Genomic DNA, 59396 nt, shown 5'->3' with positions numbered 1-59396 from the left:
AAAACAGTACAATTACTATTAACTATACCATACTCCAACCAGTACATTGGTTAGATTGTATCATTATGTCAGTTTTACTTGCTTGCTCCATATATATACAATTGCAAGTGTATCTTCTGCAATCATTCCTCCTCAAGTCATTCCACAGTCTGATAGGATTTAGATCCTGGCTCTAACTAGGCTATTCCAAAATGCAGATCGTTATTTGGAGCTATTATTTTGTTGATTTGTGCTGTCATCATGCTGGAAGGTGAATTGTTGCATAATTTTTATTTATCTACCAACCTGCTCCTGCAGGTTTTGCACCAAAATAGATTGGCATTTTGAGCTACCTCTGTTTTGAAAAGAGCCGCAGTCCTAGCTGAAGAGAAGCAGTCCTATAACATGACACAGTTTTACCATGCTTTGCATGATATACTCTCTTTTTTCACATTTTTTCCATAATAAAATCTGTCATATTAAGTATGGGAGTGTTTTAAATGTAAAATCAATATAGTTATTGTTAAATAAATATAGCTTGGGTTTTTTTTTTTTAGGTTTGGAAAAAAAGCTAAAAGTTGGAAATGAAGAATGGTGTATGCAGCAAAAAGTCAACAGTCAAACACAAATATGAAACCCTTGAAAACATCAGAGGTTTATATCTGGGTTCAACAGATGAATGTGAGGTCAATATAAAGGGTCAAAGAATCCAAAAGCTGCTCACAAGATCAACTATAAAGGTAGTATGACAGCTCACATACAGTATCTCACAAAGGTGAGTACACCCCTTACATTTCAGCAACTATTTTAGCTTATCTTCTCAAGGGACAATACTATAGAAATGTAACTTGGATATACAGTGGAACCCGGTTATGTCGATGTCCTAGGGGGTCGCCAAAAAGCATCGAGATAACCGATGATCGAGATAAACGAAAATAAAAATGGCGGCAATACATTAACGTGCTTGAAATTTATTTATGTACATGATGTGCGTAATAAATGAGAATGTGCATGCACGTGTTTTTGGAGGGTTTTTTTTTTTACACAACAGCGTTGCCGTGATTTGTTTGATGAAGCCATGCTATAAAAATGTACATACATGTTTGTTATCTGTCAGGAATCCACCTGCCACGCCCCCTTCGGCGCCCCCTTCGGCGTGTCAGGTGTTTTCTCGGCCGCTTTCTCTGAAGCTCCCGGCTTCAATCACGCACATATGGTGCTCATTTATCATAATCACCAGCTCCTATTTAAACTTCCACACTCTCACTGTCCGTTATTGTTGGTATATGTTGGTTCACGGCGGTCGTTGTTATCGCTCATGCGTATCCCGGTACGTGTCTTCCCACCGGCACTCTCTCACCGGCTGCTCTTTTCCTGCCCGTGTTCATTCTATGCTTTTGCTGCTCATCCCACGTTCCGCGCGGCTTTCGCCTCCCGTTCATCGCATAACATTTAACAACAAAAGGCATTAACTAACAGCAGAGATTCACCAGTATACAATACAACACCTGTAGCAGCTGTAAGGTTTGATTTTTCCGCCACTTTCGTGAGTTCTTCTGCGGTGCACCGAGATAACCGACGTTAAATGGCAAATTTTTCGACCGATTAAAAAATGCTTAGACAAAGCGAGAATTTGGCGGTTTCACTTCAAAAACGTCGACTTAATAGGGTTGTCTAGTTAACCGAGGTTGAGATAACCGGGTTCCACTGTATTTGAGTCAATGTGCAGCTTGTATACTGCTATAGCAGTGTAGATTTATTGTCTTCTGAAAAACACTTAACATACAGCCATTATTTTCAATATAGCTGGCAACAAAAGTTGTTGCTACTTGTGCTTATTAGAGAAAATATGTGAACCTACTAAATGTCTTGTTGCTTAAAATAAATAATTGTCATTATTTTGTTCTAAATTTTGAAATTGCAATTTCCAGACTGTAAACACACCCAATAAAATAACAGGTTCGCCGAGATCAGGGACTCTAGGAGCAGGACTGAAAAATACTAATACTGGTCAAATAGCAGTTGCTTCTCTCTCTCTCTCTCTCTCTCTCTCTCTCTCTCTCTCTCTCTCTCTCTCTCTCTCTTCCTTTCTCTTCCTTTCTCTCTCTTACACACACACACACACACACACACACACACAGCCATCCAATCAAACATCAAGCTAGCCACATCATATTCAAAAGGCTATTTATGTGTTAACAACCACACACCCTATGCCTAACAGCATGTGGCTTCCTCTCTGTACCTTTTCCTCTATTGTGCAAAATAAGTCCACAGAACAGAGAAAACCTGTGTCCACAAAGACAGTAATATGTTGGACACCCTTAAACAAATATATATCAATCAATCATAATTGCATCAATGTCCTCATGCTTGATCATCATATCACCTTTACTGCCTGATTATTAACAAAAATATAAATGTAACATAATTGCCACATACAAGAATTTCTAATATATCACTTTTATGAGTTTATCAAGACAGGAAAGCACTTTTGTGTGATGTATTTTATATTAATCAGCAAAAACTTACTTGAAAAACAATATAAACCTCATCATTTCCTGCCTGGGTGTCTCCTCTACTCAAACCTGACTGCTCAGCAAAACCAGCATGTCAATTTTATACTCCTTCTGTTCCCAGAGAGAGAGAGAGAGAGAGAGAGAGAGAGAGAGAGAGAGAGAGAGAGAGAGAGAGAGAGAGAGAGAGAGAGAGAGAGAGAGAGAGAGAGAGAGAGAGAGAGAGAGAGAGAGAGAGAGAGAGAGAGAGAGAGAGAGAGAGAGAGAGAGAGAGAGAGAGAGAGAGAGAGAGAGAGAGAGAGAGAGAGAGAGAGAGAGCGCTTCATAGGGTCGGTTCAAAGGCCATAGGTTTGCATTAATAAGTTTTGATGTAAGCAGTAAGATGAAACTATGAAAAACATTGTTATTTATGTCTTTTAGAAAGAAAGTTGTCTTAATTAGCTTACTAATTAAAAGCTTTTCTTTTGTAAGTCAGAAGAAATTAACTTTATAGTTAAGCTGTAAGCTGCCGTCCAGTATTTTACAAAAGTGTAACCCATAATCTACAAATGTTTGATATTTGGTGGTTTTGAGATAGATAGATAGATAGATAGATAGATAGATAGATAGATAGATAGATAGATAGATAGATAGATAGATAGATAGATAGATAGATCTGTTCTGCTGCTATTCTGAAAGATATAATATTTACAACAGCCTCTGTATTAAAGTCAAAGTGTTTATTTTGGTATTTATTGTATTACACTGTTGTGGTAATTTATTAACTGTCTTTATAGTGGAAAGGTATATTAGGACCCCTACTTTCAATAATGTGTAATTGACCTAAAGGTATATATGTTTACTATGAATATTTATTTATTCAAAAATATATATTTATATCTAACCTACATTTTATTAGGTTTTTACAAGAAGGTTAATGAGTATTATATCTTCTTTCATATCAGTGTTAGTTTAAGCCAAATTAACACAAAATAAATAAAATAAACAAGCTCAGCTGAATGATTGGTATTTTACAAGAACTTAAATGTTTTGGATAATAAATATGCTTTTACATTTTTAAACTCTGTGTTGTAGGGAATTTCAACAATATTTAAAGCAACAATACAAAAGGCCCTGAACGTTCTCTGAGAGTGTCAAACTGATAAAGCTGCTCATTAAAAGATATTTTGTAGGTGGAAAAAGAGAAACATTACATTAGATAGACAAGGATAGATTAAATATACACTATATACAGGATGAATATTAGAAGAAAAAAAAATACATATATATATATATATATATATATATATATATATATATATATATATATATATATATATATATATTCTAATATTTTTTTGGAGTTGGGGCAGATTCTAATTTCAGTAGTCAGAAATCAGTAGAATCAAATTCAGATGTCAATTCTCAATCAATGAATCAACCCAATTTTTGAGAAACTCTTAGATTAGCTGTTCAAGTATTTTATTCATAAACTTTTCATTGAACAAAACCCCCCAAAAATGTGATAAATTTTAAGACTAGAATAGAGTTTATTTATACTTGATATAGAGAGTATTTCTTTAAATTCAAGGTATAAACCAATTAGGTATAAACCAATTAGGATTATAAAAATATAATTCATAACAAATATGATATGTAAAAAATGAAGGGAATGAAGGGAACCCTCAGAGCAAAGAAGTGGGAGCAAAAAAAAAAAATGTAAATGAAAATAAATATACTGTGTATATATACTGTATAAAAACAGCCCCACCAAAAATATACTTTAAAGACCCTACTATAAAATTGTATTGTACTCAGTGGTTCCCTACACTGCTTTGTGTTTTCTATTTGTATCTGTAACGTTTTTACACACAAGTAAATACTTTCTGCAAAACACTGATGGATTTTTCTTCATGATTCCGGACAAAAAACAGATACACAATCTTAACCTGATTTCTGAGAATGACTGCTGTTCTGTTCCAGGTACAACAGTGACTCATCCTTTGCCTGACTACCACTTGATTTAATGATTTGTAAGTAATCTTACAGTACTAAGACACTGAATTTCCTGGCAGAGCCTTAGTCACAGAAATCAAGATCACTTTTAAACACAAAAATAAATTGTAGGGTATTCTTTAATAGCAGCAGTGTTTCTACAAACATGTACATGAGATGTGGATTCAATAAAAGCTGGACTTTTATTTAATTTTTATTAAGTCAATGCTCTGTGATGCATTTGCAACCGAAAAAATATATATAAATATGAATATAAAAAAATTATTAATTCCTAAGATAGGAGATGGTTGACACCTACATAACTTATTATCAACAAAGGAGAAAAGCCAAAGAATAGCAAACATTTCTTTATATGGCATACATTATTATCCAAGCTGACTTGGAAACTCCAATCAAAATAATTTCACTTTCATGTTCTGTATTTTACTTATTATTTACTTCTCTATCATTTCATCCAAAAGTCCCAAAACCCTTATAGGAAGTCATTACAGCCAAGTAAGCAATTAGTATAATCACATTAAATTAAATTATTGCTCTTTTAATTAAATTTCCATAAATATTCTGTTTTCATTTGGACTTTTGCGTAAGCCTTACACAAATTTTATACACACAAATAGCAATAAAATACATGACTTGAAAAAACTTAACAAAAAGGGAAGTTTGTATCTTACCAAATTAAGATTAAAATATAAATATTTATTCTTTAATGAAAGAAAATATATCATTTGCAATGGTAATTATTAATACAGTGGATTTTTAATAATATGTAAATTATTATGTGGATTAATATTTAATTAATATGTGGATTTTTATACACTATAAATCACTCGCCACTTTAATAGGAACATCTGTACACCTGTACATTCCTGCAATTATTTAGTCAGTCAGCATCAGCCCAATGTATGTAATCATGCAGATACATTCAAGATCTACATGCTTTTCTCACTATTCGGTCTAAACTTTATAGACTGTTGAGGGTGAAAATCCCAGGAGATGAGCACCTTCAAACAATCCTATTTGGCACATTTCCACAATTCTGATCTTTTATGTGAACAATAACTGAAGCTTTCAAACTCTATGATTTTATGCATTGGTCTATTTTTACATCACGGGCTGATTGGATAGAAAGCAGATTTATAAGGCTTCTTATGACAGTGACCAGTGTTTATATATTTGAACATTTCTATATTGCCTCCATTTTATTGCATATGATATAAAACTACGAGAAAGCATTGTTGACAACAAAATAAGAGATAATAGCTGCAATTAGTAGCCTGGTTGTAAACACTTCACAATAAAGCAGAGTCTAGCATGCAATAACTAAATATAGATATCCTTATCTTATCGCATTTGGCTGGTCCACCCAAAAATTATGGCGTAAATAAAGAAAACAAATCGATGTAACTGCAGTGAAGCACAGTAATACATCCCGCTGAATTTGGAAAGCAAGTGGAACATGATGCAGCTATAAAGGTACATAGTAGTAAAGAAATTTGCTAGAACAGAACTATAGGTGTATAGAAAATTGAAATATATAAGAGTAGGGTTATAGAAATTATTATAGGAATAACGGAGTAAAGAAATATGGGAGTATTGGATTTCCATTAAGAAGTATGGGTGTATCAGAGTATAGTTGTATAGAAGAATAAAAACAATGGAATATGGTAGATAAGGGATATAGTAAGGAGGAATATAAGAGTAAAGAAATATAGGAGTATAGGGGGTATAGAATTATACAATTATAAGAGTATGTGATTATAATATATAGGAGTTTAGAATTACAGCAGTATGGGATTATCAATAGTTAAGATTATAGAAGTTAAGATTATAGAAGTACAGGAGTATGTGATTATTAATATAGAGGTTTATAAGTATATGTGTTTAGAATTATAGTAGTATGGGATTGTAAATATAGGAGTTTAGGATTATAAAATTATAGTAGTATGGGATTACAAATATAGGAGTTTATAATAATAGGAGTATGGGTTTATAAATATATATAGGGGTTTAAAATGATAAAAGTATAGGAGTGTGGGAATTGAGGAATATAGGAGTATAAGAATAAGGAAGAGGAGGAAACATCCAGTGTGGGAAACACCTGATCATGAAAACGCCTATCAGCCAGTGTTTTGTCATCTTGCTTCCGGAGTTCCTCAGAATCAGTTGGCATGCCGCCTCCTGTTGTTTTGACGAAATTATTTAAGTGACCGACTGTAAAGTCTGCTATCTGAGAAAAAAAGATGCTGATGATAAAGATAATAAAATATGTAAAAAGCCGAAACCTTTCATAAAAATAATTAATGCGCAATAAGCTCTCATTATGTGTGAGATCTGCATCAGGTGGTTTGTCTGGTCATTAAATAAACGTGAATCATTTTTCTTGTTGTTTATTGTCAGGAAAAGCATTTTCTCATTCTTTATCATCACATTATCTGTGTAAAGCTGCTTGGAGATAATGTTCATTGTCAAAACCGCTTGACAAATAATAATGAATTGAATTGAATTTAGCAGTGTGCTTGTACGTCTCCGTTGTAATTATAAGAGTTATAATTAGAAAACGGTTCTTTGCTGCAAAGGGATGAGCAGCAACTAGTGCCAAGGTCATCGCTTTCTAGGCAGCTGTGCTGAAATTCCCCCAGCATGCACTGCACTGAAGAGTGCAGGACTGCACGTATCCAAAAGCGGCTGTGCCCCAATCCGACGCATGCTCTCTTTACTTCCTGTCTTCACCTACACGACACGGGGACCGGTGCAGGGCTAAAAGGGTACAAAGCAACGGAATGAAGGGGAACCGGAAACCCTCAGAGCAGAGATGTGTAAGCAACTTTTATTCATAGTGCATGCAAAACATCTGGCATCTGGAGAAAGGGAAGATCTTAATCAGGAAAGAAATGTCAAGAAACCATAAGAAAAGTCAAAGAATTTAAAGTGGGGTCTGTTTTTTTGTTTTCTGTTTTGAAAAATCTAAACCATTATTATATAGTTTTATTATTATTATTATTATTATTATTATTATTATTATTATTATTATTATTAGTTAGTTAGTTATTCTAGTTTTTAGACAGTTTGTTCACTGAAAAAAAAGAGTGGCATTAAAAGTCAAATACTGTATAAAAAGCCACAATATTAATCAAGGATGTTTAAATAATGAGCTTAATAAAATAAAATAAAAAAGATTTTAATTGTATCAGGAATTTTGAGAGACATAAAAGATGCAAAAAAACTACATTTAGATTCTAATACCAAATAAAAGATTGACCTTTATAATTCCATCGTTCTGTAGACTGTTGTTTTTGCATCTTACTAAATAAAAAATTGTAGGTTTTAACCTGTAGTCAGAATAACTTTAAAAGAAAGTGATATAATGTTTCACTGAGATTCTCTCAGTGCCATCAGGTCATGATTTTAAAGTATTTTGTGCGGCAATCTTAAGATTTGCATGTTGAGATTTACTTTTTCCCAATACACTTACACACAGATGGGTGATTTTCATTTTCATAGGAGGGACAAAGTGTCCTGAAATGCCATCTGGTTCTCAGTGTGTAAACAGAGAGGAGTGGATGTAGTGTTTTGATGAGTAAAGGAAAGTGAAGTGTTCCAGCATTATATAAAGACCTCATTGCCTGAAATAGCTGTTACTCTTTCTGTAGCATATAAATGTCACAGCTGGTGGTGCATGTTTATAATCTTGGTTGAAGTAAATATTTATACAGTATACCAACTAAAGCAGGCCAAGTAAACAAGTCACGCATGCATCATGAAAGAGGATATCTCTATTTTTTCTATACTATATATAGTACATATTTATATACTGTATATAGGGTACACTTTTATGTACATGTAATGTAGATTTCTGTGGGCTTCATGAGTAAGTAATTGCTTAAACATTTATATTAACTAAAAGGAATTACAGATACAAAGCTGTTTAAAGTAAATTCTGTATAAAATATTTCTTAAATTAGAATATCAATACAAGATAATTACAGTATACTTGGGGGAAAAACAAAAACCTAAATAAGCTAAAGGGTGTAAAGATTTCTTTTGCACAATTTTAATATAAAAATGTAAAAACAAAACCTAACCAGATATTCAAGAAGTCCTGTAGACGACTCTGCACATTTACTCTCTGAAATACAATAAAACATGGATTTAATAGAGCATTAAAGCAGAGCATTAGCATTAGAGCATTAGCGTTCAATTATAAAAATCTAATGTAATCATGAGGTTTTTTTACAGGCAGGGTGTACATTCATTTTTAACATCTTAAAAGGCAAGAGATGGTTCAACTCAAGCATTTCTGTACAACAAATACACAGGTAAAGTTAATTAAAAACTGTTTTATGTCAATACTGGGGACCTGTCTATGAGGAGGAATGGTGCTATGGTGCTATCTTGTGGTTGTAGACAAACACTGCTCTACCAGTAAACAATTAGTTATAAGATAATAAGATGAAAATAATTTCCTGTCAACATTTGGAATCAAACAACTTTAAAGTAAAGTGTTATTGCAAATGATTGCTGGTGAGAGCACAATCAGTTCCGTAGTTCAGTTTTAAAAGAGAACTTTTGATGTATGTTTAAGATAAAAAAATTGTTTTTTTGTCCTCTCTGATGATAGAATTCAGTTATTTTAAAGTTAAACTGCAGGCACTTATGTTTGTGGTTGGATGAAAGCAAAGTCTTCCTTCTGATTTGCCTTTCAAATAGTTTGCTGCCATCGACCACAAAATGCTATAAATATGCAAATCTCCACCCACGATACTTGTTTGCCTCTCAATATCTCCTTTACACAGGATATAGGCATTTCAGAAATGTATACATTTTTCTTATTTCATTTGTGTATTTTTAAATCTAAGTTGATGAATGACCAAGGGCATATGGCCTTTGTCATTTCATATTTATATGACAGTGAATTAGGGAGTCATGGATCACTGCTTGAACAAGTACTTCATGCCAACGGCTTCCTCAGAGATGCCTTCACTGCCACCAAGTATAAACCTCAATGTTACAAATATGTATGCCTTAAAATACCTGTGAAATAAACTTCAAACAGGAAGGAAGAACAGTTTCACACTCCTTGACATTGCTGTGACATTGAGCTTGTGTGGATCAATTCCAAAATTTCAACTGCTTGTTAAAGTGAGGGTACTCATAAATCCTTTAATCTTTAACCATTCATTCTTGTGATATCATATTTATTGTAATCTCAGATGGCCAGACAACCTGAATGTATTGGGGTTTTTTTTATTCCTAAGAATTACTAGTGGAACAAATAAGTGACATTTGGTTTTATTTATAAAACAAACAAAAAATGTTTTATATAATGACAATAGAAAAAAAAAAATTCATTAATTATAGGTATGATTTATAATATCATCAGAGTGATACTGGACCAAATAAGCACCATAAATAGGTTGCAATAATTCTAGAGTTTGCTGTAACTGGCTGATTGACTAACATCAACACAGTTGCTAAAACAAAAACACCACAAATATAAGCCTGTCATTTTATTGATCCATTTTAAATCATGATACAGAATTGCCAGAAGAGTAGAAAAATGTCATCCCTACACAGTTTCATAATCCCAGAAAGTTTGACAAACTGTAAAAATACCCAGTGAATAAATAAACTAGCGTCTGTGCCCCGGTTTAAAATCGAGGCAAAGTAGACAACTCCAAACTTTTAGACCAAATTCAAAATGAACGTAACGGCGATGGAACCGTTACAATAAAGACAAAGTAACATCGACGCTAAATAACCTCATTCCCTTAATCCCAAGATGCATATTCAATCAGGCTGAGGTTACCTCATGTAAACACAATTACACCATACTGCTTACAACAACCATTTTCAGATGTGTAAAAAGTGGTGGGTCACGTGGTGAGGAGAAAGTGCTAGCCTGAAATCTCCCACTCCCACACACACACACACACACACACACACACACACACACACACACACACACACACACACACACACACACACACACACACACACACACACACACACACACACACACACACACACGGCAACTGACTGTCACCCCTAAGGCAGCTTAGGAGCACACAACAGTGGGGATAATTTAGCGGGAAGAAGTGAATAAAGCAAATCAAACTAAAGAGAACTAGTGTAAGAACAGTGTTATAGTGGTGGTGTCAGTCTTTTTGGACGGGGACTTTTATTTATTTATTTATTTATATATTTTTATAATTATATATATATATATATATATATATATATATATATATATATATATATATATATATATATATATATATATATATATATATATATATATAAAGAAAGAAAAGAAAAGAAAAGAAAAGAAAAGAAAAGAAAAGAAAAATAGTCAGCCTGCTCAATAAAAACCTGGGGGGGAGCTATGATGATGAAATAAATTTCTAAAATAAAAGCAGTAAACCTTAAAAATAAAGATGAATAATTAGTTATATAATTAGATATTATTGTCTAATGTAAGAATCCACTTTAGGAGGGTTTTATGGTGTGTACAAGCTCTGCGGTTGTGGGAGAAGGACTTCGGGGAGGCACCATAATAGAGTAGATCTAGAGGAAAGACGTCCTCTCACACACTGCCTGGGACATGGACAATACTGCTGCTCACAGGGCAATATCTAGAACACAAAAGCGAGACACAAATGGAGTGAAACAAACAGTTATTATATAGACAAAGAAAATACTAAACATCTAGGCATATAAATGATTAGTTTGAATGTTTCTTACGTTTCTGAGATACAAAAAAGAACTCATTTAAAAAAAAAAGTGTGTTGTGGTACGTCTGTGAAAATACACATACAAGCCTGAAAAGGAGACAGTTGACAAGTGAAACACAAATTAACCTGTCTTATGCCTTTAGTGGTTTGCTCTGGTACAATTTGAACTCCACCCAACCATACACTAGTCACTGCTCCCAGCTCTAACACACGAACTCAAACACTCATTTTACACCACTGAAGTCATTTAGCAGTCACAGTCTGTCAGAACTCTCATTAATGAACAACTTTATATAGTTCTGGTCACTAAATGATTTTAATAAAAGCTATTGTATTTTTGAGATTTGTGGTAAGAGGGCTGACAGCTGGAACCTTGACAGTGTTGAGAACAGTTTCATCTGTTTTAATTGCTCTTGAATAGTTAAATAACACTATCATTTTGTTAAAGTGCAGAAAATGCATAAAAAGCAGCCAGACATCATTAACTTAATTCACTTTTGGTCAAGCTTTTTCCTTTTTCTTTTTTTCCTTTTTCTTTTTTTACACGTTATGTAGCCTGTAGGATTTAAATAGATTGCAGTCAGCATTGGATTAGGGCAAGATGTGTTCAGTATCAATTACTATGGCTGTTTTCTTGGCCTTTATAAGAAAACAGGCTGATCGATGCTCTGACCTTTCATATTGAAAGTGGAGTGAAAGAAATACATAGCATAGAGATACATTTGTATTCTGGTGCAAACAGGTTCATTCTGATCTCCTTGAGCTGACAAATTTCAGCTGCTTTTCTAGATCTGTCAGCTTTAGAGTATTTGTAAACATTTGAAACAATAACAACAGTGTCGGGTTCGGTGTAGGTGATTTTTTTTTTTTATCTATAGGTGAAAATGTGCATAAATTGTTGTTTAATTACGTTTATTCTTTGTGATAATCGCACTGGACTGTGTGTATGCAGATCTGTTATGTCCAGTAAAACACAAAAGACCTTGCGCAAGTCATTAATAAGTGAAGTTAAGCGACACTTCGCTGAGCAAAGGTTTCTCACTGATACCGCACCCCTTTGCCTCTACTGCGCAGACTCGAGCTCTAATTTCCATGTCCTGCATAAGCTAGAAAGTACCTACTATTCTATCTTTTGGACTGATATCGGCTGACCCATGCTGTCCATCCTAAATGCAGTCTAAAGTCGAAAAATGTGACCTTTGTGCTGTATTAACATCTGACATAATCCATACAATCAGGATTAGTCTAGTAGACATTGCGAGTTCTCTTTTCTGAATCGCCATTATGTTGACATTGACAGCGTAAGCACACAATCAGTGAGGACTAGGAGCAGTTAAGATATCTCTGTATGCCAGTGATATAGCACTCAGCACCATTTTCTGTTTCTGATTGTGATAGTCAGAAGCTTTACTATACTTACATAGTCCCAGCTGCAGGGCCTTTACTCATCTGAGGCAGACATCCCTTTTATTGGGTCCTTGTCTCGCATCTAAAGGTGGAGAAAATAACAGACCTGTTAGATTAGGAAGTGGTAGCTCAGCGGATAAAGCTCTGGGTTACTGATCAAAAGGTTTGGGGTTTGAGCCCCAGCACCACCAAATGCCACTGTTGGCCCCTTTAACAAGGCCTTTGCTCCAGGGGCACAGTATCATGGCCGACCCTGCGCTCTGACCTCAGTATACTAACATGCTGGGAAACGCAAAGAAATTATTTGAATCCTGATATTTAGAGGTCACAAATAAATGCATCTATCATCTAGGGCAGGAGTGGCCAACCAGTCAAGATACCAAGAGCCACATTTTTTACTGTGTTACAGCAAAGAGCCACATCATACACATGGGCACATATGAACATCACCCATCCCTTCCTCCCTCACTCACTCACACCTCTGCTCAGCCAGAATTATTATAAATGTCACACAACCGGCATGATAATGACAGAAATTGACTCCTACATTACAAGACCACAGGCCAGTCAGTTTCAACAATATACATTGTGTGCACTCACGTGCACTCACACACACACACACACACACACACACACACACACACACACACACACACACACACACACACACACACACACACACACACACACACACACACACACACACACACAAACTCTCAGTTCAACCAAGTCCACAAACAAAAATATAATAATCTACAATAGCGTTTGTGAAGTTCAGTCCCTTTTAGAAATTCCTGGTCGATGTTAGCATGGAGTGAGCTGAAGTGGTGCTGAAGATTTGAAACTTTTAAATGCGCTAATGACGCCTGACATAAGGCAGAATGACTGGTCATTAACAAAAAAATATAAACTCTCCCACTCTGTTAAAAACGTCATGTGTTCATTTTCATTTTTTTTGCTGTGCATTTTTTTCCATTTTGAGAGCAAACTTGACACAGATTGTTTATTTAAAATGTAAGTAAACAATTTGCATATCGAAGTTTGTTTCTTTTTAATGTGCGTGTTCGCTTCGCTTGAGTTCATTACGGTATTTTCATCAAATGCGCATGTGCGTAAGATGAAAATATCGCAATGTTTCCCAGTAGGGGCAAGATCATTTAAGTCTTAAAAATACTGTATTGAACTCAAGCAAACACGCACATAAAAAAACAAACAAACAAACAAACACACAAACACGAACTTCGATATGAACGTAAGAGCCGCATGAAATCAGGCAAAGAGCCACATGCGGCTCGAGAGCTACGGGTTGGCCACCCCTGATCTAGGGCATCTATTTAATTGTAAAGAAAAATCTGCATTTGATTAAAATCTTGCTAAAATGTCTCAAAATATAGTTTTGCTATTTCAAAAAGGTAAAAACTGAGGATAAATTTCTTATCCTGTAATCAATTATTGTACCGCAGACAGAAACGTTAGCAAACACAACACAAGTTGCCGTTTTGATAGTTTTTATTAAATAAACAGATGCCAATAATAAACAGGCTCTGTTAATAATACACATCACCCTTTCTACTGTGTAATAAACAAAAGCCATCCACGTCTCAAATTTCCATCAGTTAAAAGCCATTGAAACACTATGCACCTTATCAAGTTCCTTTTGGGTCTCTTCTTCCATCCGTCGAATGTCGTCCATTGTCAAGTCAATCCACTTGTCTATCCAGCAAAACAGCTGCCTGTGGAAGGTGGTGAACAACCGCTTCTCTTGCTAGAAGCCACAACAGAAATGGTCATGTTTCTCAGATAAATGTAAATGTCTGGCAGTCACATGATATAATCAAATATGAGACATTTGGTCAAACAAGGTAACAAAAAAACATATATTTTCCTTACAAAAAACAAATACATAGCTATCGTGCCGGGAAAAATAAATTATTAGATTAGAGAATTAATATTGGATTAAAAATGGATAATATTTGGATTCATTAACATATTGTTCCTTGTACCTTGTGGATGAAGCCTTCCACTTTATTTTGCAAGCCAAACCACTTAAACTTGACAGTGACAAGTTTATAGGCACACATGTGTGGACAGTTGGTCTTCTGAGGTAGCTCTTTCTATATTTGGATTAGACATGCGTGAAAAAGTGGATTAGCTTGGATGCAACACTGTTGATGTGAATATTAATTTAGAGAACAATTAGATAATGGAGAACATTAAAACAACAACAATGTATATCATACACACTCGCCACTGAGGTCCTAAAGGCCCTCTTCCCGTCTTCGATGACTTGAATGTTGCTGGATCCTCATCAGCTTTGTAGTCCTGTAAGGATTAAATAAAAAAAATAGCTGACTTTCTGGCAAACAGTGAGAAGTGTACCTGCTCTTGAATTAAGTTACATTGTTTAGTAATTTGTTCTTATGCTGACTAAGGAAGAGCGAGGAGTAATCAGACACTATTCAAAACAACGGCTCTAAACACGGTCAGTGAACTTTTATATTCCTTCTGGCTGAGTCTTCCAACCTTTCACACACTTTAAAAGTCTAATTGATTTTCATATGCAAAAAATGGGAGACTTCATGCAGATAAGTCTAGTAGAAAAAGAAAAAGACTAGACGCAATGGAGTTTTAAGCCTACAAATTGTTTTCCATTTAGCATTTTACATCTCTAGTTTGTGTGAATACAATTATATGGCACAGGACAAATTTGTATCATTAGACGATTGTGACGTGACAAAACCAAGCCCTGACTTTATGTCTGTGGTCAAGGCGTTATTCTCAACACAACCATTAAAAGTAGTATCAAGTCTTTGTAAATCTGATGGTTTAGTAAATCTGTGTATGCAGTTGGAATTGTGATTGCATAAGATCTCTTCACACCACTTGATCCGCAATTACTCTGAATGGATTAGTCCGGAGTAAAGTAGAGCGGCAACAACTAATCGATAAAATCGATAATAACCGATAATCAAATTCGTTGTCAATGAATGCCACTATCGATTAGTTGGACCGTTCATGTTTCGGTTTAGAGTGACAGCAAGATAATACAGCCGGGTCAGTACAGGGTCAACCGGCAGCATTAACAAGTGTGCGTCCCAAGTCATCCAAGGCAAGAGGAGCATTTTATATTAAAACGGAAGGCATAGGAACATTTTATATTAAACACAACACAGAAAACTGGACCTGGAAGTTATGTAAAGTGGAGCTTGTAAAGGATTGAAGTACCACAGTGATGCACAGGGACGCAAAAAGAAAATACACTGGAGTCACGGATGAAGGCGAAACATCAGCACGGTAAGTAAAAACTGTATGATCCTAATCATGTGAAAATAGTACACTTTAATAAAGGGCTACTCTGTAAAATGTTCGTTTGCTAACTTCGGGACAGTCGCATTAGAGCTGTTCTTTTCTGACTTCCGCGCATCAGGTTGCTCGCAACATAGTGATGGATTCAATTAAAACGGTGCGAACAAACAATCTAAAAACAGCAAATAACAGCAGATTACATCTGATTACATTTTTAGTCACTGTTGGGGTTTTCAGCGAATGATTATGCATTTGTACACTAATGCATATTTTTCCCTATTCTTTTAAATCAATCCTGTTTGATTACTGCGTTTCTCCGTTCCATTCTCTTTTTATGGCATGTCTACTACAACAGTACCTTCTGTTTTCAAACGTGATTTATTGCGACTTTACTACTTTTAAATGCTTGTTTTTAATGTTTGTATATATAATTTATGCATACATAATTTAATTATTATATTATATATTCACAAATGAACAAATGTCTGTATATTCTTTTAAACTAAAAATGTCAAATTAATGTTGTTTTATATTTTATATTGATTATTTTAAGCATGGTTGTTAACCTGCCATCTGCAAAATATAATATAAATGTTGATTTTCACAAACCGCTTCAACCTGCATACTCATATGCTGTTTTGTTTTTTTACAGAAAGAAGCAACCCAGCATGAGTAAAGTAAAGTGAGAGAAGTGGTAGCTCAGTGGTCAAGCCCCAGTACTGCTACTATTGGGCCCTCGACAGTCACTGCTCCAGAGGTGCTGCATCATGTCTGACCATGTGCTCTTCCTAACAATCTGGGATATGTGGAAAAAAAAAAAAAAAAAAAGACTGTTGTAATGTATAATATAATGTAAACTATATTACCAAAATTATTTGATCACATGACATTTCCTGCTATATGTGGTTCTTTTTCAAACTGTTACCACAAATCTGGAGGCACTCAACTGTATAGGACGTCTTAAGATGCGCTATAATAAAATATTGCATTCACTTGAACTTGGAAACCCAAACTTGTTCCAGCATGGCAATGCCCCTTTGCACTAAGTGAGCTCCTGGAAGATATGGTTTACATGCTTTGGAGAGGAAGATCTTAAATGGCCTGCTATAGAGCTCCAATCTCATCCCTACTGAACACTTTATTATGAATTGGAATGCCGAATGCACCCCAAGCATCCTCACCTACATCAATACCCTTGTGGCTGATAAACACAAGCATTTAACTGCATGTCCTTCCCTGTATGTATGTGTATGTGACAAATAAAATTTGATTTGATTTGATATAAGCATACTACACAATTAAGTGAAACAGCTTCCCAGAAGAGTGGAGGGAATACGAAGAACAAATTGGGACTAAAAAAAAATAATAATCACATACCGTACATATGACCAGGTGACCCAATACTTTTGGCAAAAGTGTACATGAGGAAAGTGAGAGTTTTTTTTCTCTTTTTTCTCTTAAAGGATAGTGTATCTTACTAGTAGCAAAAGGGGAAATTGTGAATGTTTTCTTTAATATGTAATAAAAAAATTCCAAGATGCTCACTTTGTCTTCTACTTGTCTCCTGTCTCCAATATCAATGTAAACGACCTCAGTCTTTTTCCATGTGTCTTCATCAAGCTTGTGTACCTGCAGAAATGACATTTAAGATTAGGTATAAGATAAAAGGCTGACCTTCTGTTTACAAGGACTTAAGTTACTCAACACTTTCTTTTAAAAGATCCTGCATTTAAACTGACAAACTAAAAGATAATATAATTCTTATCTAGCATTCAGTTATATTCAGGTTTTTAGATATAGTTAGCTTTGTTATATAGGGAGACACTTACATTGTCTTGGTCACCAAAGTCAGGCTTGTGCCATGTTTCAATCATGATCATAAAGTTATCCTTCATGTACTCATTCTACGGGGCAATAAGAAAACAATGTGAGAGAAAAAAATAATTCTGGGCTTTCTGACTTATAGTTCAGTAGCATTTCAGAAATTATCAATTATTGTGACGGTTCTGCATCTTAGGTTTATCAAAGCATTAATAAATAATACTGAGCATCTCCTCAGCTAGAAGGTAGCATTTTACACACAGGTGAAGTGGATTAATTTAAATTAAGAGAAATACTATAATATATGAATGCTTATTTGTAGAAATCAAATACTTTGGGCCAGGCCATGAGTAAGATACTTACTGTGAGAACTAATGGTGACCAGAGGAAGAACAGCATATGGAAAAAGAAAATGTAATCAAATTTAGTGTAATTTTTAAGCCAGTAATGCTTTGGACATTTTAAAATGACCACATGTAAGTTCACTGTAATATATGCGCAAACAAAGCGTGGCTGTACGTCAATATTTTCTTAACCAACTAAGCTAAATTACTATACTTGTGGAACACTCAGACGTACTTGTACGACAGTATGGGTAAGCATTCCAGGCCTTCTCATGGACTTTGAGAGCTGATGCTGGCGCCAGCATCCTCACAAACCCTGGTACCTTACTACATGAGACAGTAAGAAAAAACAAAAGCATTGAATAATGCACCAAGCAACTAGTCCCAAGTAGTCTTTAAGAATCCATGTTTTTGAATGATCTTGATGGTGGTGATGATGATGATGATGATGTGCATACCTCTGCAAGTGGTAGATCTTATGTGTGTACTGCCCTTTCTCTCCATCCTCCTTCTCATAGGGTTCATTCTTCAGTACCTCCACTCCCTCTCCTCCTCCTGTCTCATTCTTACTGGCCTCAGCCACTGAGTAGAGCTGAGCCACTTGGTACTGCAGAGCAGAAAAGACAACCCGGTTCCCTCACACATTCACATAGCACGTATACACTGTGTGTGAAACACCGGCAGCCCAAGAAAGCAAATGTAATTTACTGAAAAATGGGATTGACTGATTAACACGGTCCTAAAAGGAATTACCGTGTTACTGCTATTATCCCAACTAAGGCAAAATATATCTATAGATAACTTCAAACACATTTTTACCACTCCGACACTAATATTTATTTTATGATTTTATGTTGAATTGTTCAGTCATGGACCACTTTGGTTTTGATTAAGCATCGTTTATATCATATTTTAGACAGAAAACCCCAAACAAAAGATAAAACGTATAGTTTGACTATACAGCCAATGTGAAAACGAATGAAGGACACACAGCAAGTATGAGAACAAGGTTAGGATACTTTGGTTAAATGTTGATAAGTACTACTCCTTGCGATTAGATAACACTGACTTGTACAGCATACAATACAAAAGACTAAAGCTGAGGTGCATATAAAGAGCACATATAAGCTGAATAACAAAAGTCTGGTTTGTGGGCCCTACAGAGGAACTTCCCAGAGTCTGTGTAGACTGGAAAAACTTAGTCACAGGGTGGGCTGTAATCCCGCTCTGTCGCATGAAGCAAGGCCGCTAATGGTCTCGATGGGTTAATGGAACATTTGGACTTACCTCTTCAACAGAAATGGGAAGAACGACTCGACTGGAAGGCAGAAGACATGTTTCCATTACAAAACAGTCATCAAAGACAGATTTACAAGTTTCTTTCTAGTCAAGGAATTTAGAAAGTATAATTGTACTGTAATGAACAAAAAAAGTAGATAAGTTGCAATTTATTAAATTTTATTTTATTTGTATAGCAATGTACATTGTCCAAAGTAGCTTTGGGAAGAAACAGGTCATAAAATATGAATGCATATGTTTGTGCTTATAAGTTTATTCCTGTCGAGCAAGCCAGTGGCAACAGTGGCAAGGAGAAACTCCCTGAGATGGTAAGAGAAAGAACCCTTGAGAGGAACCGGACTTTTAAGGGAACTCATCTTAATCTGGGTGACACCGAATGTCCATTTCTGATTATACACTACTCTATAAATAATGCATTGGAGAATTAGACCTTTGTGCCTCATTTCTAGAAGCAAAGCGTGGATTTTGTGCTTTAAAAGAGATGTGTCAGCATTCTGAACACCAGCTCACCGTGCCTTTAAAAGCCTGAAGGTAAAACACTTATAATCACCTCACGCTCTTTGAACTGTATGTGCAGTGACGTAGTGACGTAGTGGCTGCGTGACTGACAGGTCAGAATCACGTGACCGTGAACAATAAATTTTATTATTTTTTTAAAAGCCTCTAGGATTTACACAGGTATAAGACAGGGTGAGGATAACCGAGTTATAAGTTAATTGTGTAATTAAATTAAATAATAAAAGAATGATATTTTGTATATCCTTATTTTTTTTTTTAGCTATATTATGTTTTCATTCAAACACCGTATGTCAAAGTTGATGTACTGGGCCGGTTGTGTAATTCATTTCAGTATGAAATAACTAAATGAAAATGGCGAGCTGGTTAGCAGCTGTAACGTTAGCGGGTATATCCTAACTTCCACATGGGAATGGCCATCACTTTCGACCTCGACATTTTCAGGTTTTAACGATGGACTGAAAACTAAATTCAAGATCATATATATAGCAAAAATATATATATATAAACCACTATTAGAAAGCTGTTGAATTAGATGTAGAAGGTAAACTATCCTGCCAGGAGTCAAGTTCAACCTGAGGCCACTCATCTTTCTCTCATATAGCTGGCTTACGTTAGTTTTACGTCTACGCTGTTTTCGTATGCGTTTGCCAGTAATATCCTACTTGTTATTACTTACTATTCCTTAACAAGCATCTTCTTGTATCTGGTTCGCTGTCCGCCACATTCAAGTCGAACTTCCCCCTTCGGCAACTTCCTTCGTCTTCGTTAAGGGCTCGGAGTTCCAGCTTTCCTTATTCCCTCACATTAATTTCCTGAAAGATGTCGAAGGGGCGCGGCGTTGTCACGGCAACCACTCCCCCCGTGCAATCGTAACCTATTACGTCTCGTCTCGTGATTGCACAGAGCTTTGAGGAACCGGCTCGCGGGGCTGCTCTAGACCACGCCCCCATCACGTTACCTAACATGTAAAGGAGCAGTTAGTAGTTTTACTGTAGGTAAATGGCCGCTGGACTCAGAGCCGCCCTCATCGTGTTCTCTCTCTGCCGGCTTTATTCACACCTCTCAGGCTGTGAACGTGGAATTCTGGTTCCACGTGTTTTGAGAATAGATTTACAGGGTGGAGTAGAGTCAATGCTGCATTTCAGTTTCAAACCGTTCACGATCCCAAAACAAGTTTATTATCAGGCTTTGTTTGACAAAACAAACACACCAAACTGGTCCTCCTCCATTCTCACTCCACTCTCTTTTAGGAAGGTGTGGAAGGCTGCAATGCACATATTTAGGCTGAATTGTGAGCATAATTATTGTCAGCCTTCATAAAAACTTACATGGTAAAACGTTTCTCACTAAACTTGAAAGTTAAAGCTCGGTAAACTAAAACCCCCTCTAAATCAGGGCCATATTCAGAGGTAAATGGTTGAAAGGGGGTTTTTAGATTATGTATGGCATTATGAAAGATATTCTTCATCATCAATAACCACTTTATCTTGGTTGAAATGTGGAAACCAATTGTCTGATTTGAAGAGGGCCTGAAGCTGGATGTGTTCTCAGTGCCTCAGGCCTTCTCTGCTGGGCTTAACTCTATTAGAATCACAGACCTATGTTTTCCTATATTTTTCACAATCACGTGTTGTCAACATCAGATAAATTTGACGTGAGGCCTTCATAATCAATATTGCGGGCGCCTGTAGCATAATGCATATATTGCCTGAAGGCTGGGGCTTTAACCATTCGGATTTCGAGTTGACCTAGCAGGTTTACAGAAACATCAGCACTTTGACTTCCTTTGGCTGGATGGTCACAGAGTGCTCTAGTCAAAAACTCAAACCTCATTTGTAGCAAATTGCACAAGCTTAAATATATTTGTGTAGACTTTATATGTGTTTTTTCATTCCACAATTGCTGACACGGGAGAGGAAATTGATCTGGACACAGATACCCTAAAAAGCAATTTTCAAGATGGACTTTTCAAAAAGAAAAAGTTGTGATTCCTCAGCCAAAACAGTCCAAAAAAGTTGTTAAGCTTTTTTATGAATCATTTACACTTTTGCATTTATTTCTCGTAGAATTTACACAAAAACACACAATTTGATTAATCTGACTTTAAATCCCCAGAAAAAACAATGTTCAGGAAAGAAAAATGCAAAACCCAGGGTCATTTTATGAGGTTAATATTGATGCTTCTGATAGAGATGCTACATGTGGGCAGTGCAGCTAAGGCTTCAGTGAAAGGAGTGAGATGAGTAAAAGGAGACTTGTTGAATTGTGATAATTGGGTTTCTTGTTTTAATAATGGCATTCGCTTTCTTGCGATACCTGTCTGTTATACTGTGTTTCTGTATAGTATTGATGGTTCCTATAGCTGTGTCAGTATAAAGGGAGGTGGTAGTTCAGTGGTTAAGGCTCTGGGTTACTGGTCGGGGGTTCTAGCACCCGTAAAGACAAATTGTCACTCTTGGGCCTCTTGAGCATGGCCCTTAACCCTCTGTGCTCCAGGGGCGCTGTATCATGGCTGACCTGCGCTCTGACTCCGGCCTCCTTACACCAATAGGGTATGCGAAGAAAGAACTTTACAGTGCTGTAAAGTACATGTGAGAAGAATAAAGGTATTAGAGGTTGATTGATTCAAACAGGACACCACTAAAGGCCTAGATGTGAAATGCACGACCTGCCACGCGTTCTCCTGAAGTATCCTTTTACATTTATAGGAAGCAACTCAGGCCTGCTAACACTGAAATACGTTAAAAAAAGAAGTTGCGTTAAAATTAAACTGTAGAGCATCTCTATACTTTTGACCAAGTGTCACTCATTGCATATAGTATTTATTAGTCTTCATTTTCATGTAAGGTGGCAAACATTCTGCAGTTGACTGTATGTAATGCATTTTCCACAATGCAGATAGCTAAGCTGAAAGATAACTTGATATATTTAGGCTAGACTGTTTATTAATAACAACAACTATACCAAAATAAATTATTAATGATAACACCTATACCTACACCATAATAACAAAGCAAAATAACCAAACAATATCTTTGTGAAGTACAGGACAGGCATATGAGAAGACAAAATGATATATGACAATTTAATAGAAAACTGATTTTATATTTATTTATTATTTATTTTTTTTATATAGGTGATTTTTTTTTTTTGGTTAAAACAATGAATTGAAAATTCAACAGGTGCTATATAATGATATACAACAAATTAACCAAAAAGCATATACAGCTTTGAAACAAAATCTTTTACATGTAACAGAAAAAGACTTATAAAAGATTAAACATTTAACAAAGAAGGCTACAATTCAATGAATTACAAAATACAAATTGAGGAAAAACATTGGTGTTTCAGCCGATAGTGTTTTTCACACTTCAGGAGCCCCAAAACATCTTAACTTTATCTGCTTCTATCACTTGTCATTCACTCAAAATCGAAGGGGCAAACAAACATGTAAAAAAACCTACATGTACACATTACATTATGACATATTATGGTTAATAATTAAGGTATGGCAGTAAAAAAGTGCATTTTTTCCCCAGTCTTATGGGACTGGGAGGGGGAGAGGGTAGGTAAAGGTTGCACTCCCACAGCTATTGTGCTGTAATACAGTACTGCATTAATGTGAAATTCCATTTGTAATATCTAAAATGGTTTCCCTGTAAAAACTGTCCAACCAGGACACATAAACCGGTAATCTCATTATAGAGTATATATTTATTCAAAAAGAATCAAATGCAAGGGTGTGAGAAAGATTTAACCTGTTTATCTGAGTGTATTTCGTTTTTACTTACATTTTCACATCACATAATTTTATACAATTTCTTATGGACACGTAAAAATGCTGAAGTAAGCATTTACTGAGAACTGAGAACACTGTTATTTCTGTCCCAGTTGGAGTTGAATTTTTAGGGAAAAACAACAGAAGACTAAATCCTGCGTCTTAGCCTCCTTTGAGCTATATGAATGTTGGACTAAAGAAGAGATACAGCATCATTTTTTTAGCACCTCCCTTTTTGATTATCAAAGTAGATTCAAGTTTAGACGAAATACTTTCAGATGCAAAATGTGACTATGGACATATGATACCCTTTGTACATTAGATACACTAAGCAAAGAATACGTGATAAAATGTTTTCTGTTTAGGATCATTTAGGTCAACAAAGTGACAGTATAACACCTTTGAATACACAAGTGACAACCTAAACAACCCTTTTGTGCGTTAGACTTAGATGGCTATGTATGGAATAGAATTACAGCACACATACACTGTAAATATGAGCAAAGGCAAGCTAAATCCTTTTTGGTTGTCTTTAGCCAACATCATGATGTGTCTCATTTTATCTCTCTCCGTGAACACAAATACAAACTGTCATGAGGTGGAGCAAAACATGAATGAGGTCATGCCACCACATTGGGGGGGAAAAAACATTTAAAGAAGTATTACTAGTCTAATGGTTTTTACCAATCATAAAATAAAATGTATATTGTAAGAACTGTAACAAAAATGTTAACCATGTTGACAAACTGCATAATTCAATACTCAGTGAGTGGACGGGTGGTAACACAGTGACACACTGGTAATCAGGACAATACCTATAGTCAAATAACTATTTAAAATGGTGTCACACATTATTGCTGGTGAAAGTCAGTCTGTTGTGAAATCTGTCTATAAGCCACTCAAAAAAGAAATACTTGAATTTTGTGTAATATGTCTACTGCAACATTCTGTTCATCTGTAATTGAAATATATGGCAAAACATATCACACAGCATGTCAATCTATGATGAACTGCTAATAAACAAATTGGATCAAATCAGATAATAATCAGGTAAGTACTTTTTCCAGAGATAAAATACATGCAGCATGTCTAAGATATGCTTCATTTAGAAAAAGCTGCAGTCTCATGGCCATGCTGTGCTGTGAGTAATAAAGCTGGGCAATATCATTATTGTGATATATTAAAATCATGAGAATCAATGCATCTTCATTATTGCTGTAACTGATTTAATATAAAAAAAAATATTAAATACTAAAATTTTGTATTTGTCTTTAAATATTTCATATGTCTCAAGTGTCTTGCTAAACCTCAGCAAAACTAAATATAATGATATAAAATTAATATTTGAAGATGCCTTTAAATATCGCAATATATTTTTGCCATCTTGCCTGCTTCTAGTGTGTAGCATGCTGCTATATCTAGCCTGATCTGCATTAATAATAATAATAATAATAATAATAATAATAATAATAATAGTAATAATAATAAGATATCAATGCATGAATGTTCACTTAGTCTTTGTTTTTTGTGACAAGATCATTGTAAACACTGGAGGAACTAAAACAGTCAAGTTATGTAACTGAGGTCACAATTACTGCCAATAAAACATTTGAAAACACCTGTAGCAGTCATTTTCTCTGCATGCTGTCCAATGGGAGGATTCATATTTAGTCTTAATACTGTATGTCCATATACTGTATTCCGTAAGTATGAAGAACAGAAAAACAATTCTGAAAAATACACAATAGCTTGTCTTTGTGGAGTTTCTTCTTTACTTTCTTCCTATTTTGCACCCTCTTGATGTGTCAAGCCAGATAGGTAGTGTGTATATGGCCCTTGTGTATTTTCTCCAAGAGTACTATAAGCTCTTTAATAAGCTGTTGATTGTGAGAGGAGAGTCAGTGCAGGTAGCATCACATGTTGTGCCTTGTGATTCACAGTGTTCATCCAGCCCACTAGGAAATACTCCAGGAGAAACAATATTGTTTTGGTATCATCGCAATGGAATTACTCCTCAGTCACATACGTCAGGATCGGAAAACAAGGCAAATATAACAGGGCTTCATCAATTGCTCCTAGTTATAAAAATCATACCTAAAAACAAAGGTATTATTGGCTAACCTGGGTTGCTGTCTGGGTTCATTTGAGAGACAGAGAACTTGGAGAGGGGGCTAGACGGAGTAGGTAGATGCTCATAATCCCTAAGAGAATTCCATCTACACAGCCAACACTATATTTAATTGTAAAGAAACATTTTACAATAATCAGATACTCTTGATTCACCCAGAAAATCTGTTACTGAGACTACAGAGCATGTAAACATGTTTAGGTGGCACACTGTCACATTTTACTGTAACTGCTTTGTCTATATGTCTGTGTTTCTGTTCATGTGTAAAATTAGTGGAATACTGGTGGAGCCGGTAAAGGAAAGAAGATAGCTGAACTACACTTTTGCGACTTTCATTCCTTTCTCCTTTCCTCTCTATTGCCTCCTGGCCCTCAGTTTGATTTGTACCGTTTATAATCGAGTCCATGTTCAGACATAGGCCTGCTGGTCGTTGCCATTCTTAAGACAGATCTTGGGGTCGTCCTCCAGCTCCTTTTGTTGTTTGCGCAGCTGGTTGCCAAAACAAAGCAGGTAACCAGGGAGGCAGAAGCCCAGCATGCTGACACCCAACAGGCCCACATTTACCTGCACACAACATGGTCATCAAACTACTGTTCTCTATTCACTTTGGAGGTGACTCAATTTATAATATAAATAACGTCATAAAAAGACCTGGAATGCAGTGATCACAATCAATATTGCCTTTTGTATTCCCAGAGCTCTATACTCTCATAGTACTAGATTCCCAGAGCAGTATATTTATCTAGGACTATATAACCAGTGCTCTATACAGTCAACCTCCGATAATTTGTGGTTCGATACTAGCAGTTTGGAAAATTCACAGGTTCTCATTTGAAACCTAACTTAACAGCAGGTTGCGGATTATCTTAAAATCCGCAGGAATCCGCAGCGGGACCGAATGTTCAGGAACGTTAGGAATAACATTTTAAACTATGTTTTCAGTAACAAATTTCATAAAATTTTTTAAAACATTATTGTATTAAAGTGACATAATGTCTAGATGAATTCACTAAGGTACCATAGGGGGCTGCTTTAGTTACTGGATAATTCACATGTGTTATTTATATGCTTTATGATTATTAACTACATACAAGCATAACTAAGTCCAAACCTCAAATTTAGGATGGTTAAATATTGTATTAAAACTGATTATTAAAACATGGCACCAGTCTCAAGATGTGTGTGTTGCTGTAGTTCTCACCCAGAGAGGGTCTCCCTGTAATGGGCCCATCATAACCATGAAAAGAGGCTGTTGCAGAAGAGCAAAAAGAGCGCTGATCAGAGACTGCAGTCCTGTCAGACTGCCAAACTGAGAGGAAGGGTACCTGCAGACCAGATAAAACAACAGTCATAAAACTGTTTTCAAATCCACAACAGGAAAATGGTCTGAATCAGTGCTATTGTACTCACACAGCAGCATATAGGCCTCCGACAGCAGAATGGATAAAACCTCTTACGATGGTGTGTAATATAAAAGACAAAATCTATAGAGCAAGCAGAAGCACAAATATCATTTATAGATTCAATGTTACATAAGAACACCTACATATCCAGTGTGTGAACTTTCAGTTTCCAAAAATACTTTCTGTAATGAATAAATGATGAGAACAGGCTGTTCTTTGGTATAGAAAAAATGACAAATTCATCCACAAGGGGTCACTAAATTACTGTACAGCTGCTTTTGAAACAGCTGCAATGACGTCTCTCTCTCTCTCTCTCTCTCTCTCTCTCTCTCTCTCTGTGTGTGTGTGTGTGTGTGTGTGTGTGTGTGTGTGTGTGTGTGTGTGTGTGTGTGTGTGTGTGTGTGTTTGTGTGTGTATCTGCTCTCAGGATGTGTGGTGCAGGCTGGTAATTTTGTGGTAAAAAAATAATGAGTATTGCATTGCTCACCTGCAAAGGCAGGTTTGGGGCCAGACAAGTGACCCCAAAGCCAACCAGGAGCAAGTTTGTGAAGATAAAGGCTCTGGTGGCATTGCTTATCTGCTGAATCTGTCTGTTACGCTTCTTTGGTTGGGTGGGGTCTCTGAGAACAGGAGAGAAATACAGGCAATTTGATTAGACTGACATGACATGGGGTAGCTGCATATCTCAATGCTCTTTACAGTACATGAATGATGTAAAAACATATACACAACATATTATCTAAACATGATAGAATATATTTCTATCAAGCACTTTTGAAATACATCAAAAAAATTTTTATATGATACCAATTGATCTGTGTGTTTCCTATATTTTACTTATATACATTATGTACAGACAATGTCATACATGTGCGTATAAATAGTAAAGTACTCTAAAGTGGGCTCCTTAGATTAAGTATGATTTGAATTTTATCACTCATACATAATATTACATTTGATAACTGAATTACAACTGATAGCTTCCACTTTTTACATATTTAGGAGATAATGTACTAATGTTTAACATAAACATGTCTCTAAGTAAATACTAGCAAATGTGAGATAAAAATAAAACACTTTTTAACCAGCATCTAAAGCAGAAACATGTGAATAGTATCTGACTCACTTGGTGATTTGTTTTTCATTCTTGTCCTCGCACTCTTTCAATCTCCAGTCCATGATGTAACCAATCACTGGAGCAGTCAAGAGACACAGCAGCTGTAGCACACCGAAGATTGATGTGTACGTGCTCACTGAGAAAGGAAGACAGATAAAGAACCATAGTAAGCATCGAATTCTGAAGCATTTATCTGTGGCTATATCAAAATGATATTGACATAAGTGTGGTTGGATAGATTGCGTAGGTAAAGCTAATCGAGGCAGGAGTCTATTTGTGTTTTATATGACAAGGGGAATTAACATCAAAGTTAGGAGGAGGTGGGCGAGCAGGGAGACAGAAGAAAGAATGCATAGACAATTTAGCCTGGAGTCTTACCCACTTCCATCTTTTCCACTGAGAAGGCATTAGAAAGCATGAAAACATGCAGAAAAAGCAGAGAAAACACAAATCTAGAGAAGTTAGGGTATGAAATAACCAGTGGATGAAACAGACCCTCTCTAACATGAACAACACATTACAACTTGAAGTAGTATGCCAATTTGAAAGAACAACAAGCAACAGTAATTACAGGAAAGATTGTAGTCAGACATACATGAGAGAACAGACACAAGTGACTAAAAAGTGCAGTCTGTAATGTGTAGCATTATGTTATGCATGTTGTAGTATCAAATGAATTACAAAACCTATGGGATAACCTTTTTTGCTGATTGACACAACAAGCCAACTGGGTATGATTTTTGTACATAGATTTTAGGTTCATTTTAGTTTTGAATATAAGACATTAGCCACTGTTATTCAATCAATTGGCTGCTGTTGGTGCTAGTCAACAGCATCATACTTTTTTTATACAAACCTGTGCTGAGGTTTCTATCAGTCAAAGACTCCAGGATACTGTTCATAGCTCCCATGTAGAAGATGAGTCGCAGCTGAGTGACACACATGGTGATTAGACTGAGCAGGAAGATGGGGCTGAATACACTGCGCATAAATGACTGTGCTACAGAGAAAGAAAAGAAAAGAAGAATCTTATTAGATCTTTCATTCGAGAATTAATTAAATATGAAATTATATTCCCTTATCTTAAAATCTTTATTTCAGCTTTTAATCCAGTAGCTATGTCTGTGATGTAGAAAATGTTAATTTATCGGCCATACCTGTCAGACGGGGAGAAATGTGTAATTAATTACACCAGCCTCTGTTCAAATAAAAAATAATTCTACAGGTGCTTGGATGGCAAGGTGATGGTTGCATAAACCTTATAGACCATTACAGGCTGGAAAATGTAGCTGTTAATAATTAGCCAGTCTTGGTGCTTTAAACCCACACTAACCGATGAAGAGAGGTGATTTATAATCCTGAACACAGCTGTGGTGACTTTTTATTGCACAGTATTTCAGGAATCTTCCTCACTTTAGGAAATAAAAGCCCTTCGAGAAAACTGACTGAAAGCCTTCATGATACTATGGTAAAGCCTGCTGTAACTAATAAGTGTTATAAAAACATGAGGAGCTAAAGGCCTTAGCTCTAGGATTAGATCAGTATCAGACTATCCTTTAAAAAAACAACTCACCCATTGCTGCTGGCTCTGAGCCTGCCTGCCTGCCTTGCCTCATCTTTTGCCCACCAAAGCTTCTTGTAACACTGTGTAAATTGATTACATGGACCACTTAGCTTGAACGATCCAAATTTGGGACCCCCATTGTGAATTAAAGACCCTCATATCAAATTTTCAAATTTTATTTGTCACATACACATATATACAGAGTATGACATGCAGTGAAATGCTTTGTATGACTGTCCAACATTTAAGCAAAAAAAGGAATAGTATTTAAGTATGAAAAATAAAGTAGATAAATAACAAGTATAAATTATAGAAGATATATGGAAATATATGTATATACATGAATGAGTATGGCAGATATTAGAAGTACAAATTAAAGTGATTTAGTGTGATTGTCCTAAAAGTGTCCATGTGCAGTATGGTGTGGTATAAAGTGGGAAGAAAAAGCTTGCAAAAGTCTGTGTGTCTCACAGTTCAGATTAATTGTATTGTACAGATTTGGGTTAGTGCAGCCAAAAGTGCAGAATGCTCTCTCCATTCCTGAGATGTTCTGCATTGGGATGCGAGGTCTGCTTTCGAGTGAAAGCATTTATAGAACACTTGGTCTCGGACAGCTTGCTGGCCAAAGGCTGTCTGTCTTGTCTGTCTAGACTAATGTGGGCATGAATAAAGCTGTCTGCTCAAAGTAATTTGAAGCTTGACCTGTACTTGTAACAGCATTACCAACTGTTTATATCAAGAATGAAGGATGAAGGACTTGGCTGAAAGTATATGGTTGAGAAAACGTAAAAATGTTGGCAAATATTTTGGCAAAATATCAGAATATAGACAAATGTATCCAATAGTTTTGTTTTCAGGCCTAAAACAGTTTAGTTCTTTCAGCAGATAATTTTGCTTCTTTCTGGAAATAACCAAAAAAAAAAAAAAATTTATAATAATAATAATAATAATAATAATAAACAATTAGCAGAATCTTTTGCATATAGAATAAGACGAATTAATTTTGAATGAGTAAAAAATCACAATATACTAATTTGCCTGTATTTTTATGTGAAATATACGTGTGATATGTGGTTTTATTAAAATAAATTGGGTTAAATCTTGAAACTTCTCATGGAGAAAGCTAGATCTATATTTATCTACTTTTTAAGAAAACACTTTAATCATATCAAGTTAGTAAATATGAATTAATATGACCCTTACAGTCATCTGAAGATTTGCACTGCACATCTAGGTCAACAGTTGACAAGCAGATCTTGTTGCCGTCCTGCGTGGCCAGCATTTTGGGTTGGTTTTTAATGGAGTTCCCCACACTGAGTCTGCGGCCCACAGTAGTCACCTGCCTGTAAAACTGCTTGCCTGTGATTTTATGGTCGAAGCCCAGCCAACTAAACTTGATCTTTACACTAATGGAAAAAAGAAGAAGATAAAAGCCTTCTTAACACATAATTGATGGATGGAACAGACTGAGAGTATTCACTGAAAGATTTGTGGGACTTGTTGAGTTTGCAAGAGATCACATACGTGTAGTCCATATCCTCAGGCCCAGGAAAAGGTTCCAGAGGCCAGTTAAAGAAGCAGTTGATAAAAACAAGGCCAGCACAGGCAGCCCAGACCAACAGGATGGTGATTAAGGCCACACCCAGGTCATAGATCACCTGTGAGTATAATAAATATTGATTTAAGCACACAATAGAGGGTGGTGACATTGCCTTCCTGTATTGATTTATGTTTCTTCTGTCATTCTATAATCATGATATTTTCTCAAAATATCTAAAATACTTCAACATTACAATACAATATCTTCTTCTTCTTCTTTCGGCTTAGGGGTCGCCACAGCGGATCATCCGTCTCCATACCCCTCTGTCCTCTACATCTGCCCTTTTTCAACCCAACTACCTGCAAGTCTTCCTTCACCACATCCATAGCCCAATTTCCACCAGTACCCTGTTGGCTATGAATTTCTCTTTTGTGATCCGCATATTTGATTTGGCACGTTTTACGCTGGATGCCCTTCCTTACGCAACCCTCCCCATTTACCCGGGCTTGGGACCGGCACTAAGAGTGCACTGGCTTGTGAAACACTCAACATTACAATACAATATATTATACCTTAATGATTTGCCTGGACATAAAAGACCTCTAAAAGATGTGATCTGAGGTCACGTCGGGATGGAAAGGCTTACTGCCGGAGTGGCAGCTGCCATGTTGCGTCACCCATGTTACCATTCTTCTGTCGCTAACATGAATTAAACATGACTTAAAACATGAATCAGCTATAGATTTTTACCTTAATGCCTGGAAAAGTGACAGCAGAAGAAGCGTAGGATCCAATCATGAGTGCGATAAAGGTAGAGCGTAGATCTCCAAACATGTTAGGAAGCTGAAACAAACAAGGACAGAATTTATTAACATACACTTTTGTTTATACTGCAAAGAATTAAAATGGTTGAAAAAATCTTCTAATTTCAACCTAAGAAATTTTGCTTATAGTACAACGATTTACCAAAGATTATAATATTTTTTATAAAAAAACATATCCGTTTATAGATACAAGATTAAATGGTGTGGCATGCCACCAAATAGTTTGCAATAATTCAACAGTGGTTTAACAGTGGTTTATGTAAATATTATATCAGTGTGACAGATAAGCAAAACAACATGTGGATGAATGAATGTAGAATGTGTGTGAGAGAGGGAAAGAGGGGGGTGGTGGTGGTGAGGGAGTAAGTAAGGTCTTGCATAAGAGCAGACTCCCTCTGAAGGAACGGGATAGAAGAGATGAGCACAGACTGTTCTGAACTAAACAACTGTCAAGTACCTCCACAGCAAGAAGTGGAAAATAAACAGAACAAATAAGTGAGTGTGTTGAAGTGTTGAAAAACATGCTTTGATTTACACATGCTCTGAGGAAGTTTAAGAATTTGACATATCAATTTCTCAACCAGTCTACCAAACCCAGAAAGTGTCATGGTATACATACTGGTTTACAGTTATTAAAGGCACACTAAAGTTTTTCCAGGAACTCTTCCTCGCCCACCTCATGCTTAGCAGGCAGAAATGAAAGAGCCAACTGGAGCCCAACCCAGACGTCATTCGCTGCCTTTAATTAGAGGAAAGGTCATTCCCTGTCCAGGAAAGGGAAAGCCAAAACATCCAGGATGACACTAGCATAAAAACCCACCCTAGCTCTTTGTCTTACACAGACACACACACAACTCTGTTGTTCCATAGTCAAAGAGGACCTTATGCAGCACAACAGTAACCCACATTAAATGCTTGGCTGTTATTTCTTCTAAAAAAGATTGCAGAGTCCCAATCTGATCAGTAAAACAGGTTTGAGCACATTAACACCACCACACTAATTTAAAACATGAAGAGACTTTTTCAACACCACAATACAAAAAATGTCATTATCTCTCTACATTGACATGAGCACCAGGCTCTACTTCAGTAACAGTTCATCCACATACTCATTAACTATTCCAATGTGTTCCTTAAACAGATATAGAATAGAATAACCTTTTTTTTTAAACAAACATATATACTATATACTTACTGTATGTACACCTGATATTTCCAGCCATTAGTGGGTCTATCCAAAACTGCTACCACAAAGTTGGTGGCACACAATTGTGCAGAATGTCTTTGGATGCAGTAGCATTACATTTTTCCTTCACTTGAACTAGAAGACCCAAACCTTACCCTACATCAGTACCTGAATTTACTAACACCCTTATGGTTGAATGAATACAAATCTTCACAATCACACTACAAAATCTAAAAGTTTGCTGTTTAGCAGTTACATGCCCTGCACACCTTGCACTGCACCAGCATTAGAAGTAGGCAAGTAGGGCAAGTTCGATGATGTGAAGATCAAATGTTCTGTAAAATATCATTGGTAGTTTGTAGCTTTGTTTGAAGCTGAAACTTCAATGTTTGTGTTCAATTAGGATCAAAGGTTAAATGCATCTCTTTTATTGCTCATTTTACAGAAAATTATTTATATTTATAAATATTGCAGGATATGACTCTGCTCTTATGAGGTTGTTCTCATAAGGATGCTTAAACTAAAAATAACACATCAAGAGTTGTTAGAGTAATAGTTTGCTATCTTTTTAAACAGTGTAGAAATTTATTTAACATGCATAATTAGCCAACAACTCTTACATTTACCTTTTACATTTATGGCATTTAGGGGACGCCCTTATCCAGGGCAACTTACAACTGAGCAGGGGAGGGTTAAGGGCCTCAATCAAGGGCCCAGCAATGACAGCTTGGTGATGGTGGTAAGATTTGAACTTGTGACCTTCCGATCCAAAGTCCAATGATTTAAAGCACTGAGCTACAAACTCCACCTCTCAAATATATCAGTGATATACTGTATGATCATTTGCTATATAAAAAGAAAAAATTTCCTGTCACATTGAATAGGTGTACACATGCTCATCAGCTCTCTCTTCAAACAAAATGCACAGATGGAACAAGAAAAAATCAATAAAGCTTGTATTTTGTAAATGGAAATGGGTTTGTGTAAAAGAAATGTCAATGCCTGCCCACTTCACTTCTTTACAATAATTTACCAAAAAATTTTTTTTTTACTTCTACTCACACAGGGGGAATTCTGAGGAGAAGGACAGAAAAGAATGAGTCATAGACACAAAACAGTAGCGTGGCTCTCACACTTATCACATAAAACTGGAACCACAAAGAGGGTAATGAAATGAACACAGAAGTGAAAACCATACTGGAGCAAACCGAACAGAGTCAGATCATAAAACGAGATGTTCCATCACAAGAGTCTCGTGTCTATGTGCTGATAGCAGAAAACAGCATTTAAGGAAGCACAGTAGACAAATAAAAAGTCGGTCAAAACAGCACCAGTGTGCACCCGATGATCCAAACAGTGAACGAATAAACATGACCTTCAGATCTGTGCCAGACTGAGAGTATGATATGAATGTCTCTGGTAAATAGCACTGTTGTGTCTTGTTTACAAGCTGGTCTCAGTTTCGCCATGTGTGTCTATGTGTCTGGAACTATTATTACTCATCAATCTTATTTTTATGTGCCAACACCACCTTCCCTCCTAAGCCCGACCCTTCCCTGACGCATTAATCCTCTCTTCAAACCTGTTTTGTTAAACTCTGCACATGAACCAACATGATGAAAAATACTAAAACTTCCTTTCAGACTGAACCCCCCACACACACACACACACACACACACACACACACACACACACACACACACACAAACACACATGCTCATTGCAGTTAGTACATCATGTGCTGAGTAAGCTGATATAAACTCAGAAAGAAAAAGACAGAAAGATATAGAGGGTAAAAACAGAATGAATAAAATGGTTATATGTATAAAGCAGCTAAGCAGAAACGTAAATACTTGTAAATACTTTCAAAATTTGCACAATTAAAACTAGTCACTCATTTACTAATTACAGAATTTTTCCTGCTGTGATTCAAATTTCCAAAGCACATGAAAATGAGTATTAACAAGGAAGTTCCATGTCAGAAAGCAAGACACTTCTGCAGAATCCCCAGACTTTGATCAGCGGTGTAAAACTAACAGTTATTTCAAGTAGCAGGGGTGTGCTTCCTAGAACCTGGCAGCTGCAACAGCTACAATTACAAACTGAACTGTTCCACAGCATGATCTGACATACACTTTCTTTCATCCCCTAGTCTTACACAGAGAGTGGCAAAAGTACAGACACTCATGTTTTTAAAATACTCTGTTAAAAGTCGAAGTACTGACTAAAATTTTTTACTCAAGGTAAACTAAAGAAGTATGAGCTCTGACATGTACTTAAGTAAAAAGTAGCCTACTCTTACTAACTGGGAACTGGACCTTACATCATATTAATATTAGGGCTGTCAATCAATTTAAATATTTAATCATGATTAATCGCACGATTGTTGAGTTAACTCACGATTAATCGCAAATTTAATCGCACATTTTTATGTGTTCTGATCTATACTATCTGTGGAGTTATTTATTTATTTAGAAAGGACGTCATCAATAAACGTGTGTTGCGTAAAAGTTTTTAAATCCGCCTCTTTTAAAAAAATGGTCAAACAAAAATATGTGCTGCATTAATCACGCGTTCATAACATTTGTGCCGTTAAAACATTTAATTTGCATTAACGCGTTATCAATGTGTTAATTTTTATAGCCCTAATTAATATATTAATACAAAACTAATTAAAAATTGTGTTACCTAATGAATGTATCCAGACTGAAAATCCACCATATCCAACACAAGCAGAGAAAAGATGATGATCATGAATGTCTCTGTACTCAGTCATGTTTACATCGCTGACTTCCTCTGTCTCATCCACATTAACCCCATACTTCTTGTTGCCTTCTTCCTTGCTCATTGTTATCTTCATAAACTAGCTTACGTCTGTGATGTGTGAGAGCTAGGAAATAATACACCAGTGGTAGATTGAAAAAGCCGTGCAATGACAGGAAAAAGGTTGATGAGCTGAAAACATAATAATAAAAATGTTTTAAAAAAAAAAAAACACACTGAACACTTGAACACTAAAATATATATATATATATATATATATATATATATATATATATATATATATATATATATATATATATATATATATATATATACAGTGAGGAAAATAAGTATTTGAACACCCTGCTATTTTGCAAGTTCTCCCACTTAGAAATCATGGAGGGGTCTGAAATTGTCATCGTAGGTGCATGTCCACTGTGAGAGACATGATCTAAAAAAAAAAATCCAGAAATCGCAATATATGATTTTTAATCTATTTATTTGTATGATACAGCTGCAATTAAGTATTTGAACACCTGTCTATCAGCTAGAATTCTGACCCTCAAAGACCTGTTAGTCTGCCTTTAAAATGTCCACCTCCACTACATTTATTATCCTAAATTAGATGCACCTGTTTGAGGTCGTTAGCTGCATAAAGACACCTGTCCACCCCATACAATCAGTAAGAATCCAACTACTAACATGGCCAAGACCAAAGAGCTGTCCAAAGACACTAGAGACAAAATTGTACACCTCCACAAGGCTGGAAAGGGCTACGGGGAAACTGCCAAGCAGCTTGGTGAAAAAAGGTCCACTGTTGGAGCAATCATTAGAAAATGGAAGAAGCTAAACATGACTGTCAATCTCCCTCGGACTGGGGCTCCATGCAAGATCTCACCTTGTGGGGTCTCAATGATCCTAAGGAAGGTGAGAAATCAGCCCAGAACTACACGGGAGGAGCTGGTCAATGACCTGAAAAGAGCTGGGACCACCGTTTACAAGGTTACTGTTGGTAATACACTAAGACGTCATGGTTTGAAATCATGCATGGCACGGAAGGTTCCCCTGCTTAAACCAGCACATGTCCAGGCACGTCTTAAGTTTGCCAATGACCATTTGGATGATCCAGAGGAGTCATGGGAGAAAGTCATGTGGTCAGATGAGACCAAAATGGAACTTTTAGGTCATAATTCCACTAAACGTGTTTGGAGGAAGAAAAATGATGAGTACAATCCCAAAAACCATCCCTACTGTGAAGCATGGGGGTGGTAGCATCATGCTTTGGGGGTGTTTTTCTGCACATGGGACAGGGCGACTGCACTGTATTAAGGAGAGGATGACCGGGGCCATGTATTGCGAGATTTTGGGGAAAAAACTCCTACCCTCAGTTAGAGCATTGAAGATGGGTCGAGGCTGGGTCTTCCAACATGACAATGACCGGAAGCACACAGCCAGGATAACCAAGGAGTGGCTCTGTAAGAGGCATATCAAAGTTCTGGCGTGGCCTAGCCAGTCTCCAGACCTAAACCCAACAGAGAATCTTTGGAGGGAGCTCAAACTCCGTGTTTCTCAGCGACAGGCCAGAAACCTGACTGATCTAGAGAAGATCTGTGTGGAGGAGTGGGCCAAAATCCCTCCTGCAGTGTGTGAAAACCTGGTAAAAAACTACAGGAAACGTTTGACCTCTGTAATTGCAAACAAAGGCTACTGTACCAAATATTAACATTGACTTTCTTAGGTGTTCAAATACTTATTTGCAGCTGTATTTTACAAATAAATAGTTAAAAAATCATACATTGTGATTTCTGGATTTTTTTTTTTAGATTATGTCTCTCACAGTGGACATGCACCTACGATGACAATTTCAGACCCCTCCATGATTTCTAAGTGGGAGAACTTGCAAAAAAGCAGCGTGTTCAAATACTTATTTTTCTCACTGTATATATATATATATATATATATATATATATATATATATATATATATATATATATATATATATATATATATATATATATATATATATATATAAACACACATGTATGACTGTAAGAGTGGAACACTGCTTGGTTGTCTGTATCATTCCTTACGTGCACAACTGCAGCAGAGAACACTTTGTTCATCCTAACAAAAAATCAAACTGATGTCTTTTTTTGGTCCTTGCTTGGAGCTTAGATCTGATGCACAGGGCAGATAAAAGCAGAACACAGGAAAGGAAACTACTAGGGCTTAACAGATAGTCAGATGAATATCTTACATATCTCTACCCATGAAAGTAGAAGAGGTTTCCCAAAGGTTATGTGGTGATAATGATATCCAGACCTGCAGTAACTACAGGGGAATAATGTTGATCAGTCACATTATTAAGTTATCGGAAAGAGTAGTGGAAGCCAGGCTGAGGGAAGAGGTGACCATCTGTGAACAACAGTATGGTTTCATGTTGAGAAAGGGCACCACAGATTAAATATTTGCTTTGAGAATGTTGATGGAGAAGTATAGAAAAGGTCAGAAGGAGTTGTATTGTGTGTTTGTGGATTTAGAGAAAACGTACAACACAGTGGAGAGAGAATTTGTGGTAATGTATGAGGAAGTCAAGTGTGTCAGAGAAGTATGTGAGAGTGGTGCAGGACATGTATGAGGACAGTGTGACAGCAGTGAAGTGTGCAGTAGGAACGAAAGACTGGTTTTAAGGTGGAGGTGGGACTGCTTCAAGGATCAGCTCTGAGCCCTTTCCTGTTTGCAGTGGTGATGGACAGGTTGACGGACGAGGTCAGACAGGAGTCTCCGTGGACTATGATGTTTGCAGATGATATTGTTATTTGTGGTGAGAGTAAGGAGCAAGTTGAGAAGAGCCTGGAGAGGTGAAGGTACATGCTGAAGAGAGAAGGGGACTGAAAGTCATTAGGAGTAAGACAGAGTACACGTGTGTAAATGAGAGGAAGGGCAGTAGAGTGGTGTGGTCACAAGGAGAAGTGGTGGTGAAGGTGGAGGAGTTCAGGTACCTGGGGTCAACAGTGCATGTTGTATGGTTTATAGACAGGAGGTGGAGCTGGAGGAGGCAGAGCAGAAGATGCTAAGATTTTCATTGGCAGTGGCGAGGATGGACAGGATTGAAAATTAGTTTATTAGAGGGAGACTTAGTGAGAGAGGCCCGATTGAGATGGTTTGGACATGTGCAGAGAAGGGACATGGGGTATTTCAGTAGCCGGACGGTAAGAAACACCTGCAGCTAATGAGACTTATCAGTGCACTCTGTTTCAATCCGGTGTAGCTATTAAAGTGGAGCAAGACACCAGCCTCTGGGAAGACAGCCACTAAGCAGAGGCCAAGGAAAGGTCGCCAAACGGTGACTAAGTGCAGGCGGGCGCCGGAGAAAGACGTGCCAGTCCGCGAGGAAACCTGGCCGGGCGCTAGAAGTGGAAAGCGTGCTGATCTGCGAGTGAGACCAGCAGACGCCGGAGAAAGGCGGGGTGATCTGGCAGACGTCAAGATGGAGGCATCCTGAACTGCGAGTGTGTGGGTGAGCCCTGGCATGAGTACTGGAAAGAAAAGTGTTGGAATGAAAACAAAAGTAAATAAAGAAAGCTCTGCTTGGTAAGCTTTTGTCTGTCTCTCTTTCTTCAAAGGCGGAACCAGTTAGTGTGTTGCAGTTGCAATAAATTTTATGAATAAATTGTAATATTGCCTCTTACATCTACCTTGAAATGGACAGTAAACGTTCTACTCTATTGAGGTAATCAGGTAGTAAAGCAAATCTACCTAGAGACATCATCAGAACAACCATGTTTGCCCAATCAGTGGTCTGCACAATGTTCAGCTCCATGTGCTTATATGATACCTGGGTAAAAACAGTATTCTAATTCAACACAGGTACTGTAGGAACATGTGATGACTGTGGAATTCAGTGTGGAATCACAGCTGTTTAGCTGTGCCACCTGGGAGAGAAGAAAAACCTAATATATAGTGAGACTCACTGTTAGAGAGGTGAAGGTCATGCACATGCCCCCAAACCCGTTCATGGCTAGAGCAAAAAAGATCAGGATTGAGAGATCTGCAGAGACACACAAACACAGTATTAGATTAAACAACCAAACATAGATTTAGGTATGTGTTCAAAGCAGTAACTAACTTTTCAACCAAGCAAGGTTCCTGAACTTACCTCTTGGATTACTGGCTCCATAAGCAATTAGGATACAGGAAAGGGCAAAGCTAGCACTGCAATCACAGAGAGCGTACATTAAAAAAGTTCTTACATTACAGGAGTTTATGATAAAGATTTTTGTCTTACATACTACTACTATAACCAGTTTAATAGCGCTAGTCCAATTTTCTTACCTGCCAAGCAAGCGAAGTTTGCGTGGCCCATATTTGTCCATGATGATACCCAGCGGTAAGGTAATGGCACTCAGAAGGAAGGAACCAATGGTGAAGGCCAGATTAAGCATCTCATCCTGCTCTTTACATATGGGCCAGCCATTCATATGCAACTCTTCAGTTTTGTTTGCTGGGTTTACTGTGGCTCTCTCACTCTGTTCAGACACATTCTGCATTGTATTGTTTTCTAAAAAAGTACAACAAAAGTGATCAAATCATTAACCTAGTAAAACCAGACAATCATCAGTCATGTATTGTATTTTAATGGCAGTGTATCATGTTATAATAGTTGCATGTGTTTTATTATAATATGCATATGACTTCAGACTAGTTTGTCTGATAATTTGGATTCACAATAAAAGCTTTATGCTTACATCCAACTGCCTTCACTTTGTAACAGTCATTGTTAAGGTCAATATGAAAGCAACCTTGTTTTGAATTGTTTTATTGAAATAAAACGGAACAGAACTATTTGCATACTTTATCTAATCAATAAAAATGGTTAACAGAGTTACAACCCCAATGATCGTAAAAGTAAACGTATTTTACTCATTTATTTTTTACAGCCAAATCTTATGCAGATACCAAAAATCATACATCTGGAACCTTTCATACTGGGATTGGTGATCAGTGGGAAAGCATTTTGTGCAATAAAATTGTTGCCTTATCTAGAGCTAAATTCTAAACAAAAAACTTAACAGGAACCCATGTTCAGGGCCGGGTATCCTCTGCCTCTCTCCCTTTTGCACTGTGAGTGCTTGGGTGTGAGTGTGTGTGCAGGTCCATGGTGAAACAGTGGCCAGGAAACAGGCAGAAAGGTCAAGCCAAAAGCCACAGCCTCACACAAAGTAAACAACTTGCCGAATTAAAAGGACTGAGCTCCTTCCTAAAATGTCTCTTTAATCCCTACACTAAAGTTTAGTTTAAAACCTCCAGGCTTACTTATATTGCTATATGATTCTCTGAACTTGACTTGTTTTGACTAGTGGGTAATCACACACTGGCTGAGAAACACGTTCTCCTTAGCAATATTCCACAAAGTGCACTTCTTGCAACACAGTGGAATGTGAGATGACTCAACAGTCTTGAGAAAAGTATACTAATATGACTGAACTAAAGTGTAGACAAGGAGGGCACCTGTTTATTCAGTGTGTGGGTGTGGGTCATGATCGTGCAAATGTAAGACACAGAATGTGTTTGTATTTTCTGGAATTAAAGACTTTGTGACTGACAGACAAAGGAGACACGCTTGGTAAGCAAGACTGACTTGCAACAGTACATAGATGATGCCTCATGAGAACAAACAGCAGCTGGGCTTCAGTGCCTCTCAATGAGTAAAAAAGAAGCCCTTAGTGGCATCATGTCAATAGCAGAAATTGGCTTGTGTAACAGTCAACGATCTCATAACCAAACTGGTTCTGGTTTGAGCACACATAATAATTCACTTCCCTCTTTGGATAGAGACAGTAGGAAGTGAGAAAAGCTGATTATGCACTGCAGAACCTGGTTTAGCTGATCTCAAGACTATATGAAAGTTGATTCTTTGCCTGCTATGCAGCCTCAGAATAAGACTCACATGTCATGTGCTCAATGAGGTAAACCAAGCTGCTGAAAAGGGAAGGGGGAGGATTCATGTGTGACAACGGATTATCATCCAAATGAGGAGTTTGCCACAAATCTTTGCTGCATCAGGTCATGTGAAAGACAATGAGTCCAAAATCACTGACACAATCACGGAAACTAAACACAAGCATTTTAAACTAGACTTAAGCTTTATATTGTTTATAGAACTGTGGTGAGACCTGCTATGTTGTATGGTTTAGAGACAGTGGCATTAAGTAAAAAACAGGAGGTGGAGCTGGAGGTAGCAGAGCTGAAGATGTTGAGGTTTTCGTTGGGAGTGACGAGGATGGACAGGTTTAAAGTTTATTAGAGGGACAACGCATGTAGGACGTTTTGGAGACAAGATGAGGGAGGCCCGATTGAGATGGTTTGGACATGTGCAGAGGAGGGACATGGCGTATGTTGTTAGGAGAATGTTGAGGATGGAGCCACCAGAAGGGAAGAAAAGAGGAAGGCCAAAGAGGAGGTTCATGGATGTGGTGAGGGAAGACATGCAGGTAGTTGCCATGAAAAAGGCAGATGTAGAAGACAGGGGGGTATGGAGAAGGGTGATCCGCTGTGGCGACCCCTGATGGGAGAAGCCGAAAGAAGAAGAAGAAGACTTAAGCTGTATATTGTAGGGACAAATGCTGAAAAGCTGAATTTTGAGATTACTTAACTGTTTGAATGTAATACTAGGTTTAATTTGTGTGTTTTCATAGGAAAAAAAGGGTCAATATATGAAATGATATAAACATAAAACAATTAATCAAACCTTCTAACTAGTCAGAACTAAAAATTCACTACTGTGGTCTAAAATTGTTAATATGTATGGGACCAGTAACTAGTGAACGAATGAATAGTTAAAAGACTATCTATATCATTGTGAGCATTATATTAGCTATTTTCAATAACAAATCATCTTGCAAATAACCAGTTACAGGAAAAGAACATTTGAGTGTAGGCTATAAATTTGACACATTGACATTGACCCCTGACATGACACCATGACTATGGCTATTAGCTGAGTGATACTGTAATGTCAACGTGACACTAAAATGTCAGCCAAAAAAATGGGGTGAGATTTGTTTTTTCATGAGAACAAAATGCACAGCAATGGTTGTAATCCATCTCTAAGAGAATGCAGTAGCAAAAACTGCTGTTTCAGTAAAACACCTCCACTTCCTAGAATAAGAAAGCAGTTCTTAGGAAGGAGAACATGGATAATGAGGTCATTAATCTTCAAGAGGGACGAACAGCTCTAACAACTACAGACCTGCAGGTAGCAAAGAACAAAGTCTTTCAAAGTAAAAACAGGGTGGATTATTAGATTACAAGAATTAAAAAAAAAAAAAGTAAATGATCAAAGAATTGTATAATATTCATTTATGTTTTTTTATAATGTGGATAAGCAATGTTCATAAATCATGATAACTACATGGATTATATTATAAATATTGTAATGTATAAATATACATGTATAGCACAATATGTACCAAAACAAGATTTCCTCTCAGTGGATAAAAACGTAATGTACCAGATGCACTGAACAAATACTGCATATGAACACAAACACAGATCATAAATGGTATGACTCCAAATAAATTAATGATGATCCACAAATACTGGTCTGTGTCACAGAGCGGTTCAATAAACTGCCACATAAGTATTGTCTTCACTACCTCAAGAACACTCGTTCAGCTACCCATGAAACCCAAAAATAGTATCCAGATCACTTATTTGGTTTGTTGTGAAAAAGACATAATAGGGCAGAGGTAAATCATCAGTATTGACTGTCTTATTAATCTACACGTTTGCAGCTGCATAGAGTATCATTACTACACCATACTGTGCCAAAAAGCTTGTGCTTTATTGATGTGGTTTCTCTTTCCAGATTTGGTTTGTGGGTAAGCAAACAATCGTCAAAAGTTTTAAATACTTTTTAATTTTTATTTAACTGTAATTTGAGAAAATAAGCAAATCCAAAGCAGATGGCTACAGCAAAACCTGAAAATGTAAATCCAGCCTACTCAGCAGTGATTATTATGCAAGGTACATTGTATCTTGGAGATTTTGTCTTACCTTTAATGTAATTGATTATGTGGAAATGTTATGTTGCATTAAAAATCAAGCTGTGATGTGATTATTACAATTAACAATGCTGTTTCAGGCTAAGATAAGGTGCAGCACTTTAAAAATAGTGGAGCGTTGAAGTTGTAATTTTTGAGAATTAAAATCTTAGTCAAAGAAACTGACGGAAATCCCAGTCCAACTAATATTTTTAACTGATTATGTTTGTGCTGTATTATATTATACTCTATATTATATGAGCTATTATATTAGTTTATTCTCATTTCTGCTACGTCAACTGTAGAGGGAAAAATAATAAATTGATGCAAGCAGGCTCCTACTTTTAAACTGATCCCTTGGTGGGTTTCTTTGTTGTCAGATGTGGCCTAATGCTCCATATTACACACATTTAGACACACGCTTGTGAGTCATGCTAATAACCTAACCAAAATGTATTAGTCATGTTTATAGCCTCACAACAACCATTCCTACCTGGTCCATTGCAGAGGAAGGAGTAGAAGCCCTCTGATTTTAGCATGATGAGTAAAGAGCCCCATCCCAACAGTACAGCAGAGAAGAGCAGACTCTCAATCACCGCTGTTACTGCCATCCACCAGCGGCGTGAGAAAGCTGTGGCCAGTGAGGGGGCCATGTTGAACACTGCGATTCTGCAAAGCTTTGATGATTACGTCTGGAAAAACAACATGTTATTAAAATCAAGGGCCCGAAATATAAATCTTGTTAAACAGCATGTGTCATGACTTACAGAACAGCATAATTAATCTAATACATATGTCAATATGCTGCTGAAATCCATTTGCTCCCCACCCATCACCATTAGAAAAAAAATACCTGTAAATCTAGGCATTATTTCTTGACAAAATGTACATTAACAAAATGCATATAATCAACACAATCATAATCACAATCATCAGTCCTAATTGTTAATTTACTTGAATTGAGTCAAGTTCAATCCTAATTTTAATTAATAAAAAAGACGAGTAATTATATCGATTAGATTATATAGATTTGTGTTTTTTAAAGTGCTGTTATATGATAAAGCTGAAACATGGTAACTGGCTTAGGTCGATTGGGGGGGGGGGGGGGCCTCTCTTCAAATATAATAATAATAATAATAATAATAATAATAATAATAATAATAATAATAATATAGTTCAAATTTAATTTAATTTAATTTGCTTCCTGCTTAGTTCTTAGACAGTCTTTGTTTACCCTCAAAAATACATCTTAAATCTTAGCTGTATGTTTTAATTCCTGATGGTATATTCTTATTAATATTTTCATTTCTTATGTATATCGTGCCATGTGGTTAAAACCTAGTTTTTGAACATTTTAACCTACTTCTTTGTTCCACTTCCCAACAAAAACAGCTCATAAACAGAAAACAGCTGAGCCCTAAAATGCTGCTGAAGATGAAGCCCCGCCCATAGGGTTTACGATTGGAGGGCGATTTTCCTGCTTGACTGTCATTGGCTAAACAAGAACACTTGAGCAACAGAAACTCCATGTGAAACCAAGATCTAGCCGGTTTGAACCAGCGCGGTACGATACAGTGTGATGTTAATAATAATGCTCATAAATATAACTGTACAGACTCGATAAACTATCAACAGCATCGTTTATTCTATCAGCAAATAAAAAAATACAAATTAATAAACAGTTTTCTGATTGGAGCGGAAGGTTGGTAGATACTGCCATTTACATAAAAGGTGTTTATTATGTATGTGCATATATAAGATGGATGAGCATGGATTTTTTTCGAGAAAATCAGGGGGAAAATCCCTGGCTTGCATTGCGGGATGAATGTTGAATGCGGTATCCTGCGGAAATGATCAGCTCTGAAACTGGTCTGAACTGGACAGAGTAATGAGCGCCTCCGCCTGGAAGCCCCCTCCCCACACCATGTGTATGTGAATACATGAAGAACTGTTTGCACTGAGGACCGACTCTGTGCACTTCCTGCATCCAGCTCTTCTCCCCCGTCCTTTGTTAAATTTGTCATACAGTTTATTTCAATATTGCTTTCGAGAAAAGCGTTTCTGCAATGGATTTGCTCATGCACTACAGATCTTGATGCTTCATCACATCCTTTCCTCCATGCCTTGTTTTCTCTAATGTCATGTAGGATCTCCAAGTAAACATATGCAATGGTGTAATTCTTACCCTGGACGAAAACAACCTAAATATAGACTATGGATGCATTAATGGTTTGTTTTTTCTATATATTACTGTATATTTCAGTATTAGATTGATTGCCAGCATAAAATGCATGTACAGGTTATTTAATTTTCGCCTCTAACAGTTACAGGGGTTGTAAATACATATAAATAATCTTGCATGATGCATTTGGAAGCTGTCATCACCATCAGTGTAAGGTATTATTAAAACCTTTGGTATGTTGCTCATCATAAACAAGGGTGCTCAGCCCTGCAGTGTTGGCAATAACACAATAAAATACTAACATCTGAGATTTTGTCCTTCTCTATATTTGTGTGCTACAGAAAATGACCACAGTATGGTCCTGATTATGTACTTACAGTCTATAAACATCAGTTTATTATAAGACTATAACTTGATGCAGAGCATCCCTACAATAAACAAAAGTCATACCTGCTTATCAGGGTTCTTCACCAAAATTTGGCTTTTTGCCGACCCGGCAGCACCAACCAAGTAAATGTTCCTCTGACTATTTTTCGGCTTCTTTGCATCTATACATTTTTACCATAAGCGGTTCCTGTTTTTATCTTTGCACTGCTTGCTTCATAAACAAGACAACTTCCCGATTGGCTGTTTGCTGAGCTAGAGCTGAGCGCAAGCCAATCAGGAGCGTGGACTTATGAATATGTAATAAGATATTGTATTTTGTTCTCTGTGTACCATGTAAGACCAGTCTTTCCGTGAATCACAGGCGTTTTTCTGGGTATAAAGGCGATTTTTGAAGTTGGGCAACAAGGAGTCTGAGATCAGTATGTCAGACAAATCAAAATAAATTAATGCATCATCAGTTATTGCTCAGTATTTGTATTTTTTTATTTTTATTTTTTTACAATAATTCAGGAAAATATTTCCGCCTTGGATTTATAAGCAAATGTAACAGAAGGATGTGCTGCAATAATAAAAAGTCATCATGCAGCCTTGTATTTATAGTCTAAAACAATTTTCTAAATAAATGGACCATATTGTATACACTACTTCAATATTGAGGTAACACACTCCTCTAAATAAAGTGACTATAACTGTAATGTCTGATCTAACAGTCTGAAAATGAAAGCCGGCATAAATAACAAAAAAAATCCTAATGATGTCACACACATTGTAATGCAATATTCTATATGAACTCCACAACTCGAGAGAGCAAACAACCTCCTGACTCATAGTTCATATGAGGGAAAACTTTGAAAAGACAAAGAAATAATAAACAAATAATATAATAAAAAAAGTCTCCCTCTAGTGGTCAAAATCCATAATTACATATTTCAATCCAACCTCCTATTCCTTATATTCACGTTACAGACTGGATTGATTTTCTGCCCGTACAGCAGTAATTTAATTTTAATCATCCTAATATAATGTCTATTATCGATTCAGATCCATATTTTTTTTTTACAAGATCTTCTAGTGTTAAAATGGCCACTGATTGTTTGTAGAACTTCCTAAAATTGTCTAGATTATTATTCATCTATTATTGCAGGTATTGACAGTCAGTGATTGCATCAAATTAACTCCACAGCCCGAGAGAGCAAACAACCTCCTGACTCATAATTCATATGAGGAAAACTTTGGAAAGACAAATAACTAATAAACAAATAATATAATGAAAAAACAGTCTCCCTCTAGTGGTCCAAATACATAATTACATATTTCATTCCAACCTCCTATGCCTTATATTCACGTTACAGACTGGACTGATTTTCTGCCCGTACAGCAGTAATACAATTTTAATCATCCTAATGTCCTAATGTCTATTTTCGATTCAGATCCATATCAAATTTTTACAAGATATCTTCTAGTGTCGAAATGGCCACTGATTGTTTATAGGACTTCCTAAAATTGTCTAGATTATTATTCTTATTATTATTAACTAATCTATTATTGCAGGTATTGACAGTCAGTGATTGCATCAAAGCAGAACATTATAACTAAAGCATAAATGTCTAAAGCTAGACTTGAGAGATTTTATTTATTTTATTATAAGAACCATGTTTTTTGAACCAATTGCAACAACTGGATGTTGGATGACACATTTCAAATATAATTTTTGTTTTTTCACAAGACACCAAGCTTTAAAAGGAAGTGAACTTTTTACACTGAGCTATGACCCGAAATACCATCCACTGTATACATCATATGGTACATCAAAAGATATATGATAGGTCCCAGAGAAATGAGTACCAAACAAATGTAATGTAAATTTTTTGTTACATAGTGTCATAATAATTCTTTTAAAAGTGTTTCCCCCACAAAGAAATAACACAGTAGGTACAATTCTGTAAAAAAAAAAAAACAAACAAAAAAAAACCCTTTTGTACATTCATCGTGTGTTTCAAGCTTCTTTGGTGGTAAAGAAAATGGACACCTAACTCAAATTGGGAACCATTTGGAAGCTTTGGTGTTGGGAATGATGATTATACTTGGATGACACACAAAAATGCCAATCCAAACAACAGACTGCATATTTATGTATTGAGATAGAAGCTCATTTTCATAAAATACAAAAAATAAATTTGTAATTGCATTAAAACTTTAATAATGAAACTCAATAGTTAGTTTTATATTTCTTTTCACCTTGCTTAATTCGGCAAGGGAAGAGCACAGTGTTTCCTAATCAGTCTTTCCTTCAATGTTGGTGTAATATAGCATTTTTTTTTGTTGTTGTTTTTACATTTAATACGTGTAACCACACAAACTCCATGTGAAATAGTCTATTTTGTAACAGTAATGTAAAAAAAACAATTGTAAAAGTAGGAGTTATCTGTCAGTCCAAAATATTATTTTTTACAATATTTGACTACATTTTCAGTATTCTGCTCTGGGCGGTGCATGCACACTAAGTTTTAACACTGTAAATAAATATTACTACAGTTACTTCAATGGATCATGTGAATTCTACTTCACAAGTTTTTGAATTATAATACAGGGACTGACATTCAATCCAGAATGTATCACACAGCATTCTTTGGATAAGCTTCGGATCCACCATGGTCCTGATATAAAGTGTTCTTAACACTGTGTGAATAAATGATCCAACTTTGCTGATGTGCTAGAAATAATTAAGACTATAGTTAAGGGAAGGCTTTCATAAAATTAAAACTACACTCGTGTACACTGGACATTCAAACCAGCATTTTTCTTAGAATCAGGTGGTGTTCAGTTAAGTTTGATATGACATTTGTACCCTTTTACCTGCCATGACATTCCCACTAGGTCAAAGCTAGACTCCCGATGAGAGGAAACGATTACTTTTCAAATTCAGATTTCACATCTTAATGGAAAAGCAAGTTTGGCATTACAAAACACAAATTCATTGAGTTCTTCCTGAGACAAATTAGAGTTCATAGCACCTACTATAAGTGAATAAAAAAAAATTATAATCATCCGTGGTCAAGTTAATCTCTCCACAACTACAGTTCAACTTCTTCATGGTGACCCAAACCATGTATCATCAATAAATGTTTCCAGAAACATGAAGTGCAAGTCCCAGTCACACACAAACCTTGTGGAACCTCATGAGGTTTGAAGATTAAGTGGAAAGCAACACCGTCCAATGTACAGTAACTGTGCAGTCCCTTCTGCATGATACAACATCACTGTACAGCAGATCCAGCATCTTGTAGAACCCAGTGAAATTTCAGAGCAAACCAGGCACAATAAAATCCTAGATATGAGCAAACTAGTATTCTGAGTATCCTGGGTTTCAGCTATTACATTTTTAACCAGAACATGTCTTTAACATATGATTATTTCTTTACTTGGGAATCAGTAACAGACCTTGATGTCAAGTGTAGGTCTGGTCTTTGAAAATTCCTTAAGCTGGCGCACACCTTCCTTGGAAAATTTGTTGTCAAACAACCTAAAAGATTAAACAAGGCATTGTCAAATCACATTTCCTCTGTATAAGGTAGCTGGGCAGTAGTTTTACTTATAGTAACTCGGCATTACCAGAGGAACTCCAAGGTGGTGTTCTCCATTAGGGCTGACTTGAGGTGCTCTGCACCTTTGTCGGTCATTAAATTGTCCCTCATTCTAGAAAATATACAAAGATAAAAATAAAAAATAAGAACAACAATATGGAGAAAGGGTACAAAAGAAAGGAAACTTAAAAAAACGTACTTATAACCCGCTTAAATAAACCTACCCAGTGTTTCCCCGAATGAGTGTGTTTCAATCAAAAGTTTATTTTTACCTGATATCTTTTAGAGTGTGATTAGTCTTCAATACTTCAGCAAGAGAGGCAGCTCCAATGTCACCAATATTATTAATTGCCATTCTGCCAAAAATGCAAATTCAAAATAATAAAAAAAAACAAAAACTAATGTGTATTCAGCCTTTCATCTGAAGGCTGCTTATTAATGTAGGTTTAAATGTAAAAACTCTGAAACAGGGAAAGTGGAAACATTCTCCTTTACCTGAGGTCAAACACTGTGTGGTTCTTTTTAAGTCCCTCTGCTAGGATCCTGGCTCCCTCACAGCCTAGACCTGTTGATACCACCCTGACACGTGCACACATCCAGGCTGTGAACTGGGCATGTCACTATGAACTGGGCATGCATTTAGAAATTACACTTTCATTATCGAATCTTATCTTACCAGAGTCTCTCAATATGACAATCAGGGCTTTGCAGAGCTAGAGACAACACTTCTGCCCCCTCTGGACCAAGAGGATTTTGTGCAAGCCTTCAGGAAAATAATTATTATTAATAATACATGAATAAAGCAAGTTTAGTAAATCCTAGTAGCTCATCAAAAGAACAGTTGTATACTTGATCATTAAAATGATGGTCACCTGAGGGTGGAAAAGAGGGGAAGCACAGGCAGTAATCGGCGTAATCCCTCTGCACTGAGCCCCTGTGCATCCAAATTAAGCGTCTGCAGGTCCGGACTCAGCTGCAGCAGGAAAGCCAGCTCACTCCAATCCCTGGTAGCTAAGGTACACTGACCCATACCCTCTTGAGAGAGCAACTTTAACCAGGCCTCCAGTCGTTGAGACAGCCCAGGGTCCTGAGCCTCATACAGGCAGTGGCACACATTTAGATGCCTCTCAGGACTCAGATTTGGGCTATTGAGCTGAGAGTAGAGCAGCTGCAGCACAAAAGAAGGAGTAGCATTGGGCAAGGGCACACATGAGGCCAGGTAAGGCCTGGGCTCATCACGGAAAAGCCCATTCAGGATGAAGCGGGTTTTGGGGTGTAGCAATCCAGATACAAACCTGTGTAAAGAATGAAAAAGTGTTTACAGAAGCACAATTCTAATAAGCCAGAAGCTGTTTGTTCTGGCTAAAATGTTTATATGAGAGGAAATATTTTGATAGAGGACAATTCTATAAGCTATAAGCTATAAGCTACATATGTATACAGGGGTAAATAAAGAGCTTTTTTCTCTTTTGCACTGCCATTCTGGAGTTTAGAGGATGCTTTAGTGTCACCTCAGTGGACACACTGGAGGGAGTGGCTGCATTTGCAAATCAAAACAGCAACTCCCACTGAACATTCACTTTTAACGTTACCTTGAAAATAGATCATTTAAGGTAATACTAAAGGAAAACTCTCATTTTGCAAATAAGACTCTGCTATTATATTTGTCGTCCCGTGCCACCTGCCTCACTCGATAAGTCCAAGTGTTTTTTCTAATTTCTACACAAAAAGCATGAGTGCTCTGTGAGTTTGAGGAACCTTTAAATTACACTGGAATACTACTAAAATTAAAATTGTACTACACTGTTGATAATAGTAGTACATCAAGCATTAGGATTAAAGATTAAAAAAAACAAACAAATGTACTGAACACTTCACCTGCAGAAGAGATCCAGGTGTCCAGATTGATGCCGTTCTCCCCAGTTGAGTGCTTTCTTAATACGTCTACGCAGGAGATATTGAGGCTGACGTAGTTTACTAATAACAATCATTAGGTGCATGTGCATTGCTGGAGCAAGCAGACCCACATTCGATTTTAGTCCTGTGAATGGGTCTGAACCTGACAATGACTCCAGAACATAATAAAGTGCAGCCAGGAACTCTTGAATGCTGGTATGAATAAACTGAAAATTCTTCTCGTATGTTAGAGAAGATCTGTCTTCTTTAAGGATTTCCATCATGAAGGCTCGCAAGAACTCACTGCCATCTAGAGAGAAAAAGGTGAGGTCCGAGTAGTCAAAAACAAATCGCCTCTCCAAGAGGCCTTTAAAGGCCAGAGCTCCCAGACATCTAAGTTTTGCTTTGTTCTCTTTAAGGACACGGGGGGCATCCTGGAGCCTGTTGAGGTGCATTCCCTCCACACAACCACCTACATGAAAGAGCAGGATAGTTTTATAAAAGCAGCAATAAATCTCAGTGATTGTGACCGACCTGGAGCCAGTGGCTTGAGTGTTGTTAATGGGTCTATTAGGTTTGGATGAGGCTTGAAACTGCTCTTGTCCTACTTCTTTACTTGCACTTGTTTGTGACTCACAACCCTGTGGTAAGAAGTCAAAAAAGAGGCAGGAAGTGCTATTGTGCAAGGCAGTAGACACAATCCAGCAAAAGGCAGGGATGTGACACATGAGCTGAAGGGGTTTATGAAAAGACACAAATCCCCATATGGTAGCAGCAATCTGGCTGGAGCTACAACTTTGCACAAAGTATTGCTGTTGTTGAGCTGGGGAGAACCCCAACACATTGTAAAACTGGTTGACCAGCAGCTGTGGGACCTTCGCAACAGCGTGAGGCCGAGAAGTAAGAAGAATAGCGATATCTGGCAAGAGGATCCCTTTTATTAGATTCACTATCATGGCTCCTACTGGCAGTTCCCGCTCAGGGTCTGAACACTTAGGGGTGCGTTCAAAGTCCAAGGGGAAACTGAACTCATCAAGTCCATCCAGAATAAGCAGAATCTGGCCTTGTTTTGAAGTCATTAATTCAGGCAGAATAGGTTTAAGATGACTATAATGATCAGACAGCAAAACCTGGAGACTCTGGGGAATAGTAATGAGACTAAGTTCACGAAAAGACAGAGGTAAGACGATCTTTTGCGTGTCTGCATCCATAGCCCATTCCTGGACTAACCGTTTAATTACTGTGGTTTTTCCACTACCTGCGACCCCAGACAACAAAGCTACACCGTTCCCTGAGTCAGAGAACAGGCTCTGATAGATGTCTTTAAAAGAACAAGTCTCCCCCTGTCCTCTAGCTTCGGCCCTCCCTGCCCTAAAGGCGTCCCCGACAACAGACGTCTCGTGCTGGAAATGCACAGGCACTTGGAGTCCGATGTGCTTCGAAAATGTTATGTCCGTGAACCAGTCTGCCTTGGGAAGTCCAGCTGTCGATCCAAGATAATTTCCCGGTGTGTGCTGCCTGGCCAAGATATCCTTGTGTTTTTGGAGATGTTCACTCACAGGCTCTTTCACGCTCAGGTTTGTGGTTTCAAAGTCAGACGCTTCAAAATTGGACAAAAGGAGCAGAAACGCTTGACACGGCTCCTCTCCTCGTCCTTGTAGTACATCCAGCAGTGTCCTCATACAATCCCGTTCCCCTAAAACTCCACCGCCTTTGATAAAACTGAGGTCCTCTTCTGTCACAGCCCCTATTTTGAAGAGGTGATCCAGGAGGGGGTTTAAGCATTTGCTCCAGGTCTCCACCAGCTCCACACGGCGTTTTTGTATTTCCACGCTGCATGATTCAACAGCCATCAGGTTTTTGAGTTCACCAGTTACTGCTATCAATGAGGAACTTTCTCTTCTAAGACGTTTCCTTTTGTGTAAATATCTGTCAAATGCATACACATGTAAACTATGGAATGAGTAAAATCGTGATACCGTGGCTAGAGTAAATCCGATCGTGTTAAACTTGATCAAGTTTAGTTCCGGTAAGTTTTATACACATACCTTCAATCCCAAATCGAAATATCTGTGCTGGTGGATGAACCATAATAAGTATTTAAAAGCGAAACTAGGTGGGATTTCCCCCCAGCGTTAAGCGCATTCACCCTTACACTTAGTTATTCGGTCGATTTACTTAAAACAACCCCAATACAGATTAAGGTTCAAGTAAATCTCGATAAATAAAAACTTTTATCGCGCACAAGTACATAATTACAGCCCACGTTTACGCTAGTGCTGAAGCCGATTCGGTCAGCTGATCTCTGGGAAACGAGTGTTTGGGACGTTCCTTGGCTCCGCCCTAAAATAAATAGAAGGGCGGTGTGGGACATAATTCTTCTTCTGGTAATCATAGTTTGTTTTCACACAAGTGTCTGCAAACAAATGACCAGTGTTGGGGAACGTTACTTTTAAAAGTAACGCATTACAATATTGAGTTACTCCCCCAAAAAAGTAACTAATTGCGTTACTTACTTACTTTTTATGGAAAGTAATGCGTTATATTACTTTTGCGTTACTTTTTCGTACCTGGCTAAGGCTTGATCTCTTTCAGGCCTTACAGGTGTAACAGGTGAGAAGTTCTTGTACTAGTGTTTAATGCAGTAATGCACGGGTGGCCAACCCGCGGCTCGCGAGCCGCATGCGGCTCTTACGTTCATATCTAAGTTTGTGTTTGTTTGTTTTTAATGTGCGTGTTCGCTTCGCTTGAGATCAATACGGTATTTTTTAAGACTTAAATGATCTCGCCCCTACTGGGAAACTTTGCGGTATATTAATCTCACGCACATGCGCATTTGACGAAAATACCGTATTGAACTCAAGCAAACACGCACATAAAAAAAAAACAACACAAACAAAGTCTGTATTTTCTGTCATTATGTTGGTGTGTGACATTTACAATAAATCTGGCTGAACAGTGTGTGTGAGAGAGGAAGGGATGGGTAATGTTCATGTGTGCCCATGTGTATGATGTGGCTCGGGTTAGGGTTAGTATCTGAAAATCTATTTACTAAATATCTCTCTTCCAAATCTGTAGTGCTGTGCTTTGCTTGCAGATGTTTTTATTTTTTATTTGAAGTGGTATTTTTTTGCCGTTGACAAAACCTTTTCACCAACACATAATTTACACTTAAGGATTATTCCCTTCTCCTTTTCCTCGACTATTTCAAAATAATGTGAATACTTCCATCGCAGTAATGTAATGCTCTGTCCTGCCATCTCCGCTTTTAACCAGCTTCTGTTCCCACGGCTCGCACGTAGGGGTGCGCGATTCTACGAGATTACGTTCATTTTAATGCAAAATAATTGAACTGAAAATTAACTCGCATTACTTTTTTAAAAAAGTAACTCAGATATTAGTGTGTAAATTTATAAAGTAACGCGCTACTTTACTCGTTACTCCAGAAAAGTAATATCATTACGTAACGCACGTTACTTGTAACGCGTTACCCCCAACACTGCAAATGACATTCGTGAGCTTCAGTCAAATGCTGAGTAAAAATAAATAAATAAATAAACGTTTATACTGTACATAGAGTACTGTGCAAAAGTTTTAGGCAGGTGTGTGGGGGAAAAAAGTGTTTGAAAGGAAGAATGCTTTTGAAGAAAGTGCTAATTTTCATTATTTTTAGCACTTCACAAAATGGAAAGTAAATAGAAATGTAAAAACAGTAATCCAAGAAATCCAAGGCAAAATTAATACTTGGTGTAACCAAATATTTTGTAGTTATACTTGCACCAAGTTTTTGAAAGAAACTTGGCAGGGAGGTTGTTCAAACATCTTGGAGAACTAAACACAAATCTTTGTGGATTTTTGACTGCCTCAAATCCTGCCTCTTTTATGGAACACCAGACAGACTTTATTATTTTGAAATCTGGGCTCTGTGGGGTCCAAACAATTTTTTTTACAGGAGACCATGCTTTTCTCCTTTGCACCAAACCTGAAAGAAACCTCCACCATGTTTATCAGTTGCCTGCAGACACTCATTATTGTACCACTGTCCAACCTTTCAGCAAACAACTTGCCTCCAGCTACAGCAACATCTTTAGTCCTAAATACATTAGTCCAAACCACCTCCTGCCATTTGTCTAATTAATACACCTGAGGCATTGCTATTTTGGCACTTATTGTTCTATTAAGACTGGATTCTGCACAGATTCTACAGACAGTACATGTGGTTTATCTGGGTCCCACTTTTTTCCACCAGTTCTTTGATGGTTCTCTGATGGCACCACTGGACATCTTTCCGATGTCAAAGGGATGTAAGCATGACATGTCTTTCATCTGCTGCTTTAAGTTTCCTTGGTCGACCACTGGGTCTACGGTCCTCAACATTGCCCATTTCTTTCTTTGTACTTTTTCAAAATAGCTTGAACAGCACGTTGAAATCTCAGTCTGCTTTAAAGCTTCAGTCTTTGTGCTCAGTCTTGTAATACTATATGACCTGTGAGTTGAAATTATCTTTACTTCCACAACATCTACTTAGTAGCAGATTTTGGCTGTTTTAACACAGTCTTTTTTACACAGCTGTTTCTGTTTTAATTAATGACTGTGTTTTAACCTACATATGAAACGATGATCATTAGCACATGCTTGGTATAATTGGTTGATTATACACTTGACTATGATCCTACAAAATTCCTGACTTTGGGCAAGTATACAAAGTATGCAAGTGTAAAAACTGATGCTGGTTTGAAGCCAAAGTGAAGTCACACCAAATATTGATTTTTATTTCCATTTATCTTTGTTCGCTCACTTTGCATTTTGTAAATCGATAGAAATAAGTTATATACATATCGAAAAACATTCTTCATTTACAGCATTTCTTTACACCTGCCTAAAACATTTGCACAATACTATTCAGGTGAGACATGCATTCTTTATCATTTACTACTGAAATACTGTTCTTTTCTGCAACTCACACACTGTGTGTACATATTAAACACATATTGTCTGTGTAATAAAACTTAATGTTGCTCACATTCCAAATAAAAAGAGGCTTCGTCAGCACTACATACAGTTACATACTGACTTCAATCCTGCAAGGTAATGATGTCACAAGAAAAGTCCCACCAATTCCAATTTTTCTTTTTCTTCTACCTAAATAAAGTATATATGCCATGCTACCATTGCTTTCTTTGTAATTTATTTTGTAAGGCAGTTAATGCCTCAGTAGGTGTAATATAATTATTATGCAATTTGCCAGTCATTTACTGACGTGGCATTAGCCCAAAGCATGAAATCATCTAGATACAAGTCAAGAGCTTTAGTCAATGATACCGTATGTGAACAAATAGCATTTGCCATTCTTTACATGTAAAATCTGAAAAAGTAAGCCGAGTGATCTGTAGTAAGACTAGTTTGAGTATATAGAAAATCTGGGACAGATTTTCAGCAGTGGGAACAACTTGTTGGTGAAAGAGTTTCGAGCAGAATGGCCAGACTGGTTTGAGCTGATAGGAAGGATGTAATGTAGCATCAGGCCACATCAGGTTCTACCCCATAAGCAAAAAACAGGAATCTGCAGTTGCATTAGGCACAGGTTAAAAATAACAAAATTAAACTTAAGACTGTGGAAAATAAAGACCAGGAGACATTTTTATTTAATATGCAACTATCTGGTTTCAGTAAACCTTTGCCTACTGTATGTGTTTAAATACATTCATTCATTCATTCATTTTCTCCCTAAATTGAGCCGCGGGGCAGCAGTCTAAGCAGGCCCCCGCCTTCGACTGCTGCCCAATCCTCACAGCGCCGTCCCTTACGGTCCCTCCTGCAGGTGGTGAGCCCACGGGAAGGCGGCCCCACGTCACTCCGACGTCAGGGACCTTGGTATTTCCCTCGTAAGGGACCCCCGGAGCATAGAGGGTTAAGGGCCTTGCTCAAGGGCCCAAGAGCGGCAGCTTGGCGATACCGGGGCTTAAACCCCAGACCTTCCGATCGGCAACCCAGCGCCTTAACCGCTGGAGCCACCACCCCCTCATGTTTAAATACAGTGAACAGTTTATAAAAATTACTTTCTTACACCATCCACCCACATTAGATGTAAATACTCTTAAATAGAAGTTGATAGATTGTTCTTTATTCTCATATGTACTGTACATAGACGGCTAAAATAAAAAGAACTTAGATTGTCAAAATATTTATGAACTTGACTATATATATGAAATTGTATACATCTCCCACAATAACGTATTAGTGGACAAACACATGGGATTGACAAAAGTTTTATTTATGAAATCAGCTTTATTATGCTTAGGTATATTGTCAGTGTGCATCCAAACAACATTTTTCAGTTCCTTAAATTACACAAACAGTATAAAATAAAAACCCACAAATGTCAATTATGTTTGTCTATAGGTGCATTAAGAAAAGGTTAATCAAAGCTTTTCCAAGGACATCGTTAGGAACTTTTTATAACAATAAAATATATAGATTTTTATATATTTGATCTATGTTACATGTGGCACTTGATAGAATTTATTTATTTTTTTATTTTTTTAGTGTCATCTTTAAAGCTGTATAAAGTGATACAGGCACTTGCTCCATTTTATAAAGTGACCCTTTAACAATCAACTAACCCTTTAACAAGATTATACTGTATACACAGTACAATGGTCTCCTATATCTGTATCGTTCTAATGCATATTTTTGTTCGAGAAAAGCCATATTAATTATGCACAAATGTAGTGCGCACTTACACAACCCAAACCCCTTTTTTGTTGATACTTGTATGCCTTTTTTCCCTTTCACAAGCTAACAGCTGCTTCTCTCAAGCCTGTAACATGTGGATTAGAAAACGGCATCATTAGGTATCGAGTGTATATAGGTATATAGAGCGAGACGGCTATTTACTACTGTAATTGGAGTGAAGGTATTCTTTAGGTGGAACGCATTGTTTTGTATCATACCAGTCTATATTTACCATTGCCTCAACCTCTTAATGATTTTTCAAAATGATTATCAAAAAGAAAAAACTTGCATAAATGTCAGCAGTAAAGGGTATTAATGTGTGACTGAAGTATTTGGAGCCCAATATA

At 36.9% G+C, this 59396-nt stretch overlaps 4 protein-coding genes across 13 annotated transcripts in view; all 4 read right to left on the bottom strand.

Moving 5' to 3' along the window:
- Window positions 1-10818: 10818 nt before the first annotated feature.
- pitpnaa (phosphatidylinositol transfer protein, alpha a) lies at window positions 10819-20760 on the bottom strand. The gene is made up of 11 exons (XM_083548330.1): window positions 20594-20760; window positions 19387-19417; window positions 18558-18706; window positions 18327-18426; window positions 17764-17838; window positions 17480-17563; window positions 14873-14950; window positions 14632-14742; window positions 14271-14393; window positions 12642-12710; window positions 10819-11122 (listed from the first exon to the last, which is right to left on the bottom strand). Exons 1-10 carry the CDS (start codon window positions 20608-20610, stop codon window positions 12663-12665), a joined length of 816 nt encoding a protein of 271 aa, XP_083404456.1. The 5' UTR covers window positions 20611-20760; the 3' UTR covers window positions 10819-11122; window positions 12642-12662.
- A 2228-nt stretch (window positions 20761-22988) lies between these two features.
- slc43a2a (solute carrier family 43 member 2a) lies at window positions 22989-47057 on the bottom strand. Of its 2 annotated transcripts, none has more exons than XM_083548324.1 (14): window positions 46898-47057; window positions 44759-44957; window positions 40556-40781; window positions 40380-40435; window positions 40195-40271; window positions 32198-32290; window positions 31432-31565; window positions 31111-31313; window positions 29200-29343; window positions 28353-28479; window positions 27714-27846; window positions 27234-27307; window positions 27025-27148; window positions 22989-26387 (listed from the first exon to the last, which is right to left on the bottom strand). In XM_083548324.1, the coding sequence occupies exons 2-14, from the start codon at window positions 44916-44918 to the stop codon at window positions 26232-26234; spliced, it is 1707 nt and encodes a 568-aa protein (XP_083404450.1). In that variant the 5' UTR covers window positions 44919-44957; window positions 46898-47057; the 3' UTR covers window positions 22989-26231. The 2 variants fall into 2 exon arrangements, with proteins under 2 accessions (XP_083404450.1, XP_083404451.1); XM_083548325.1 differs by lacking the exon at window positions 22989-26387 and adding an exon at window positions 26908-26960 and having other exon boundaries at window positions 27000-27148.
- A 1400-nt stretch (window positions 47058-48457) lies between these two features.
- Window positions 48458-54655, bottom strand: LOC310729809 (NLR family CARD domain-containing protein 3). 2 transcript variants are annotated; one of them, XM_083548316.1, is made up of 8 exons: window positions 54363-54655; window positions 52297-54243; window positions 51291-51713; window positions 51095-51181; window positions 50914-50997; window positions 50691-50774; window positions 50447-50530; window positions 48458-50357 (listed from the first exon to the last, which is right to left on the bottom strand). In XM_083548316.1, exons 2-8 carry the CDS (start codon window positions 54165-54167, stop codon window positions 50264-50266), a joined length of 2727 nt encoding a protein of 908 aa, XP_083404442.1. In that variant the 5' UTR covers window positions 54168-54243; window positions 54363-54655; the 3' UTR covers window positions 48458-50263. The 2 variants fall into 2 exon arrangements, with proteins under 2 accessions (XP_083404442.1, XP_083404441.1); XM_083548315.1 differs by having other exon boundaries at window positions 52297-54655.
- Window positions 54656-58582: 3927 nt separating this feature from the next.
- The window catches only part of myo1cb (myosin Ic, paralog b), a 41917-nt gene continuing 41103 nt past the window's right edge, over window positions 58583-59396 (bottom strand). For all 8 annotated transcript variants that reach the window (XM_083548309.1, XM_083548308.1, XM_083548312.1 and 5 more), the window contains one exon: window positions 58583-59396. This exon is cut by the window's right edge and continues 690 nt beyond it. The gene's annotated coding sequence lies outside the window, so the exon portion shown is untranslated.

Source organism: Silurus aristotelis (genome assembly GCF_946808225.1).
Source record: "Silurus aristotelis genome assembly, chromosome: 8".
NCBI lineage: Eukaryota > Metazoa > Chordata > Actinopteri > Siluriformes > Siluridae > Silurus > Silurus aristotelis.
This window is presented reverse-complemented; position numbering and strand designations above follow the sequence as displayed.

Coding starts and splice junctions, on each gene's coding strand:
- pitpnaa (XM_083548330.1), bottom strand. Junction 18,707..19,386: donor TTCCCATTTCTGTTGAAGAG/GTAAGTCCAAAT, acceptor TCTGCTCTGCAG/TACCAAGTGGCTCAGCTCTA. Junction 12,711..14,270: donor CCCAAAAGGAACTTGATAAG/GTGCATAGTGTT, acceptor CTCCACCTTTAG/ATGCGAGACAAGGACCCAAT.
- slc43a2a (XM_083548324.1), bottom strand. CDS start 44,918: ATGGCCCCCTCACTGGCCACAGCTTTCTCACGCCGCTGGTGGATGGCA. Junction 40,782..44,758: donor CTTCCTCTGCAATGGACCAG/GTAGGAATGGTT, acceptor GTACTTTTTTAG/AAAACAATACAATGCAGAAT. Junction 29,344..31,110: donor GTGCAAATCTTCAGATGACT/GTAAGGGTCATA, acceptor CTTTCTCTGTAG/CACAGTCATTTATGCGCAGT.
- LOC310729809 (XM_083548315.1), bottom strand. CDS start 54,167: ATGGCTGTTGAATCATGCAGCGTGGAAATACAAAAACGCCGTGTGGAG. Junction 51,714..52,296: donor CACCTGGATCTCTTCTGCAG/GTGAAGTGTTCA, acceptor TTCTTTACACAG/GTTTGTATCTGGATTGCTAC. Junction 50,998..51,094: donor TGTCATATTGAGAGACTCTG/GTAAGATAAGAT, acceptor TGCACGTGTCAG/GGTGGTATCAACAGGTCTAG.